Genomic DNA, 72,089 nt, shown 5'->3' on the forward strand with positions numbered 1-72,089 from the left:
GTCACACTCTCACATGGAAATAGAAAGTGCTTTGCACACATGAGGCAGGGAACAAACATGTATGCACACACGCATAAACACACATGTCCAGTACAAAGGTCGGAATTTTGCATAAAGGAATAAAGGGATGACACCATACTGTGCCGCAGACAGGCAGCATGATGGATATGATGGATCAATCACCCTCTCCTTTTAATCAGGACATCAATCACCGAATGGATGGAACGGGGGTGATGGGTGAGGTGGGAGGTGGGATGGGTGTGAAAAGAGAGGGTGGAGGAAAGCTAGAGGTTCTTTATAACTACAATTAACCCCTGATAGGAATCTTTATGGGCTCATGAAAAGAGGATTCCATATATTTAACTTGGTAACAAGCACATACTGGTCTTGTGGAGTGCACATAGTTAACACAGGAAGAAGTCAGAAAATGAATTATAAGGGGTCATAAAGAAGGTTAACTGGTTGCAGTTGCTAAGGGAAAATATAATCGCTGCCGTTTTTTGTCATTCTGAAAATTCATAGTAATACAAAAATTAGAAGGGCATATCCCATGATATGGGAATTCACATAATGGGATATGCTGTGATATTTGAAGTCTAACATTTACTGAAACTGGTAACTAACAGTAGTTTGAACACGTTAGTATATACTTTTAATTATTTACTGTACCTGCAATTTAAGCACACACTCAGCGGCTTATTGAGTAATTCAACTGAGGCTTGACACTTGACAATTATTTCCAGCTATTTGCACAGCCAACCTAAAACATAAAGAACCCAGAAAGGGTCTATAGCCATGATAGCAGCTCTGTGAGGATGTACTTAGTTGCAGTTGTTTTCTGGGCAAACATGCTCATAATGACAGTGTTAAAATGCAAATGTGAAGAAAGTAATGTTTCCATGCTTGCCTTAGTTTAGTGTTTTAGCTTGCTAACATTTGGTAATTAGCATGAAATGCAATGTACAGCTGAAACGGATGAGAGTGTCATTAGTTTTGCTGGTATTTGGTCATAAAAGTAATGGGTAAACTGTAATCTTGACCTGATGATAAAATGCTAAATAAATATTAGCATGTATAAAAAAATATGTATTTTCTAAAATTAAATAAACATTAGTATGTATTTCATAATGATGATGCCAGTACTTTCAGAAACCATATATTGAAATTTGACTAATTTTAGGCAAAAGATTCTGTATTTTCCCAAAAGACCTTTATTCCTGGCAGTGTGAGGAGGGCTTCAAAATTGCATTTAGGCATCCATGAGACAAAATAACATTCACAGAAAAAAAAAAAAAAAATTAAAATATATTTTTTTAAATGAATATTGAAAATAATGTTTTCTATTTTTTTTGGTGTCTGCAAAAGGGTGCATTGTGTGCACTTGGACTCATGACCTTAGTAATTAAGAAATCCTGATTTCTGATGAAAAGAACACCATTTTAGTGTGGGCAAAAGGTCAAAAAAGAGAGAAAAAGATGTGTGTGCCAGATTTACTGGGCAATTAGTAGCTGCACTGGTGGGCGTGCATTGTTTAGGGTAGTGGTGAGGCTTACCACATGCCAAAACACTGCAGAGAGGTTAATAATACTATAAGGAAGCACTTCACTGCCCCAGAAAGTTACACTGCCAATCATTTAAGTAGAATTAAGCAGTTAATGCTACATAATCATACCATCACCTAGTCCCAGTTTGCAGGGAAATACCTTTAAAACAACAGTAAGTTAATTATATTTTAGAGAAACCTATGACTACCTCTGTGACCTGACAGTATGCTAATACATAAGCGGCACAAACTGGGACTAACCAGGACCCTGAACTTTTTTGCCAGAATAACTTGCAATACCTAGTCTCAAGAGCATAGGTTTGCTTACATTTTTTTTAAACGAAAACACACACAGAGAATGTAACGGTACTTTTTTCGGCCCTGAGTTGTGTCTGCAGTCTTCCTGTCATGCTGCATATGGCCCTATCATCATCCAATGAGGTAGGACCATCACAGGAGAGACTGCATATAGCCTGAGAGGAAAAACTCAAGGGGGAAAAGTCCATGAATCACTTACTGCACCATTCACGGCCACTTGTTAAGCTTGTTGCTCTGAACTCATGGTAACAGGAGGTGACCCAGACGAGCATGTCAACATTTTTATCAATTTCGTTCCTCTGCCGTCTGGATTTTGCAGCTTTTCAGTAAGAGAACTGTGTTTACAGAGGCTTTAGTGAGGAAATCAGCCTGAAACTATGAAATGGAGGGGACAAAGATAGGCTTTTGAAATGTGATGGGGACATATATTCCCTTCCCCAGTGGAAATTACGCCCTTGCCTGGGTTTATTGAATTACATGAGGGCGCTGCTTTTTTATCACGCAGTGGCGTTTTGGTGTTTGTCTGAACACAACCTTAGCATTCACACATAGAGCCTCTAACTTTTGTGGTCCAGATAATACTTTTCTCAGTCAGAGGTGACACACAAACACATCTGCCCTGAATCATGAAACCTCTCCAGATTCATGTCTAAAAGATTGGATGGCGTGGGTTGATCAGCACGAGGCGGCAAACTCATCTATTCACGCTAGCCGTCACGGCTGTCAGTGCTTTGTGAGAATGACAGAGCAGCTTCTTTTTACTTAAAACTGATGTAAATGAGAGCTAGCTTGACAAACCTGACAAAGCCTGAGGGGCACAACACCTCTTTCACTCTGATGTACTTGTTGTTGCTTAAAAAATGTCAAACTAATAGATTGAATCTGAAGCCTTCAGTGTTTGGTGCTTTCATCTTGGTATGAATAATTATCCCATCTCTAACCTGAGAATGTATGAATGTACTACCAATGCCAGTCAGAACGAAGTGATTCCTGAACAGCAGCCAGAAAGCCCATATCTGAGAGGTGTTGCTGTTCCGCCCTGTGAATAGATAAAGATCACTGTGGTGTATTTCTACTGGGCTGATTAAACTGAGTCATGCTTTATTCAGAAGCAGCAAACTAGTGAGCTACACCTTGCCTTTGTGTAATGCTAACTTCATGAGTGTTGAGTGAGGAAACGGTGCTTGAACATGACAGCAGTCCTCTCGTTGTGCGAGCTTCTCAAGAAAAGTTTTGGGTGGATGTTGAGTAAGACTCTGGCTCCTTCCTATACTCCAGTTCTTGAGCTTTCACACACTAATATCACTGTGACCCCAGTCCTCAGGAAACATCCATTGTTATAGTGGGGGCCAGTGGCAAGCAAGGAGAGTGAATTGTGAACTGTGCCTCTTTGGTGGCAGGCTGAGGCTTGTGATGGATGTGTCTCTCATCCTGTTTGTAGTTTCTCAGGAGTTCTCTTTTTCCCATGCTATGAATTGCACATACTCACTCACACACACATGCTGCCAACCTCTCTCCGTGCATACTGTGGTAGAAGAGCATACGCAAGAAGAAAGAGAGGAGGGAGATGAAAGAGTCGCAGGAGTAAATCTCATTCCCGTCAGAGCAAAGGGCATGCCAAAGACACATTCAGGAGAGCTGGAGAGTCTTTTAAGACAAATTCTTTATTTCCCCATGTTTTGACATAAAACTACAGCCTCCACAGTGAATGTGGTGCACCGGCACACAGTACAGCTCATGTTCCTGTCTATTCTTTGTCCTTCCATACATCTTTTCAGTTGAGCAAACATGAACCTATCCTTCTGTGCTCACTCAGTTTTTAATTTCAGTTGGTAATTGCTCTGATACCAAACCTTTGCTAATTTTAGTTCTGAATGGCAGGGAAGGAAGGGACTTCTGGGGTGCAGCACCAAGACAAGAAGAGAAGCAGAACGCACATCTCAGAGGAGGATAGCGACAAGAGCTAAATCAGATCAGCTTACCTGCCAGCACATACTTCAAACTCACCCTTTGACCTCTCCGTTTGGGCTCTCAGAATCATCTATCCTCTTCTCTGTTTTCTCATCCAGCTCCCTCAAGAAAGATGATCTTCAGCACTGACCACCACTTGTCACATATACGTGGTGGTGACAGCCAAGTTCCCTCAGAGTCTTTTGTCGCAGAGGTCATCTCTGAGGCTCTTCTAACATTTAATTACATCTCTTAAGAGGAAGGGAACATGGTTGTCACATGCGAGGCGGACTAGAGCACGTCACCAGCCTTGACACAAACTAATCGTCAGGAGAAAGACATTAGACATGTGGTGGTCATGGTGAATGGAGACCTCTTTTAAGGGTTAGCAATTTTGAATTGATTGTGTGGTCATAATGGCCCATTCTTGAGTAATGGTCATTTATAGGATGGCCATCTGGTCAGTGGTTCAGTGGAGGTTGTCAGGGTTACACGGTAGCAGAGAGTGTGTAATGATAGAAGAAAGTGGCAGATCAAATTGACGGAAGAAGAAGACAGTGACTGGGCTTGTTCCTTTAAAATATAATTTTTCGCTATTTTCATTAGAGCCTTCATTGGACCTCAAAATTTCTCTCTTGCACATTAAGTAAGAACTGCTTGACGAAAGAAATTCTGCAAGTAACTTCACTTACATCTCCAATTATTTCATAGTACCATTTCTATGTCCTGTACATGGAAGTTTGGATCATCAGTTCAGATGAGTTAGCTTTTGTAATACAGAAAGTTCGGTGAGCATTTTGGAAAGGATGATGTGCAGCCCTTTTTTTAAATGCAACTGTGAAAAAAGTACACAGACCTAACATGCATAAATTCTGCAGTATTTAAAATATAAGTCAGACTGATTGGGTAATGAGTGATCATAATGAGTGTATTTCACTCGCTATCAGTGGTCAGTGCTGTAGGCCAGGCAGACGCCCTGCAACTCGCCACTCTACCTCCTCCCCTCCTCTCTTACACATCTTCAATCTCTTCAATGTTCTAAAATCTCCACCTCCACCATCATCTCTCTTTGTCTCCATGTCTGCCTCACCTCTCCCATGAAAGAACTGGTCTCATTGTGTGTGTGTGTGGTGGGGGGTGGGGGGTGGGGTGTCTTTGTTGCCTGGCTATCCACATGACAATGTGACAATGTGGCAAGGCTTTTTAAAAGAGATCCTGTGTTTGTTAAGTGTTTTTCCCCCTGAAGAGCAGCCGTGGGGCAGGGTCAGGGGGCCCTTGAAAGAGGAGAGCCAACTTTGAAAGGGATGGCCTTCTTGATTCTTAATGTGTAATTAGGGTAAATCTGAGTTATAAATATAATCTATAATTCATCAAAATGATTCAATATTAAATTTGAAATAATAAGAAAACTTTACATATACAAATGAGATGTTTTTATAGAGTCTTACCAAGAATGATTTACAGTGTGCTGAAATCACTTTAAAGGGATTTATTAGGGAAACCGTATATTTTCTGGAGTCGTTAATGCTTTTTGAGTCTCCATGTGCAGGTTGAAATTTTATTGCCCAGTGAGATTATTGAGGTTTATTTCAATTCATGGATGTCAATGGAATCAGTAGAAGCTCAAAAAGAGCAGCATACTTTGGAACTACTCTCTCCACAGCTGTAGCAGTGAATGCATTTATGCAGGAAGTGATATAATACCATTTAATAGTTAATAATGAAATTAGTGACTTTTTAAATACCTAAATTACAGCATGTAGTTTAGATGGACTAGCTGTTTAATGCACATTATTCTACTCTGCAGCTCTATGAAGAATATTCACAGACTGTGAATGCTGTGAATTACATGAATTTTCCTCTGTGTCAAAGAGCTCCATTGTTGTCCAAAAACTATTAAAAACATATCGGTGAGCCACACTATTGCACTGGGTGACATGGTCCTTTATTACCATGAACACATTCAATCCCACATACATTGTCCTCCTGCTGGAATACTCATTAGAGAACCGAATGTGTATTAATCTGCAACTGAAAATAGTCTCTAACATGGGCACTATTTTCTTCTGTTTAAGTAACGTTTGACAAAAAACACACTGCCCATCATTTTTTTTAAATGAAACTATTTAAACTATATAAGATCTTCAGCAGGAACCAGTGGTCTTGAGGCTTAGTGTCAAACAGAGTAGTTAAGCAAGAAAGTATTGACCAACAAATTTTTGGTTTTGGTCTTTTAAATTGATATAAAGAATTGATTAAGTAGCTATTAAGGATTCATCAGCTAAATCAAACATGCAAAAAAAAATACAAAATAACGTTAGGCTTACTCTTTAATATAGTTCACCAATTTCACCATTCAGTATACACAAAAACTATGGACATCCAAGACTTATTCAACTCCAGCTAGGAAAAGGTACATTTCTATTGCAGCTGTCAAAGCTTCATGCAAGAACATTGTAGTATTTCTTTCCGAAATCTCTCTTACTTTTCTGAGGTTCCCTTGTACTTTAAGAGTGTCAGATTCAGAAAACTCTTTTAAATGCACAAGCTTGTCACAAACTGTTCATTTTAACTTGATGAATGCAACCTCTTCCTGAGTAGACCCATGTTTGTGAGATTTAACCATTAGCATGATTGATGCCCTAAAATTGCACCAAAAAAAAGAAAAAAAAGAAAAAGCTGTTTCTCTACATATGTAGGCAAGTTTCATTAAAGCTACAGCATATAACTTTTTTTTGTAATACTTTTTAGTTGAAATATACTTCGAATCTTGCCAACATACCGGCAGCAGCACAGACACACTCCCTTCTAAACTTTTTGAGGCAGCTTCTCCCTTCTAGCCAATCAGAGAAGGCCAGAGTTTTGTTCAACTACTCCTCTGGCACCGATGCTTCAAGCTAGTATTCACTGCTGGAAGACATCGCTATGGCTGACTCACAGACTAGCAAGCTCCTGGCCACCTGACCTACACCTGACCACAATTCGAAGTGTTACACCAAAGAATATGATTACTTTTATAAACACAAGATTCAGTTTTTGATTTTTTAAGAAATCTACAAAACTTTCTAAAAACATGGTTTCACTTTGTCGCTATGGATTATTGTGTTTAGACTGATGGGCAAAAATGGCAATTTTATCCATTTAAAAATAAATCTACAACACAATCGTGTGAAAAAAGTGACGGGGTCTGAATACTTTCTGAGGCCACTGTAATTCTCAAGTCAATCACGGTTATTCCCCCTTTGGAGCAAGACAGGCTGAACTTTGTTTGTGCTTAAGAGAAAAATCTCAATCAAGTTCTCCTTCATCACTCATAAGTGATAAATAAGTACAAATCTGTTCATACAAGTGGTTCTTGCATGAAACCCAATGTCTGAATAATGTTGCTGCAGTTGAAAAAAAAGGTGAGACAGGGAGGCTCAGGGCATACAGAATTCTATAAATTCTTTAATTTACACATCTACTACTTCTCCAATTTGGCTTTTTTTCCCTGCAAGAGCCGCACTGGAACTCTTTTCCTCTTCACCTCCGTGAAACATTTCTATTATTCATCAAAAGGGGCTTTAAGCACTTCTCCCAAATTCCCATTACACAAGTGAAAAACAAGACAAATCTGGCTCTTTAATCATAATTCCTCTCATCTTCAGGAACAGAATTCATGGATCATTAAAATAAAAGTCAACCACAAGTTAGAGAAAATCAATTCTTTGGTTTCAATCAGAGGAATAAGAAAAAGAGAGAGGGAGGACAGGCAGGTGAAGCCGTTCCTGGATAGATGAACCAAGACATTCCCTCAGTTTCTGGCAATAAAATCACATCATTTCTCTCTTTGCATGAATTCTGAGGAAATTTATATTTCTATGGTGGTGCTCAGACCCAATCTGAAAATACAGGCTCACAGATGAATGTGCAGTTATTCAACACAAAAGCCCTTTTCATCTGTGTGGGTATGAAAGTGACTCATCTGACAACCGTTATCAGTTCAAAGCAACTCAAAGTATTCTTGATCTACAATCGAAGCTGCACACAGCATGACTCCATGTGAACAAATTATTACTTTCTTCTAAAATTAGACTCTGAGAAGCTGTAAGCTGCAGGTAATGAGAAAAATTAAATGACAAAAAAATCTTTCTGAAGTTGGAGCACTTTCTTTTTTAGCTTGAGTGGTGTGACCTTTTTAAAGTTCATTCACTAGGCTTTTGAGTTATGTGTTTTTAAATAAAGTAATGCCAGTTTATTTCGAGCGCAGCACTCTAGGGAGAGTTCTCACAATGGCCTCATTTTGCCAGAGTAGGATGGCAATCTTTTTGTGCAGGACTGTGTCATTGTAAAGTTTGTTTTTTTTTCTCCCTTGTTCTGTCTTTTGGTTGGTTATCTGTTGCTCTTGTCACTATATTTACAAGCTCTGATAAAAGCATCATTTTAGACCCTGATAGTGCATGAAACAATATTTAAAAATGGACACAGGCAAAGTTAAATATAGGTCAAATAGGGACAAGAACTGAAATTAGTATAAAGTTCTGCTCTGCTAGCTGTCAAAGAAAGCAGCAAAGCAACACATGGATTCACACTGACGTTCACACGGCCCAGCCCAGTGATTCATTTGAATGGGGAAGGTTTACTGCTGCAGACTTGTGTGGCAAAAAAAGTGAAAGTGCAGCCCCTACAAACAATGCCACTTTCAAACCACGCCCATTATCATTTGCAGCAGTCATTTGTTAACAGCAAAGGAGAGTCCAAACCATGCCTTGCCCTAACCATATTTGGGGGTTCAACCTCCTTCACATTCATGCTTCAGCTGAAGCTGGATATTCTTGAAAAAAAAATTGCATCTGGTTCAAATTTTGTTGCAGCACAATGATCATCTGGCAAATTGCTACATTGGCCAATCACATACATGCAAGAGCGCATTGCTGGTAGATAACTTTTTAACATCAGTGCTGTATTTCTACTGTTTACCTCAAGATTACTGCACCAAAATATAAAACAGTTGCTGCGTGATAACTTTCCTGAGTTGTAAAGTCCTGTCTGTGAATTATACAAACCATTTTGCTGGATTTTGGTGTCTAATACATTTTTAAACATATAATTGCTCCTCTAAGTGAACTTCCCGTATCATATTTCATTGTCTCACCGGTATAGGAGACATTGTGCCCACACAAATGCACCCCCCTGCACTGTCTAAAGCAGGGCTTTTTTCGGTACGAATGTTACCTTACAGTTTACACTTCCGAGGATCATTTTACTCAACAGTGTTGGTGATAAATTAGTTTGTGGTTAAAGAATAGTGGAAGGAACCAAACTTTTTTTCTCTTGGGTATTTTTATTTTTAAAACATTAGTCTTTCCTGTGACATTTATCTCTTAATTTTGGTTTCAAATTAATTTGTACAATACCTACGTACACAAATACAGTACACAAACTGGATATGGTTTTGGATGATTTGCATGGCAAACCGGATTAGTTTGAGAAGCTCCATTTGTTCAACTTCTTGCTCGCATTCTGTCACCAGGATTTCAAATATCCTATTTCATCTGACAGATTCATGAGAGATTTTGCGCCATTGACTTACTGTATGTAAAACATTTAATTTAAGATGAGAGAAAATAGGAAAAAAACAGGTCTATGAAAAAAATATATTTTCACACAATGTTCTCATTATATTTACTAACATACATTATTGTTGAACAGGCTAGATCTAAGTTATGTCCATGTGTCTCTGTTGAAACTTCAAAATAAACTGCATTAAATCCAAGTGGTTTATTAGGTTAGATTGTACATAACCTACACAATGGTTAATGTATAGCAACCAAAGCTGGCCAGTATTGCCACAACAATGTCTATTGTAGCATCTCAACAATTATTAGACAAAGTGTATAAAAGTGTTAAGGGGACATACAGGATGTTTTGTTGTGATAAGCTACAATATTAACAGGAAAAAATGAATTCATATGTAGTCATCTCAGTACCAAAACACAGCTGCTGGTCTCCTGGTAACACCTGGTGCTCTTCCTTAACTGACACAACAATGTGTAACTTCAGTTCAGTTAAACCTCATTGTGTTACCTTTCACGTGACTTTGATCATTTATGAATTTGAGACCTTAAATGTGCTATTAATAGGTCTTTTATCTTTCATAAGTCCTTCATAACAAGATTTCATCAATTAGTTGGCTCAATGGGGTTTAAATACATTATGTACAGCTAATATGTACCTTTGCTGCTACGAACTAGCCAATGAGTGCACAATCTGTATGGAAAGAATGGAAAGTCCTCTGGGACAAATTTGTGATTCTGGACCATTTAAAAAAAACTGACTTGACTTGACAACCATGCCTGCAGAAGGCATAATTCTTAACAGGATGCAATATACACTATACCATACATGCCGTTTTTCATATCAGCCTAAAATGCAAACATTTTATGACGGTTTCTGTCTGTACTGGAGTATATTGTCCAGTATACTGTTTACTTACTATTTTCCAAAACCATTTCTCCTGAAAAAGTAACGGCAAGTTTGGGGACTGTACCCGAAGGCTGCCGGAAAATAACGAAAGCCGCGATGCCTGCTGGGAAACTACAAACTCGACAAACCGCCATCTTTCTTTATAGCAACTTAGTGGGACAAAACAATAACCACTTTCGAATGATTATTTCTCCAAAATAGACCCGCTGAGGCGTTCCATTTTGTCAGTTATTATAAATAACAAGTTTAAAGAGAAGCAGGTGGAACGGAATTCCTCATATTGTTCACACATCAGCCATAAGACACAGCAATTTGGTGTAAGCGCACGACTAGTGCAGGTGGTCGACATGGGCCGCTCTCGGAGCCGCAGCTCATCTCGTTCCAAACACTCCAAAAGCAGCAAGCACAGTAAGAAACGGAGTCGGTCTCGGTCGCGGTCCAGAGACAGGGAGAGGTCAAAGAAACGGTCCAAGTCCCGAGAATCGAAAAGGAGCCGGCGCAGAGAATCTCGTTCCCGTTCTCGGTCCACCACAACTTCGTCCCGCAGAGACAGAGCAGCTTCGCCGCCGGAGCGCATCGATATCTTTGGCAGGACACTGAGCAAGAGGAATGCCCTGGACGAGAAGCAGAGGAAAGAGGAGGAGGAAAGGAAGGCAGAAATGGAAAGACAAAGGAAGATGTGAGTATATTTTAACTAAACACTCAGTACTTATAACGTTACATAATACTACCCGCATTGAACTGCAATTCGTGCTAAGTTAAATGCTAGCCTGGCTGCATTCAGTTATATAGCGTACGTTAGCCCATTGCGCTCGTAAGCTAAGGCTAACAAGCTAGCGCCAAAGCACGCTAACGTTAGCTGGGCTCTACAGGGCCCTGACTACACAGGGGAGGTCATTATCCTTGTCAGAGGGACAGCTTGCTGCAGGGACCAGCTCACCTTTTCAGTTCCATTGTATCTCAAGTTTTAGTTTTACTAAAGGCAATTTGGAAGTTAATATAAATGAAAGATTGAAATTTGTTTAACTAATGGTTCATAACCTTTACAGATTACACAACTTCGTTTAGGTCGTTACTTATTTGTTGTTTGAATACATTCGAGCTTGAAAAAACAACAAAGATACCATGATCTTGAAAATGTTTCCAAGCAATTATTTTTGACTTATATTTTCATCTCAGTGTGGTCTTGGTTAAATTGTCAGCTAAACAATGGCTTTGATAGTTTTAAAATTGTAAATGATTTATTAAGCAACTAAACCAAACATAGTTATAGCCTCAGAAAACAATATATACCATTAATTTTACTTTTGGTGGTGTTTTGGGAGCTTGTTCAGGAGGGAGGTTTTTCCTAAGGTATTGAATAGATATCAGATATTAAATTGAAAACTGAAAAAATAATATTATATGCATAACACACTGTGGAGATAATAGCAAAAGAAAAAACATAGGAAAACAATTCACTTTGTCATGGTCTTAGTTACTTATGAAAACCCTCGACCAGCTTGCGTATTGTAGTATACAATAAGACATACTAACAGTATGCAGGTTGGTCAATTAACCTTTCAGCAATTTATTTCACCTAATGTTTACAGATACAAGTGTCTCACTAGGCAACACATGTTGGATCAGCTGCTGCAGCAGTGAAGTTTCTGTTTCAGGAGGTGCTGATAAGACTGCAACACACACTGATCGGCATCTTCAGTGGTTGCAACACATAATGACCACAGGCTGTTTATTGTTGGACAGGGAAGCTGCTATTGTGAAGGTGTGTGTGGTAGCCAGAGGCACACAGACACCTGAGATCTGAGCCACTGTCCCCACACCTGGCCTCCTGAGTTTTTTTTTTTTTTTTTGGGAAACTGTGTAATAGCCACAGGGTCACTTAACCAGGTATAAAAATGTGATTATCAAGAATTAGAGTCTTGTTAGAGAAGGAGGGACTTGGCCCTGGGTTGGGTAAGGTTCTGGTTTCCCATTGGCTGACAGGATGAAATCCAATCCAAAGAGGGTACGTTGTGTGTTTACAGTTGTCAGAAACACACCTTCCAACTCTTAATAGCCTTAATACAGTTTGAGAGGAAAAAAGAACGATTTAAAAGTATTGTCAGTAGGTACAGAGAATGACAGGTGACCTCCGTCTGCGTTAACCTTTTAGTCAGCTGCTTAACTGGATAGGTTCTTTCACTCCCCCATGGGTAGTAGGCTGGCATAGGAGCTCAATTTTCCACACAATTGGAATACTTGGACTGTACTGTGCTTTATGCAGCCAGCCTTCGATTTGGGCATAACATAGGTGGTTTTACATACAGTTAGGTCAGCTTAAGTCTGCTTTGCCAGGACTTTTCTGCAGCTGTCTTTAGTTGCTGCTTGTTTGTGGGTCTTTCTGCCCTCAGTTTTGTCTTCAGTAAGTGAAAAGTATGCTCAATTGGGTTGAGGTCAGTTGAATGACTTGGCCATTGAAGAAACTTCAATGTTTTGCCTTGAGAGGTTCTTGGGTTGCTTTTGCAGATTGTTCTGGGTCATTATCCATCTTTACTGTGAAGCACTGTCCTATCAGTTTTGCAGCATTGGCTGAATCTGAGCAGATAGTAAAGCCCTGTACACTTCAGAATTCATCCTGCTACTTCTATCAGCAGTCACATTATCAATAAACACCAGTGACCCAGTTCCACTTGCAGCCATGCATGGCCATGCCATAACACTGCCTCCAATATGTTTGACAGATGATGTGGCATGCTTTGGATCATTAGCCGTTCCTTTCCTTCTCCATACTCTTCTCTTCCCATCATTTTGGTACAAGTTACTCTTGGTTTCATCCCTCAAAAGAATCTTGTTCCAGAACTTGTTTTTTTAGATGTTTTCTGGCAGTCTAATCTGGCATTTCTGTTCTTGAGTGATAACAGTGATATGCACCTTGTGGTAAACCCCCTGTATTTACATTCTTGAAGGTGTCTTATGATTGTAGAATTTGACAATGATAAACCTACCTCCTTGAGAGTGTTCCTGAGCTGGCTAAATGTTGTGAAGGGTTTGTCTTTACCAAGGAAAGAATTCTGTGATCACCCATTGTAGTTGTCTTCCAGGCCTTTTTGTGTTTCTGAGTTTTCTAGTGCATTCCTCCTGTTTAAGAATGTACCAAATCGTTGATTTGGCCACACATCTTGATGCTTTGTTTCAAATCCATTGTGGGGGTGTACAGAGGCAAAATTACAGAAATTGTGTCACTGTCCAAATACTTACGGACCTAACTGTACGTCATTCATGAATGACATGGTAAAAGGTGCTGTGTACTTATGATGACATGTTGGAGGCTAAAGGTTTGCTCAGTCTGCTAAAAGCACCTGTCCACTGCAGCTCTATATGTAACCATTTCACTGAGGCTGCATCCTCTTTTACCACATCTCCCTTTTCAATATTTGTCATTGATCCTCAGGCATAATTGCTCCTAAAATTGCCTCACTTACACACTAAACAATAAAAGTATAAATTATGTACTATATAGGAATCAAAGTGTTTGTTTAAGTTTTGATGTAATACATGCACTGATGAATACCAATCAAACAGTAACATTTCTCTAGATTGAATACTTATTTTTTTGTTTTCCTGGAGCCCATGACCATTCAGTTTATTTGAATGTTTTCCATGTTAGCATCACTGTTTCATTTGTGCATTTCATTGGGAGAAAACAGTGTACGTCAACAACACAATCAAAAATCAAGCAGATATACTCTGCATACAGTTTTTTCTAGTGAGAGTCAGTTTGTTACATACTCGAAACCCGCTTAAAACTTGTAGTTAGCATAGGATGTTAGACACAACTTTGTAATGGACAGGAGTTAGCTAACCTTTATGGATAATGTTTTGCGTATAGAGCACGGAAGTGAGATCTGATTACAAGTGGTCACTCGAGATGCATTTGGAGACGCATTCTAGTGCCAAGTGTGGATTGACGTACTTTGAGCTGTCCACTTGTGAGCGGATGGCCCAGGATGCATGTTTATGCCTGGTACGAACAGGCCCTTGATAGCACAGCAAAGGAGACAAGAAATATTTTGGCTATTTACTGTTTGATGAAAGCAGCAAACAAAAATGCAGGATTCAAACAAACTTTAATGGAAAAGTGTTACAAAGGAGCTTCAGAACTACTGACAGCCTAATATAGTGAAGGTTAAATAAACTGCACTTTCTGTTCAGTTTCCTGCATGACAACACATATTGAACCAATCAGTTTATACTTACTTAGGGACAAACATGGCCTGAGCCTTTCTCCTTGTGTGTTATAATGGTGTCTTTGATATGAGTATAGTTCAGGGTGATAAATAGGTTCCGTCCCTGAGTTACTAAAACTGTCATTTTTGCTAATGCTCTGTGCTCCAGCCGGCAGCAGGAGATTGAGGAGAAGCTGATCGAAGAGGAGACGGCACGGCGAGTGGAAGAGCTGGTGGCCAAGCGGGTTGAGGAGGAGCTGGAGAAGAGGAAGGATGAGATCGAGAGGGAGGTGCTGCGGCGTGTTGAGGAGGCAAAGCGTATCATGGAGCGGCAACTTCTAGAGGAGCTAGAGAGGCAGCGGCAGGCCGAGTTGGCAGCGCAGAAGGCCAGAGAGGTAACGCTCGGTCGTTTGGAACGCAGCCCCTCCCTTCCCTTCATACCTCTGCAACCCCATACCTCCCTGCCCCCCCCCCCCCGGTCACCTGCTCTGACTGGTGGCTTTCTACAGGACATGCAGGGATCGTGGAGGTGGAGGGAACCCCCACCCCTCCCTGTTTACTTTTCTGAATGTAACCCAGCCATGGTACAAGTTTCACTGCAGGGAGTGTAGATGCAGAGCTTGGAAATTGCCATCCTACAGGGAAATAATTTATTTATTGGTTAAAAAAGTATTGCCAATAATATATAATATAATAATAATATATAAATATATTGAGCAAGTGGAACCATGTTAGTTTGAGAATCTCTTGACTAATCAAGTACTCCCCATAGTTGTTTTGATTTACTGTGTTGTAGCTGTAAAAATTGATCTTCATGACAGTCCATTACAGTATATGAGATTAGAAACTTTGTGCAAGAACACTTGTTAATCACTGGGGAACAAGGCTGCAAATTATTAAAAATAAACAAACTCTATACAGCGTCTGCACACAGTAACATCTCCTTCTTAATTGGTGTTTCAATAATATATTTATCCTTTATTTTCTCGCAGCCACTTCTAGGTTTTGTACAAAGAAGCTAGAAGTACGGGATTTTTGGTTTAACAGCAGGGGCTTTGCTTCATACTGGAAGCAAGTACGTGAATATCACCATTGTTAATTTTGGCATCTTGAGGGGATTCCCTAATGTGCCAGTTAGGGTTTGCCATGGCAGGGTTACAAAAATTGACTGACTTTCATTCTTTTTCTTAACTTTTTTCCCTGATTTGGTTTGATCTTTTACTTCCATATTTGTAAGTATCTGTTCATATATGTAAATAAGAGCTATCTTTTTTTAAAGATGACACCTGCATTTTACAGTCGCTGTCCCTGTCCCCTGTCCCTGGTAATTTTAAAACATTTCCTGAATGCCTAAAAACTGACATCCAGCTTGAATCAAGATTTTTATTTTTTTTTTAAATTAACATAGTCATAGCTTTTTATGTATCAGGTTCGCCAGCCTTTAATTCAAGTTCTAATAAGAAGGCCAACCCTTTAATAGCCTTCATAACACAGTTGTCAAAGGAACTGTCCCAGGCTTCCTTGAAGTTAATATAAGCCCCTTTGCTTCTGTTTCCCCCCATTTTTGATAATCTGTCTGACAAACCCTGTACCCCACCTTACCAGGCGTCATTAAGAAAAGGAGGTTTGTTTACACAACAGTAATAATATATTATAATTGAGAGGGACAGCTAAAGCCTAGTGACCCTGACCTGCACATGGAGCAGCCAGTGGCTTGGTACTAATAGGGTGAAAAATGTAGTCTCAGCTTGCCACCTTTACCTACTTGGACTTATTCGGTCACCCCTCTCCAGCCTTTTGCTCTGTCGCTACCACACTGCTTTCTAAACCTCCCACACTCAATAATTGCCATCGTTTACCGACGGGACCGGTAGTTTTAGCAAGGCTATTCTGTAACGTCAAGTCAGCGTTTAAATATTTAGTTGGTCAACTAGATTCCAACAATGTAATCAACAAGGAACCAGTATGGTCTTTACTTATGTGGGAGTTTTAAATGGAAATTTCCTATCTATACTAATCTGAAATTTAGGTAAAATTTACTGTGTAGAAATGTTAGTCACATTTACTTAGTTCACAGACAGTTTTCTTTACCACACCATTATTTTCACTTTAACGACCTTTATTTTGAGAATCTTCTGTTAGATGGCATCTGCTCTGAGATACATAATGATGGACCACTACATTTTCCTGTTTCTTGTTTGACAAGATTAACTATCTGTAGTCTAACCTCTATCTGTTAATATATATTCTTTCTTATTTTATTATTTTATTCAGATAAAGACCCTTTTCTCCCTAGAAAAACAAATGTACTGTGTTTTGTACTCATGACTTGCTTCTCCTATAGGGCTGCTGCTAAGTTTGATATTGTTATTTGTAAATACATTTGTGTTGTTTTTATTTTGGAAACACAACTCACCACCTTCCTAACTAGCACTTGACCTGAGTTGGCCTGCAGCCTTTCAGCTCAGCCGTGACTTGTGTCCTGTACTGTAAGTGTACCGTGGTCCGGTCCTCCTCGAACACACACAGACACCACTTTGTACTGTACTCTCCTTCACTCTGCCATCGTCTCAGTGGGGACTGAACCACTGTAAAGAAAAGGAAAATCAAAAAAGAGTGTGGGCTGTGGCTGCAGGTACAGGCTAAGCAGTACAGAGATGAGAGTAATAAAGAGGAATGCCGCGGGCGCGGTATGGCAGAATCCCCCCATACCTACTTACCCTCCCTCCCACCCCAGGAGCGCTTCTCTGTCTCTGCAGGGGCCACACAGTCCGGACGAGACAGTAAATATTCAACCGTTAAATGCCGAATGGTTTCACCAGTTGTGTAGGTACACAGGCAAGGAAAATGCGTAGGTATACGTGCATTGGTGAGCCAAAACTATTCCCTCCTTTATTTGTATCCTTTTTTTTCATGCTTATAATGATGTTAAAACAGAAATTGTATTTTCTTCTAGACTGTATTGTCTGTCAGTTTATATCTGTCTTCTGTTTATGAGTGTGATGAGTGGGTTTCCCCCTGTTTGAATTCTTGTGTTTAAATTTTAATGTCTTTCACAATAATGCAGTGAGTGCCCTAGGTGTGGCATAGCATTTAATTTTTCTAGGAGGGTATAAACAGTAGTAGAGGTAGGGGGAAAAATAGCGGATTCATTTTTCACCTACAGTTTCTTTATGCTTTTTGCCTCCTCTATGTATTTTTAAAACAAGTCAGGCTGCAAAGAATTCCAGTGTGGTCATGTGCGAGAGGCTAAACAAACTTCTCTGTGGTGTAATGAGTTAGGTATGGGTGGGTGTGTGTGTGGGTGTGTTTGTGTGTGTGCACATCTGCGTGCGTGCATGCTGGTGGTGAGTGTGTCTGACAGTTAGAGGGCAAGTGTGTGTACGTATGTACATAAAGTGCTTTGTGGCTGTAACCTCTTCGTACGCTAACATGGCACCGTGTCACCCATCTAGGAGGAGGAAAAATCTAAGCGGGAGGAGCTGGAAAAAATCCTGGAGGAGAATAACCGCAAGATCGCCGAGGCTCAGGCCAAGCTGGTACGCCCTGCTCTGTGAACAGAAAAGCTGCTGCTTTTTTGCCTCTTTTTGGACATTTCTCCCATTTCTGTCGAATTCGTAACATTGTCGAGTTCATTATTTTTCCATGCTGCCTCGACGCCCCACATGACTAGCACTATTCATCTTTTTTCAACGCAACACTCAAGTGTTGTCAAAAACCCTGAAAACCCATGTTATGTTTATATAACGTGATAAGACAAAAATGTAATATAAACATAACATGATTCATTGTGGTCGTTTTCTTTCTTGATTTCCTTTTTAAATATTACATCATATTTAAATCAAACCTTTTTTTTTTTTTTTTTTTTTCGTGAAATTTAATGGCCTGATCATACCCAGTGATACTTAAGGACACTCATGACTTGCCAAATGTACAATAAGCGCAGTAAGAAAAACTGACACACATCACGCCTGGTTTATGTGCTTTAATGTCAGGTATGTGTCTTTAAATACAAATCTCTGTCTTTCGTTAACTGATGGACACCTCAAGGCTTTTGCCACACTACAACATATACATAACTTTATTGTCCTTTGCCAAGGACCACTTCTATTGAGTGGCTTTGAATTGATGGTCATCAGCCATGGTTGTTACTGTTTTTTTTTTTTTGTTTTTTTTTTTCTCTCCTCCCTGTTTGCTATATAAGCACAAGTCTACAAAGAAGGGTTTATTTCATTCTGACTTGATTTGGACATAGCTACAAGCAGACTCCGTAATGCTGGATCTTAAAGGGGGGGTAGTACAGAAAATGCCAGCAGTTAGTGGGCATTTGCTTTGAAGGACATTGTTTTCTGTCTTTGTCTGGTCTTATTTTTTATGCTTTGTTTTTGTTTTTAATGTTTTCTGACAGGCTGAAGAGCAGTTGCGTATTGTGGAGGAGCAGAGAAAGATTCACGAGGAACGCATGAAGCTGGAACAGGACCGTCAGAGGCAGCAGAAGGAGGAGCAGAAAATAATCCTCGGCAAGGGCAAGTCCAGGCCTAAGCTCTCCTTCTCCCTCAAGGCTTCTGAATGAGACTGCTCCCCCTTCGTCCACATGTCATGCCCTGCCTTCATCCCCATCCAGCTCTCCCTCCTCATCAATTGACCCCACTCCTCCTCCTCTGTGGAACGCTCGCTTCGTTTTGGAAGTGCTGAAGGAAGGCTGAGGAAAGGGGTGCAAATCAATCTGTTAACTTGTTCATCTCCATGAAGGCCCCTGCCCCTCTCTGGCCTTGAAGAGGAGGCAGCTCTTTGTCCTCAAAGGACCTGATTGCTCTCTCCATCCTTCTCATCCCTACGGCACAGATGACTTGTTTGCTTTTTTTTTTGGTTTTCTTTTCTTTTTTTTTCTTTTTTTTTAGAAAACTTGAACTTTTGATGTAGAATGCTATAACATGTCCCTTGCCCCGTAAGTCTTAACTGGTGTAACAGCAAGCGACTGTGCACCCGTACTCATTTTACATGTCTTTACAGCCAGCAAACTACAATAGAATGCCAGTCCCTGATATAGAAGAGTATTGTCTAGTTTGTCTAGTTCAGCTTACTGTAAAATCTCATGTGCAGCCTGGGAGTTGGTGTGTGGTTTTCCTGTTCTTAGTTTTTTTTTTTTTTTTTGTTCTGATAAGATTCATAAAGTGGCTGGAGCAGTGGTAACAAATCACAATACAGCCTTTAAAAGCACAGTTAACTTCCCATCCAGCTCACAGGTTTGTGTCTTCCACCTTACTTCCTGTGCCCATATGCTCTGCTTACCATATAAATCCACAACTACTTTTCTTTTTGTTTCATCTCTGTCTGCCATGTATATTATTTGTTTTGAAATGACATAGCAGCATTTTGTCCAGAGAGGAAACGTAAAGCTTTTGTTAGTTTTGAAGTTGCTGCAGTGCAAGTGAACTTAGCCTCGGCTCCCAAGCTGTCCATGACTGAACCACAAACCTTCAACAGGATACGCGTCTCGACTATGATGAGGGGGCCTGTGGGTAATGGAGGAGAGAGGACATTTCCTGTATGATGTAATGTTATTAGCCTTGCTGTGATGTACTGACTCCCACTCCTCTGCTCCCCAAGTTAAGATTGTGTTATGAAATTGATCCACAATTACAAAACAAAAAGTTACAGTAATGGTAAATACTTGAGCTTTGTTTTATCAGACTCTCTGGGAAAACGGTGAATTGCACGAAAACTCCCGACCATATACTTGATGTCCTGTCCCTGAATTTTGTTGTAGTAAATTAACTTGGCAATGTGCCTCACTTGGCAAGTTTTTATTCGTAGTGGATGGACAAGTTCAGGTAAGATAAGGTTTGAGGTTAGTGTGAGTGTATGTGAGTGAATGAGCAAGTGTGTGTGCATGTATGTGTGTGTGCGTGCTTGCGTTGGGTTGTGACTGAGGCTGACCTCAGGTGGGTATAATGACTTTTTGTTATGTTGTGGGATTTTGAATTTGTCATGTAATTTTCCCCAATTGTCAAGGGACTGAAAAGTTCAGTAAATCCATTGAATGCCTACACTGGTGTGTGTGTGTGTGTGTGATGTTCTTAATTTACTGATTAGTTATTCACCATGGGTTTAACTAAAAAATAATTGACTGAAATTTAGAAGTGGAGAGTAAACCCCTCTGAACTCGGTTTACCAGGCAGAACTTTATTTGAAATTGGCTTTATCTAGAGTTCTGTTGCTTTTTGGTATATTCAAATTCCGTAATTCGCATTGAGGTCATTCGACATTGCCATTGTAACTAAGCAGTAGTTTGACCTGGTCAGTGATAAATTTTAATGGTATTACTGGCTTCGTCTTTTTGTCAGCGGGTTAGTGCAAACTACCATCCATTTTCTACCCTTGAGCCGTGCGGGACCAATACATCAACGTCAAGTTAAAGAAATCCCTGTAATAACACCGCCTAATTAGTTGGCAGCTCCAGTTTGAGACTTGTGCGGCCTCTGGTTTGTTTCCAGTATGTGAAGGCTGATGTGACAAAGATTGAGATCATTTCAAACCGGCCGTGAGCTGAGCAGGCACGGCCTCGTTCTCCTGTTCATTGGGTTAAAGGCAACAACAAAAAACAACAAACTTGAGCAAATACATACCGATTTCAGTACTGTACTGTTTGGAAGCTGTTACATTTAATGGGCAAAACCCCGACTCTAATGAATCTGATTGTAAATGTGGACGCCACGTAAGGGTGCCAGTGAAGCAATAATGACTGTAGATATTAATGTGGTTACTTAGTAAACCCAAATGACCAGACTAACTTTCTCTCACCAAATATGAATCCAGTTTCAACCTTTGTGACCTGCATGTTAAGGTCTGAATAAATTCTCAGCTAGTAAAGGATACCTTCGCAGTCCATCACCGACATCCGTAAAATATTCGGCGAAGAGAATGTGTAAGTCCCGCGCGCACGGACACTCGCCGGCCCCGCGGTGCCCGAGCCGCTCCGCTGCGCTGCTGAATAAATAGAGCGCCACCGCGGCCTGTGTGGGCTCCATTCTGTCCCGCTGCTGCCAGTCTCTTTCAGCCGCTGAGTTGAGTCACGTCGGATAAATGAAACCAAGGAATTTAGTGGGTAAAAATACACCTGGCAATGAAGAGTTTGTTTTACCTCCCACAAAGCGGTTCCAAAGAGAAATAAATTTGAGGTACTTGCGAAATTAAAATTAAAATTGGTCTGCTACAATAATATGCTAATAATTAAGTCATTTTTAAATATAAAGCCACGTTTTGCCCACTTTTTGCGGTTAACTGAATTAACAAAGTCTGTACCTAGGAGAATTTCCATTTAATCTACTTTATCTTTGTAACATAGGAACAACAACAGTTAAAGGCCTTTCCTGTTTGCAAGTGTCAAGCTCAAAGAGTCGCAGTTAAGTACGGTGTGTGTATTTGCCAGTTCTTTTGTCAGCCGAGCTGATCTTCAGAAGGAAAGAACTCCGCAGCAATTGTTGCCTGACGGACGGGCTGAGGGAGTTTTTTTTTTTTTTTTTTTTAAATCTCCTCCAGGAAGGAAGAGATTTTAAAATAAAGAAACTTTAGCTGCTTCTGCGCAGTCACCCACAGTTGTCAATTAAAAAAATATTTAAGGAATCCTCAAAACTGTATAGCTCTATATTCAAATATGGGGACTCTGATCTACACAATTTATAGTTCAGGCAGGTAAACCTACTGCCAAAGAAACAATTAAAAATGCCTACAACAATAAGCATGTTTTAGGAGTATTTTAAAGTTAAAAAAAAAAAAAAAAAAATGATTTTAAAAATATATTAGACTTTTTTCGGCCTTTTCTAGACTATTCTTTTTACAGATAAACAGACAATGTGAACAAAACAAAGAGTCAAATTAAAAGTCCAAATACCGCAAGAGATGAACTACTGTTCCAATCTTTCTGAAAACTCATTACACATAACCTATTCTAAGTCCCTATAGGAAGATTTTAGAGATTTCCACTTGGTCTCCAACCAGTAAAGGAACTAGAACACTTAAATATTTGGTGAAAGTTCGCAGGGACCCGTGTGCAGAGTCCCACATGCCTGTCTCGTTGGCCTTTCCTTTAACTCGTGTTTGAATGATCTAATGTCCACGCAGTTGCAATATACATCCAGTGTGGGTTGAAAGCCTGTGCCCCTTCTCTGTGTTTATTCCAGGGCAGGAAAGGGGAGACGTGGGATCGGACTCCTCAGGTATCTGCCCGGTGTTACATCGGCCTGATTATCAGCTAAGCAAACAGCCACAGACCACAGCGTCTGCCTTAAAAACGCCCTGATCGAATTAAGTCGTTAAAAGGTGCCAAAACTTCACACAACGGGAGAGCTGTAATCTACAGTTGACAGAGGTGTGTGTGTTTGTAGGCCTGTGTGTGCTCGTCGAATTAGAAGTCACTGACTAAAAATGTAGTGTTTTCAGGAAGTGTGAATGTGTGCCATTCCTAGGCTTTGAAGGAACTTGAATGTCTGGTAAAATAACATTTTGCATGTGGATTTTCCTTTAAAACTACCAATGTGTTAGTAAACAATATCTGTTTTAAATACTATAATGCTCTATTTTATTTATCCTAAATGAATACACTATGTTTTGTGATGTTTAAGTTTCATTTAGATATAAAATTGAACATGATTCGATTGTCTCTGGTTTTCCTCAGCTGCCTCTTAAACGGATTTACCGCTAGTGGGTGCTCTTGCCTTTCGAAAAAACTTGAACTGCACTATAGTGCAATCAGTAGAGACACATGCAGCATTGTGGCTCAATTCAATCTTGTGTATGAGCCTTATGGGAGCAAATGTTTGCTCATTGTTTTCATTATGGGCCTTATCCACAGAAACTATAACACGCCAGAAGTGCGCCTTATTTGTTTTTTGAGGGCTATAATTCTTTTCAAAAGAAATAAAAATGTTAAATTTACACAAGATCTGGTCTGTTTAGGTAAACTGCTGTCATCTTTTAGAGGGAACAAGAGGGGTGTTATCATCGATATACATTATTTTTCATTGTAGTGGCATTCACCTTTATTGTCACTTTTTGTATTATTGCATTAATTATAGCCTCCTTGTGTTATTATCATGTAGCTATGACACTTTTATTCAGTCATAATTAGACACAAATACATTTTTCTCTGGTTATAGTCTCGTTAATTCACCTGCCTATTATAAAAAAGTAGGATTCCACTGTAATGTCTCCCCTTTTTACTCACCACTAGTCACCGTACTGAACCAGTTGCCCTCTTTGACTGACAGCAGAGCTCCTATTGACTTTCCTTCCCAGGGACCAATCAGCGGCGGCGCGAGGCGGGGCCTGGGCATAACCAACTCCACCAAATATTCACAGTCTCGGTCCCTTGCAGTTACTTTCCATCCAGGTTTCGGAGCGTCGCTGAGGCATCATCTCTACGTCTGTCTGCGGGCGTCTGGGACGGATCTGCAGGCTTCAGCTGCAGCACTTGTTTTGGGGGCCTGTAGTATGAGAATTTCCATTCCAGCTCCTTTGATTTCTTTCATTCTCATATTTGATCATTTTCTTAATTTTGACCATCCGACCTCATTGTTTAGCCTTTCTCATTTTTCGGCTCCTGTCACCCACAGTTTGTTGCTCAGCACCACCAGCACCAGCTGAAAGGGGATCACTTACCATTCCACCACCAGCCATCACGGTTTTTTGCTCTGCTGCTGCTGCACTGGATTTTGGCGTGCATTGCTGGACTTTAACGCAGGGGGATTTATATTTGTATTGATTTCCATCTGCCGCCCGGTCCACAGCGGACACCAGCACTTTTTCTCTCTGAGGAATGTATTACAGCGGGTTTAGGTCTGCTCTCTGAATAGGAGAGAATATAAACGCACTGTCTGCTGAATTAAGAACTGCCGTGCGCCTTTTGGTTTTTTTGTAGCAGGTCTCTCATCTGGAGATGCTCTGATCGGGGTTTGTGGTCCGTGCGCATCCCAACTGGATCGGGATATAAAGTGAAGACATTGCCGCGGTCAGCCCTTTCTGGAGCGCTTGTCGTCTGATTTTTTGACATACAGATTTGGTTATTTTGAGACGGATTGTGCACCCACCCGGAGGCAGGCAGGCTAACCATGGGGGATTCGATGTGGAGATATTATTTTGGAGTTTTGTTTATTGCCTTCAAAGTGGACTTGTGCCGGGCGCTCATCCTGGAGTCCATCTACTGGAACACAACAAATACCAAGTAAGTAGAGCACAAGCCGCGCTGATTATTTGCTCCCGTAGGTGCCGTACGCCCTCCCGTGTGGAGACGATTTCAAGCCAGACTCCGTTGAAAAATCAGGCAATTTAATGTTGGCTTGCTCGCCGCCCATGGCTTACGTGCGTAAAATAACAGGAATTAACACAAGGTATATATATATATACATATATATTAATAATTCTTCACTTCAGCACACACTGAGTAGAACAAAGAGCTACCAGAGTAGCGTGATTTAAATTTGAATTTATCTTCGCCTGTTAAGCTATTCTCACAGTCCTTTTCCGCGAAACAGTGGCGATCTGTTGGAATCGCGTCTGGAAAGTCAGATTTTGTCAAAAGAAATACAAATTGGTTGGTCATCTGTTTGCCGAGTTCCCCAGCGAACCTTTATGATTGGTAAAAATCGCAAATCGATCCCCAGCCGCTCTGTAGTTAAACCCCCACACTTTTTGAACTAGTTTAGGTTTTTATTTCCGAGGAGTATCGGGGTTAACCAGACAGGCTAATACGCCTAAAACGATAAAGCCTCCATAGGCTACTCATCCGAAACACCTGTCGAGATAAGGGAAACTATTTCGGCTCTTGTCTCATTACTTTACTGCTTACCTGATAGAATTACTGTTTGTGTCTTGTCTTCTTTGGGGAATATTTACGCGCAGTGGACAGCGATGGCCCGCTCGGCCGTGCGTTATGATGCCACTCAGCAGTACACAAAACCGCTTCAAACGAAGCCGCCCAATAGTTTGTGTGATTCATCCATTATTTGTTGTTTTTCCGAATATTTCTGTGCAGGCACTGAGATATGTAGCTCGTTTTGGTTGTGCGCAGGGTGGGTAAAATTAATTTTGAAGGCAATTTTACGCTTCGCTTCCTCGGTCAATAATAACTTCGGCTAGGCGTATTCCTATTCATATTTGTAACAGGTCCGAATACATTTTATATAAGCAGATATTTGAAGCTGTATTGAACTCATTAGCAGGCCCGTCTATTCCCTCTCATTTACGCTTGTACTGGATCAGATATTGGGTGTAATTTTCATCCTCCATTATGAAGATAATATAAATGAGAGAAACAGATGAGAAATGAATCCTAGTTGTGCTTTTACAGTACGACGAGGCGGAGACTTCATGGAGCTGGCGGGACGTTCTACCGGGGCTCTGATGCTCAGTAGTTGTGTCCAGCATTCTGTGGGAAAAAAGATTTCACCAATTAATTGAGGAAAATAGGATCTTTTTAGAGTGAGTTATGCTGGAAATATGGTTAGTGAGATGAAAACTTTTAATAGAACGCCTTGCAACTCCAACCACCGACAACCATTTCTTGCCGCTTTCAGACGCCTGAATATAAAGCGTCACACCATGGGCGCTGGAAGTGTCCCATACAGTGGTGCTGTATGTTTTTTCTAAGTAATACATTGGCTGTGACCTCCTGTGGGTGAGTATTAAGGATATAGGCGAACAAACACAGGCCTTGTACCTTAACTCTCTTTTCCTTCCCTTTTCTTATATTACATCCACCAACCTAAGATAATCTAGATCATCCATTTGCCTAGTATATATTCCTACAGGCCAAGAAAGGCGGTGAAACTCTTTTCTTCAAATAAAAAGGTGTCTTTCTCCTCCTTTACACCCCTGGTGTCAGCCCGGCGGGGGGCGCCCCTCTTTGTTGCCCTTTCGTCACGGCCAAACTCCAACTCACTCAATAATTCAGCTTCTGGCTCCGGTATAGCCAGAAAGCCCCTCTCCCTCTCTTTCTCCTGTTTTCCTGAGTAAAGTACATACATTACAGATGTAATGCTGGCCTAACAGGCGTCTACGTTGCATGGCTTATAACTGCTGAAAATGAGCATTAACCTGTAGCTTGCATAACCATGCGCGCTCGCTTGTTTGTCATGTTAGTGTATTTGGAGAGAGGATTTGCTGCTTTGTCTATAGGACTGAGCTCTGGTTTTCTACTTGCAGAACCCCTTGAGTGCCATTACCATCCGTGTCTTTACGCCTTTATGTCCAGGCTTTGCACCTAATGACACACCAAATACTACTTTTACCTCATTTTGAGGAAGAACAGTGGAAAAAAATAATTTTTAAAGGTTAATAGTATTGGTCAAGGTTCCACTTTGGACACCTTTATTCCATCCCAAATGGCACTGAGTTCCTTAGTGTAGACCACGGCCTATATAGTGCCATTTGATGACCATTTGACCTTAGTAGAGAGACAGTGACGAAAAAAACCCCCAGAAATGTTTTTTAGCAGGAGACATCTGCTTACACACACACACACACACACACACACACACACACACACACACACACACACACACACACACACATATATATATATACACCGCACACACACATACACACATATTGTATATATTATATATATATATTTTTTTCAAAATCATGCTATGTCTAGACATTCTTCATTTTGCTTTTTGGCAAAGCCATCGTTTTCTATATAGGGATCATCCAACAAGTTATTTTGTACTTATAAAATACCTTCCTCACAGAGCCAGAGCATGAAACCTTCTCCATTTTGGAGCTGCACTCCTTGCAAATTAGTATGTCATTACACTTGGCCTGTCACTTTTAATTCTGAAAGGAAGAAAAAACTAAGTGTTCATCCTCTGAGCAAGTATAAGCTTCGGGCTGCCTCAAATGCGGCGCGCATTCCGCGGAATTAGCTGTGCATGTGCGCATTCTTTGCGTTCGGTCTGGGTGAGCAGTTCAGAGATAAAAGGCCAGAGAGTGATATCATTGTATGCCCAGACACCTCTTTCTTTTTAAGTAAATAAGAACAAGGACAATAACTTCATCTTGTAATTCAAGTTCATATAGACTGAACATATTTCAAACGAGGCACTCTGACTTTAGCTAAAATCTTTCTTTATTCTTATTGATTTCCCTTATTACTCTTCACCAAGAAGATGTTGATGATGGAAAACAGACAAATTAATAGAATTTTGAAACTTTGAGACATCTAATTTTTCACATTCAGTGTATGTCTGATAAATAACATTCCTGTGAGTGTTGGCTGAATAAACAACTACTTAACTTTTATTATCCTTTTTCACAGCTTGTTGAAAGTCCTCAGGCCTGTGTATCAGTTATTCCTCCTCAGCAGCAGAGAACCCCAAAGCATGAATATCTTTATTCAGCGGGTCAGCAATATGCTCAACAGACCAAGTAGTTCCTGCCTCCGCAGCTCTCCTTTAGGTTGTGTTAGTGCTCCTCTTTGAGTATTCAAGAAAGTATGAATGTTAGAAATGTGAAGGCTTCCGGCCAGTCTAATGCCTTTGTGTGTGCAGGCTGGGGGACAGGATAAAAAAAATAGCCAGGATCTCTCCCTCTGTCTCACATTGTGGGAGTGTATGTGTTTATGAAGTGTGTGTCTATCTATTTTTAAAAAAAAGAAAAAAAAAAAATCCCCCACAGAGCCCTCAGCTCTGTCAATTAAATGTCATTATTGTTTGTGCTTCACTACTTTACTGCCCTTATGCATGAAACTCCTAAGGAAAAAAGGAGAATGACCCCACCACCACCTTCCCCTCTCCCCAATCTCCCCAACACACACACATAGACAAGTCACATCACACACACCTCCTTCTTCTGGTAATCCATTTTGTAGTTGGGAGGGAGAAACAAAGGAGAGGCCTGCTTTACATGGTTTATGTAAAAGGAGCGCTCCCTCTCTTCTACTGCAGTTCATTAAGAGATTACATAGTAGCCCAAAGGCCCTTTGTGACCGGGCAGTGACGGGGGCACCTTTGTGGGTACTTTTGTGAATGTAGGGGGGCTTAGAGAGAGAGGGAGGAAGTGGGAGAGAGGGGGTAGACATAGAGATGCAGGGCCATCATGAATGACTGATGAGGCCTTGTACTGAATGTTGTAACGATACCCTCCCTCTTCCTCCAACTATCCCTCCTTCCCTGTAGTGCCTCGAATTTTGTCTTTTTTGTTCTTCAATTCTTGCTGGAGCTAGGAGAGAGTAAGATCAGTTGTTTTAATTTAGTTACATCGACTAGCAACATGGGTGAGGGAAAAGTGGAAAGAGACAAAGTGAAATCCTGCTATGTTCGACAGAGAGTTCACACTGCCGGGGTTATCGAGGTTGACAGGGCTTTTCTGATTACTGCCAGGAGAAAGGTTTATGATTAAGATTGTGTAGTAAAAGAACGGAACGAAAGAATGGGAAAAAAGTGAGAGAAATGAAACAGAGAGGGAGGGAAGAAAGCATCAGGGCCCCTTAGGGCGAGGAGGATAATTATGTCTAGGCCTACTCCGATCCCATAGGCCTGGATTACAGGATGAAAGGTAGGGCCGAAGGCCTGGAGCGCAGACAGAACCAGAGAGAGGACAAAGGAGGGATAGGGTGACAGTCAGTGTAAAGACCTCTGTCCCCTCAGCCGACAGAGGGCGAAAGCCGGGGCGCTGCAAAGAATTGTGGGTGGATTAACCCTTACTATGCCCCAGCTTGGCCTCTTTGTCTGCCACTATAATGAATCCTTGCATTGCAGCTGGAATTGCGAGTCAAACAGTTGCTCTTGATCTGCAGTAAATATTCACCCTCCTCTCACTTCCCTCTGTTTTCTCATAACTTCAGGGCCAAAGGAAGAGAACGAAGGGGAGATTTGGACAGGAGGATTAGACCAGGGCAGCCACTGTGGCTCAGTGTTGTCACACACAAATCCAACAATCCAATGGTTTAACCAGAAAGGCTGAAAGAGAGAACAGGTAGAGGAATGAAGGGGGTTTTGTAAAGAGGTGCAGTGACAGGAGGATGCAAGGGTTCAGTGCAAGGAAAAACAGCGAGAAATAGAAGGCATGGAGGAAAGGGTATCTAACTTTTTCTGCTTTTTTTTTTTTTACTGGTGATAGGTGCAGTGGTTATAACCTCAGAAAGTAGGTCTACAAGTCCTCCTCCCCTTTTTCCTCTTCCTTCTCCTTTTTTTTTTTTTTTTAACTTTGCTGTGTTTGCCCCAAACATTCCCCCTGTCCTCCCCAAACCCCTTCAGACACACACACACACACACACACACACACACACACACACACAAACTAAAAAAGACACCAAACTTAAGGTGAAGGGAGGTGGTTAGAAGATAAACGAGAAAAACAGAAGTCATTTGACAAACTGTTTCAAGTCTCCAGGACACCCAGTGAGTGTGCACCTGTGGTTGTCATGTATCAGGAAGAGACTGCATTAATTTCGCTTTCACTTGGTTTCAAAAGTACCTTCAACCAAAAATATAAAGCTCTGTATTTCACAAAGAAAGATAATTTTATCACTATGTGTTTTGCTGTTTTGTTAAGTTTGACTTTTAACTCCCTTTGGGGTTGTATTAATCATTTTATCCATACTTCAATGCCAACACAATTAAAAAGCAGTCTTGGACATCCACTAAGGAGCAATCACAGAAAGAAGTAATTGCTTTAAATCCTTTCTAAGAAAAGCTGCAGGCTTGTTTGTTGAAATTTTGATGTATCATTATGAAAACTTATAAAAGCTTTTTTGTAGCTCTGGCAGAGATGTGGAGATTGCGAGGTGAGTTCAGACAGCTGGGGCTGTTCTCACCTTCCCACCAAATGGCCTGATAGTGAGTTTAGAGGTGAGAGAAATGAGACCTGATGATAGAGCTGTCAATTCTGTTCAGCTTCTTAGTTAACTTTTCTCCCAGCATTGTCAGAGCAGTTGGTGTGTTGTTTGTAGGAGAAGGGGAGGAGGGCAGATAGAGGGACAAATAGTAATCAGAAAAGGAAGAAGAGGAGTGCTACTGTTTGTATCTATGTCTCTTGCTTTCCTTCTTTGTCCCTTGTGCTCTCGTCACATCCTGTGATTACATTTTGCCGGGATACAGTTTTCGATAAGTGGGTACGTGACATGAGAGAAAACTGGAACCCACACCCCCCCCAAAAAAGTAGGGCTAGAACTCACAATAATTTTCATATTATTTTCGTTTTTTTATCTGTTTTTTTCAAGTCTTCGATTAGTGGTCTAGTCTATAAAATAAAATAAAAAGTTAAGATAGCTTAAGTGATGTTTTCAGGTGTTTTGTTTTGTCTAGTAAACAGGTTAAACCCCAAAGATATCAGTTTACAATGATATAAAATGGAAAAAAGCAGTGATTCCTCACATTTGAGAAGCTAAACCAGCAAATATTTGTCATTTTACTTGATAAATGACTTAAACAATTATTGGATTATTAAAATGTACTTAATCAACGAATTAATTAAGCTACACCTCTGTGCTGTAGTACAACTAAGATGCAGTTTTACAGCATTCCTGCTCCAAAATCTTGCCTTTCTCAACTTACCGACATTTGTAGACTTCTCTTAAAGAGTCAAAAAGTCACACATGATTGTTATTACCTTTTTAGACCAGCAGGAACCAGCTGTTGATTCTTTGTTTTGACACAGTGTTTTTTTCACATCAACAAACCAAAATACTTTCTTACTTTTTACATTTTTTGATTATAACACACAGTTACACGTCATTAAACACAGCCTCAGTTACTTATATTTATCTAGTCAAGTATACTGTATTTCCCAATTTTTTTATGTGTATAAATATCTAATATCCACTACCTTCCGCTGAGGAGGAAGGCAGTGAAAGAGGAGGAGTGAAAGTCCAAGTTTGCCTTAAAGCAAGGTGGCACCCCGTGGGTGGGAGTCAAATGCATTTACAATCATGAGATGATGGGAGAAGCTTTTATTTGATTTCTGCCCCTTCCCTCCTCTTTCCCTCCCTTTAGTCACCCTTTCTATCTACGCAGTACCTGTATGAGACTCCTCAGCCTGTCTGTGTGACCTTGTCCACCTGGAGTTTGGTTCTAATGGCTGCCATTGGGACAGGTGTCTGGTGTCTGACAGACATTTACCCATCGCAAAATAGAGGCAGGGGAGGACACAGAGTGCAGGAGGGAGGCGCAGAACAAATTAATGAGTGTCCAATTTAACAATGTCTCTGTATTCATCTTTTCTCTCATTCCTCACCATTTTTTCCTTAGTCATTTGGTGTTTTTCTCTATGAGACAATCCAGGATAGCTCACATTTGTCCTTAATCAGCCTCTTTACAGCTTATCTTTAAACCTACATTCAATCAGGTTTATTCTTCTTTGTCAGCATATATTGAATGCTATTATACAGCACTTTGCTTTAAACCAGCTGGCTAAAATACAAGAGTGTAATAGAGAGGATGGTGTGTGTTAGTTTTGTTTTTGTGCCCCTGGCTAAGGCAGATCTCAGTTTTGAATCGTAAAGACAATGAAAGAACAGGATACAGCCATTGTGATACAGAATCTTATGCTCTGTCAGAAAAAAACACACATAATACACACCCAAGTGTGTGAAACGAACAGTGACAGAGAGAGATATTCACATGTGAGGATGACATTTCCCTCAGCTCCCGTATATCTGTATATATTATATATTCACCATGTATGAATATGTACAGTAGGTGTGGGCCTGTGCCTGTATGTGTGTGTGAGTGGGTTGTGTTGGGACATTTTGACTAATTTCCTTGAGTTAGATTTTATGACACATTTTTTTGGTTTTCCTGTTATGTGAGAGGGCCTTACATTAGCTACATTTATTCCCCAGTCCTGATCTTGACCTAAAGCTAATTCTAGCTATCTGAATTTAAAGGAAAAACTTTTGGGGAAATTTAGTATATGTTTTCTTTCTGAGGGTTAGACGAGAAGTTCAATATCGATCTCAAGTCTGTAAGATAAATATGCAGCTGGTTTCGGGATATGCTTAGCCCACGTTAGCATAAAGACAGGAAGCAGGGGCAACAGCTGGGTTGGCTTTGTCCAGTAAAAGGATGCGCCTGCCATGACTGCGAAAGCTGGTTTATTTACAAATTTTATCTAATATATTGAACCAGCACATGAACAGAAATGTAAAGACAAAAATGTGTGGTTTTAGGGAGTTCCATACCAAAACCATTTCTTTACAAGCCTCACTCTTTACAGTACTTCTAAACAGCTATAGTCTGGGTAGTTCCAGATCAGAACTGCCCCTGAAACCATAAATTCTTACATTTATACATTTCTCTGTGTGTGCAGATAAACAAACAAGATACAAAATGTTACTTACGCATATAATAACTTTGGATAGAGCCAGGCTAACTGTTTTCCCATGCCTTCAGCCTTTATGCTAACACAAACAATACCTGTCCCGACCTTAGCTTCAAAATTAATACAGACATGAGACTGATATGAATTTGCTCCTCTCAGACCAGAAACAAAAGTATTTCACATAATGCTGAACCATTCCCTTGAATGTGATATGTCATCTTTAAGTCCAAACTCTGAACTTCATAAACTGGCAGCCCCTGTTTTAAGATCATAGAAGTACCAGAATACATAGTGATGAACATATGGATCCTGACAAGCCGAGCATGGTGGGACAAGGCGATAAGGATGTGGAGCTGTAGGACAGGGATGTTGTTCACCTCTCTGTGTTGTCCTTATGGAAGCAGAGTATTGATGCAGGTCTAGATCAACCTCTTTAGATCAGTAATGGCCACCACGAGGTACGCAACAAACACAGACAAACACAAGCACTAACTCACACACACACATATACACACGTTTAAATAAGAACATGAATAAATGTATGCTTTCACTCCTGTGTAAAAACATATGTCATCTTGCACACATGAACAAGTGCTTCCAACCATACTCACACACACACACACAACGTTAATGCATACACATACAGCTCAACAGTATTTGTTTAGAAGTGAAGCACCCAAGGCTTTTCTAAGGACCTTTCCTCTCTCTCTTTCTCTCTCTCTCTCTCTCTCTCTCTCTCTCTGGATCTCTGTGCTCCACTTCTCCCCCCTCATCCCCGTCCTCCTCCAGACACACACACAAAGATGATAAGATGATGCCAGATGGCGCTACAAATGATAGACATACATACCCTTCCTCTCTCTCTCTCTCTCTCTCTCTCTCTCTCTCTCTCTCTCTCTCTCTCTCACTGTGTTCGTCACTGGACACGCTATACCTCCGCTGAGTGTGTCCCCAGGGGGCAGAAAAAAATATTTGCTCGTCCTAGTTAGTCACTGTGTATGTGCATGTGTTTGTGTCTATGTTTGTATATGTGCGTGCAATTGCGCGCTCACTAGTGCACGTGCTCATGCCGGTAGCAAAGAAGATGACAAGGAGAAAGGAAATAATGTATATGTCTGTATCTGTACATTTGAAAGACAAAGAGGGTATGTGACACATATGGAAAGAAGAGGAAGTCGTAGGGAAAAATGTTCCTGTGGAAGCTTGCAGTCAGTATGTACTGTACACACACACACACACACACACACACACACATACACACACACACACACACACACACACACACACACACACACACACACACATATACATGTATTTGTATACTGTATATAAATGATTATGTCGTGAACACCCCATCTCACTATTTCATTTTGTGCTCTTTGTTAATTATAAATCGGCTGTGCCTTGCCGACGTTCTCCTGTGGCTCCCCTGCCGCCTGTGGTGGCTGTCTTTGTACTCAAAAAAAAAACAAAGAAGACCAAAACACAAAAGCCTTATGCTGGGGTTCAGGCCTCACCGAGAGAGCAGACGACTGTGATGTTTTCTATCTTATTGCTTTTGAAATGAGCTTCATAAGTTCCCCTGTACTTCCAGGAAAAGGGGTAGAAGGTCACTTGAGATGCTGGGCCTGCCCACAATTATAGACATTTGTATTTACAGTATATACTGCTAGAGAGAAAGCCAGAAAAACTAGGTAAGAAGAACTGAACAAAAAAACTAGTGCTGAAAGAATTAGTTGATTATCAGAAGTTCATTGACAATTTTGAACTTTATTAATAATGTAAGTCATTCATCAAGCAAAATGTTGAACATTTGTTGGTTCCATCTTCTCAAATGTGAGGATTTTCTGCTTTTCATTTATATATTTCCTGAATATAATTGTAAATGGAATATCTTTGGATTTGAACTGTTGGTCAGACAAAAGCAATTTGACGATGTTACCTTTCACTCAGCAAAGATGTGATGACCATTTTTCAGTATCTTCTACATTTTATAGACTAATTAGCTGATAACTTGAAAAACAAAATGACAGATTAATCAAAAATTAAAAGAACTGTTACTGAGGCACTAGAACCAAGTTTGTTATCACATGAAACAAATAAAAGCAGCATATGATCACAATTTAGATGTGGAACTAGGTAATGTTTTATGGATTTGTGCATAAAAAATGCTGCGGATTAATTTTCTCTCAATCTACTAATTGACTAATCAATTTATTGTTTCAGCTGTAGTTCACATAGGTAAAAACCCATTTTTTTGGCCCTCCCTTACTAGACGTCCATCTGCACCCATCAGACACACACAGTACCACAAGTGTATATTATCACCATGTTAAACTTAAATCTTAATAGAAGTTTCCTTCATTTTCAGTAGTCAATATTTGTAATGCATTTCTGTCTGTTTATATCAGTATTCACAGTATGCCATAAAAAGCCTTCTGGGTGTCGATGGTTAACATTTCAAATTGCATTCAAGCATGGGGCAAATTCATTTAGCAGCTAAATACAAGGTTTCACCTCTAACTCAAGCTCCAGCTGTGAATGTGTGTGTGTGAGAGCATCACAGGAATGCTGCAGGGGCTCTCAATACTTAGATAGTAAACGGCAACATTATTTTACTATTGGGAAGAATTTAGGGAAACTCATCTCTCCCAGACAAAGCCAGCCAGGATCTCTGGCTATGTGTGTGTGTATGTTTCTGCTGCTGTTCCTGTTGTTGCGAATGAACCAATCTGGGCTTTTATTGATTGTCAATTTTCTATTTTGTATGCTAACACTGTTCTGCAATTTCCCTTGTGTCCTGCAAGTGCGCCACCTTCATACATTTATCCGGTTAAATATTGGCTCTTTCCCTCACTGCTACAATGCTGAAAAAAGCTCTGTGGTTTTTTATCTTAAGAAAGTGGGTGTCACTTTGCACCACACACGTACACACACACATCACACATTTTGCCATTATCTTTCATCATCTAAAATTAATGGACACAATCGGTAATTACCGCATCAATAATTGAGCCGACTTTTCTTTTTTTGGCCGACTTTTCTTTTTAATGGCAAGCACTCCAATCCACAATGCACAATGGATGACTTATCAGTTTTTCTGCAGCTAACTAATATATTTCTTTCTCTGCTGTTGTTCCCTGCCACCCCACCTCTCCTTTCAGATTTGTGCAAGGCCAAGGCGTGGTATTGTATCCCCAGATTGGGGATAAATTGGACATTGTGTGCCCCCGTGTGGACGGTGGGGTGGCTGATGGCGTGGAGTATTACAAGGTGTACATGGTGCCCAGAGAGCAGCTGGAGAGCTGCACCATCACCAAGGCTGACACGCCACTCCTCAACTGTGTCAAGCCTGACCAGGACGTCAAGTTCACCCTTAAATTTCAGGAGTTCAGCCCCAATTTATGGGGCCTAGAGTTCTTCAGGGGGAAAGACTACTACATCATCTGTAAGTATTTGTTCATTTCATCCCTGTAGGCGAAAAATTAGGCCTTGCATAACTTAAGAGGAAAAACAGCCTTAAACAGTTCAGCAAGAAGAACCACTTGAAGAACCATCTGTTGGTGACATACCTTGAATTTTGGAGTTTCTTGTGTGGTTGTGAATTTTTGTTACTCTAGTCAATAAGTGGTCAGACAGAGCTGGTGAAGTGTTATGCTGACATGCTCTCATATAGCTACAATGGAGTTTAATTAATGTTTCATGTGCACATATACCTCGCAGTATAGTTGAATGCAAGTTCATATCCTTTCCCTAAAGGTTGTTGATGGATATTGTGGGGAAAGGATGAAATAAACTGAAGTAAATGAAATTGAGGATGAGGTGAAAGATAAATATGAGAATTCCTTGATCATCACAGACTGAGAGTATCAAAAAGGATGATTTTTCACAAGATTCTACAGATATAAGCACATAGTAAACATTTTAGATCCATTTAAAGTTATGTTAAAATACCATCTAAAGGAGTCTAAAGTAATTCTCCAATTGGGATTTGCTTCTTGTATAAATCAATTTAGCATGATTCAAAATGGAAATCTTAAAGACAGACAATTGAAAGTTGTAGGAAAACGTTGTCAGAAGATGGCCAGCATGCTTTATACATAGTGCTTTCAGATCATGAAACAGCATCAGCTTTATGGATACTACTGAATACTTGACTGATGCATACTGAACCTTTTAAGGTCTAATGTTGTAGAAACTGAGATTTCCATTTCTTTTTTGATTGTAAAACAGCTCTAGGTGCTATATAAATACATAATGAAAGTATCAAAATACTCAATCCATGGAGAAATTTACACAGCCCATGTTAGGAAACTATGCCTTAAAGGGGCTACATGTAAGTTTTTGCTGTCACTACATAGCAAATGTTAGCCAACAGCTGTTCACTTACCAGTCTAGAAGAAACATTGGGAGTTCAGCATAAAACCTCATTCCTATACTCCCCAAGAGCTGTCACCAGTGGTGGAAAGCAACGCCAATGTTAACCCTTGTTATGCTTCTATTTCTATCAATCCTTTTTTTCCATTGAAGTTAGCATGCTAACCAGCTAGCACCAGGCTGGCTGGTCCTCATCACTTTCCGATATTGAGTCACTGTAGCGTCCAGTCTGCCCTCAGTCCTGCATGAAAGGATAAAAAAGTAGTGCTTCTTTATCCTCCAACGTTTTTTTTGTTTTGACTTTATTAACAACACAACACCAAGCGGTCATTCTGTCACTGAGCTTGCAAGCTACAAGACAGAAAATGTAGAGGAAACACTGCAAAATCATTGTCAGCAGGCCAATTTATCATCGCACAGCCTTCCCAATGATAATAATAGAGACCAGTGGCTAAATTTTATTTTTTTCTGAAATACCGGAGCATTTTAGTCCCAAATTTGATAGTCTGTTCAGCTCATTCCAGCACTGACTGACCATCACCATTTGCATTTACTGGTGAATTTTACTAAGCTACAGTAGTAAGCTACAATCAGTTACCTGTGGTAGGCCTGGCCGTGTGTCACTCAGAAAACGGTCAGCCAGTCAGAAGAGAGGCTCAGAGACTGAAACAAAAGACAGGGCAGAGTTGTGAGAAAGGAGATGTAAAACTACACTGAGATGTTTTTTGGTACCTAAAACCACAAGTATATCTTCTTATGGCTATCAAAATTTCAAATAAAACACTGAAAAAGTGCGAAAAATGGGACCTGTACGGCTCCTAAGCTATGAAACCCTTTGCAGCTCATACTCTTCAGAATCCTCCTCCATCCTTTTGGCTTAGTAATTCACCATCCAGTTCCATGGTGCAGGTGTGACCACTCCACTTGATGATTACCTGTGATGTACTAATGCCATCCTGGGAGGAAGTTCTGATGGGGTTTAGCGATGGCCCCCTGGTTAGAAACATTGGAGGTGGACTAAACCATCTGTGTGGCACTGATGGGGGTTGTGCCGCAGATAGGACCATCTGTGAGGCTCTGCCACAGCCATCTGTGAGCTGTCACAGTAGGGGAAGGCCATATTTTTGAGTGAGTCGAAAGAAGGGGAAGAAAGGAAAGTGAAGAGAGGAGGAAAGAATAGCAGAAAATACTGCATCTTATCCAAACCGTCTATTGTGCTAGATGACGTTAAATGTTGCAAATCAAATGTGGAAGTTAACAACTAATCATACTGAACTGTACAAATCCCTATACAGTAGCCGAATCCTACAAATATAAATTTTCTTCTGAGCTTCACAGTAGTCAGAAGTCCCACAGAGAGATCTTTTAAGCAGGTGTGTCAGAAAAACAGTTACACAATATGATCATTGAGCTCCGCATAAGTTAATTTAAAACCAAACAGACAAAAGTGGCTGTTCTGTCACTAATGTGTCATGTGTCAGCTGCTGCATATTTGCATTGTGGGCCATGTCTTTCTGTGTTAGAGTCTAACAGCTATTTTTGTGGTCTTACAGGTCAGACATTTATTTTGGAAAATATGCTGTAACAAATAAAGCAGGTTAAATGCTTGACAACGGCTCATAGGCAGCACCACACTTTCCCTCTTTTTAGCCTTTATATATTAAGTTTGGTGGCAAATAAGCTGAATAAGAATACCTTATTGGGATGGAACACGCACAGGTACATCTTTACAAGCATACACGTGCATGAGCATCAACACACAGAAGAAGAACGGACCATTAGATGTGGTTTGTGTGTGTGTTTAGGGACTACAAAGGCTTCTGACTGAGGAGATGCAGACATGATCAGCCGCCACTCATCTGCTCTTCAGCTCCCTCCACCCAAACACAGCAGTTAATTATTGATGAGCTGATGCTGGTGTTTACTTTCCCTGGTTCTCCCACTGAATGTGATCGCATTGGGATCGGACGGGAATCAGCTCAGGTTAATGAAGAACGTGGATGAGAAAGTGCAGCATAGACGATTGCAAGTACATGTAGATGTACCTGTGGTATAGACAGGCAGGTAGATACATACGTGCAAGGCCAACATGCAAACATGCTGATAATACACATACACACACATTAAACCCCTCAGAAGGCTGCAGCTGCAGCTTGGAGCAGCTTCTCTGTGCACACACAGCTGTACCAGACAAACACCCAGTAACAACAACAACAGTCCTCACTTTATCTAGCCATGTATTTCTATCTGTGGCTCTCTACCACAGCCTGAGTAGACGGGAATATTTAAAATATTCAACTTCCCACCGCCTCATGCCAAAACCCCTCTTCATCAGCCTGCTGAGTCATCATGTTGGAGCAGTAAGATCGGTGGGAAAGTTCAATTTGGAACTTTAAAAAGAGGGTTTGGAAAATCCAATTGTGCAGCTCTTGCAGATTCCCCTCCACCAACATCTTTTATCCTCCAACCCCCATCCCCATGCCGCTGCCATCCTGCCTCCCTTCGCAGCTACCCAGAATGCTAGTTTGTAGCCTAAAGAGAGAGAGAGGGAGCTGTTTCTCCATTGGAGTGTGTCATGTTTTGTTGTTAATTGCCTCTTCTCGGCTAGCTCTGGCCCCAGTTTTGCAGCTTTAACAGCCCACTGCTATGATGTGTACTTAGTGCTGTTCCAGCTCCAGCTTTGCATGGGTAAATACCAGCAGTAAAGCACAAATAAACATAAAAAAGGAGAGACAGAATGAGAGAAAGGCAGAGAGGTATACGTAGGCCGAGTCAGATTCATGGTCATTTTTACCTTTTAGTGTTGGAGCAAGCCACTGTGTGAATCTTTGCTTGTAGGTGTAATTATGCGTGTGTTTATGTGTTGGGTGAATAAGATATGGGAATTAATAGATACATATTGTATACTTAGGGCTTGAGTTTCCCTGTACATCTACGTGAAAGCATCTCAATCTTGTTATCTGTGTGTGTGTGTGTCCAAGCCCCGCATCTCCCCTCCAGCAGCGCTGTTCAAGATCCATCAGAGTGTGACACTGCCTCAGAAAGTTCAGCACGAGGATTTCATTGGCCTTTTGGAGTGCGCACTTGATATGTAATTAATTAACCAGCGTTTAATCCTTCATTTCTTCTCACAATTGCCAAGGCCCCCACATCAATGCTACGGATCTGAGTCTCAACCAATTGGATTAGCGCTGCTTTGTGTTGAGTATTGTGCCAAGGCTAGCCCTACATTAGATGGGTATGCTAACCCCCCAGCTAAAAAAAAACCCTTTTAGTGTCATCAACTGTGACAAAAGGCCTCAGTATTTGAATGCTCCCCAGTACTACCCTGTAGTACAGACTGACAGGTGGTCAGATCTGTTTCCTGTGCAGTTAAAATAATTAATTCCTTGCTACTTTATATTATATATCGTACTAGTATGTGTGTGCACAGCTTTCCATGTTTTTCTTGTGTTTGCTTGCATGTGTAAAAGGGGCAGCTGTATAGTGCAGATTTCTGTCACCATGCTTACGTGTGCACGTTTTTGTATTTGTGTACGCATGTGTATGTGTGTATGTTTCTGTGCGCCTTTTTAAAATGCTGCTTCAGTTGAGAGCAGATGAGTTTGATATGATTGTTTGTGGCAGCGTGGCCTGCAGTCGAAAACCTAGTGAGCTAGATGATTACATGAGCTAAAGAGGGAGAGAGAGGAGTCGAGGGAGATTGAGAAAAGTAGAGAGTGAGAAGAGAGGGTTGAATAAGGAGGGAAAAGGGGCAGAAAGAGTGACAAAAATGAAAGAGAGCTAATGAGGAAGGGAGGGGAAGAAGGGAGAAAGAAAGGAAAATGAAAGAGCAAAAGAAAGAGGGAAGGGTAAGCTAAAGTGAATGGCCGCATAGCAAGTGACAGAATGAGAGAGATGAGCTAAAGAGGGCAAAAGAAGGACAAGGCTGAATTCACAGTCGGAGCAGACATGCACAGCAAAATTTCATCAAGAATTTAATCACCTTTTGCTTCAGTCACAACCGAAAATAGTGATGTCCCCTCCCTGCTACTCTGATTGTTGTGTGAATGTAGTGTAAGCTCTGAGGGGGAAATTTCTCTTATTAATTTTGACATGAATTTAAAATGTGCTTTCAAGTTTTTGTCTGATTGAAACTATGATTTCTTTATCCACCCCAGTATAGCCAGGTTCATAGTATTAAATCAGTGATGACATTGTTATCGTATTATGGAAATGGATGGGAGCATTAATCAGCAGTATACAATGCTAATATGTGTCTGTGTAGGAAATATCTAAGTGATAAGAAAGTCTAAAAGAAAGTGGATTTTTGCAGCCGTTGAACTTTAACCCAAAATTAAAATTAAACCGCTTTTCAGTGCTATAATAATTGAATGTTAAATATGAAACTTAAAATTAAGTGGATATAAATAGTGGAATATAAAATGTTTGTGTGCTTTTGAGGGAGCGCAGTGGTGATTGGTAGCAATGGTTATCAGACAGCTTTGGTATTTGGATCCAGCTTGGCCCATTTCTGAGGTCCGGTGACCCTAAGAAATGGGCCATTAACCAGTCCATAACACTGGTACTGTGATGAAGGTTTCACGCTCCACAGCAACCTGACGGATGGCAATTATGTTCTAGATCATAGCTGCCTTTGTCTCTCGTCTTTTTCTCTTAATGGGACACATCCTCGTTTTGTCCATTCGTTCATTTTCTGCAATGCTAATGCTGTCCCTTCCTATCTGTCTTTCTGAGATGCCCCCTCAGTCTGTCGTTGCCCTGTCTTTACTCTGTTCCACTATTTAGGAACAGCCCAGCATTGTCTTTCAGCAGTGCATTGTGTATTAATTATACCCACAGAATTTGGCAAAGTTAGCAAAGCAGACTTCAAAGTGTAGTTTTTCAAGATATTACTAGGCTCTTCAAACTGGACTACGGTTCACTTTTCTACTCAGAGTTGTAAAGTCTGTAAAGTATTTCTAAAAATGTAAAGTATTTCTAAAAATGCTCAAATGTTCAATCTGAAATGTCACAAAAAGGACACTGTCTTACTTAACGCCAAAGTAGCTTACCGCTGAACTGTTCAAAGCCAAAATGACAAAAACACCACTCTTTGACTGTTACGTTAGCTGAACTACTCCTTGCTACTCTAAAATTAGTTTTTTTAAATGCTAGCACAGTTATCAGTGGTATTGGAGGTTTTTCATGCTATTTGCTGCTTACAGGAAGGAGGAAACAGTTAAGAGCTCACAGTGTTTATCTGGATTGCAGCTGACAATTGACTGTCTCGTTAAACACACAGTGATTTTCCACTCTCTTGATTTGATAAAAGGGAGAAAATTAAGTTAAGGAGGGTAAATTAAGTTAAGGAGTGTGAGGGTGTGGGTGTGGGTGGGGTGTTTGTTTGGTGTGTTTACAACACGGGGGTGGGATTGTGGGTAGAGTGCTGCAATGCTTGATGATATGCAGTTTACAGGTGGCTCTAACATAAACAGACACAGGCAGACACTCACAGTGGGGACACTTCTTTGACACATTACTACCATTTGTTTGAGACTACATGTGACTTGTGTGTGGTTGAACGTGTGTGTGTGTGTGTGTGTGTGTGTGTGTGTGTGTGTGTGTGTGTGTGTGTGTGTGTGTGTGTGTGTGTGTTTGTGTGTGTGTGTGTGTGTGTGTGGGTGCGTGTGTGCTGGCACATTTTTTACAGACCCACTCAAACTGTCAGTTTGGTCTTAAGCGGTGCTTTGTCACAGCCAGTGAGAGATTTTTTCCTGATGGCCCTTTTCCCTTCTTGCGGGCCTTGTTTTTCATGTTTCTGTGTGAGTATGTGAATACATGTTGTTTTCAACCCACAAACCCCATCTTAACAAAACTGACTATTTGAAAGCAGTGAGAAAATAGACTGTAATTCACAGTCAAGATGAAGTGAATAGTGAAAATCAGATGTAGCATTTTTTCTTCTTGTCCTTTTTCTTTCTTGTTTCTCACTCATTGTTTCTCTCTGTGTGCTTGCAGAAGGTCACACAAGCTGAAGTAGTGGGTTAATCTCACAGTTGTGTCTCCTTTTTCCCTCTAGCACTTCCCTACCTCTTTTCCCCTCCCTGACTATGGGTCTAATCGGGGTCCCGTAGAACCAATGGTAGTTAATGACTAATTCCAATTTTGAGGGTCTTGTATGAACTGGGTCGGTCCCAACCCCCTCCTCTTACCGTATTTCCCAGCATTACAGATTAGCTGGTTAACTTTAGCCAGCTAGTCTGTCAGCCAGTCCAGCCTGGCCTAGTGTGGCTGGGCTGAGGAGGGCCAAGTCATTCAGGCAGCCTTAGCAGATTTGACAATCAAATTCTGTTTAAATCCAAGTCAGGCTTGCCTGGACTGCAGTCTGGGCATAGAGAGTGTGTATTTTGCTCTGCATTTAAAGGGGAAGGAAATTTTAAAGATTTAAAATGACTCTAGATTGAAGGATTTTTCCTGATTTAACTTAAATGTCAAGAACATTTTACAGCCAAGTTTGAAAAAGAGATCTGTATTTTGAGGTTTGACAAGAAGTATGTTTCTGTTTTTTTTTAAATCTGATCAGTGTGGATGTGTTAAATGATTTAATAGGGCAAAGGGGAAGAGGGAAAGAAGAAGGGAGGAGAGCAAGAAGAAAGGAGGTGACACAAGTGGCGATATGTGTACCATATGAGACCTAAATACACTGCCTGTGCAGGTCACTGGCCTTAACACCCTGTGAACTCTGACCTCTCAAGCACAAGTGGGTTTGAGCATGCATGCACCTCAAAATTCTACATACCTCATGCCTCAAACACAACGGCTCAAACGCACCATCATCGTGCCAATCACTCGGCAAAGTAAACACTGATAAGATGGTTAATGACATCTTGCAGGAGTGAAAATTAAGTTTGTTGTGCTAACAGGTTTATGAAATGAACACATGCACGCACATCTGCGCACACACGAGCATAGTAGCACAAGCCTTTAAGGAGCTTTGTCTGTAATGTGCTTTTCAGTCTCCACTGGAAAGCCATAGGTCAGCTAGAGAAAGAGACAAGGGGAGAGCTGAGGCGCGATGGAGGGTGAGAAGTAGGGAGGGGAGGTAGGGAGTCCTTGTTAACATGCTCTTTGTGTCCACTCTCATCACCGTCTTATTGAAGCAAGGGGATTCGTATCAAAATGATTGGTAGCTTAGGGGGAGGAAAAGGAAGAAAAAAAACGAAAAGCAACAATGGGAAGGAGGAAAAAGAGAAATTGGCAAACTATGCAGAGTTTAATTTTTCAAAGCTATTTCAAACTGGATCCTGCAAAGCACCTGCCATTCAATACCCTTGCAGGTGATGGAAAAGCTTCAGGTGCAGTAGGAATGGAAGGGGGACATGCTGAGTTGGCAAGTGTGTGTCAGGGGTAAAAGGATTTAGGGAAGAAGGTGTCAGCCGTGAGGTGGTCACCCTAGAGAGGAGGAAACTGGGGATGATGGGGTGTTGTTCTAGAGATGGGAAGAGGAGGGTAGGCTGGAGAGGAAGCAGAGGGGAGGGTAGGGGAGACGGTGTAGTAGGAGCAGTCATAGTGAATGCGGGCCACTGTGCACTGGCGGGTAGCCAAGCCGCTAAGCCCTGGCAGCTCGTTAGCCTCTGTGTTACTGACCTGATAGACCACAAGCCCTACTACCCCCACCTCCCATTTCCCGCCCTCCCTACTTGCCTGTTCCCTGTCCCACTCATTATCCATTCTAGGTGCAGTTCTGCTCAGCAGCCTCCAGAGGCAGCACAGATAAAAGCAGACAAGCACAGAGGTGGAGTAGCAGCTAATGGGCTTGAAAGCATCCAGCCAATTGAGCCTTGAGCCTTAGCAGGGCAGGTTTTTCTGGCCTTTGGATTTTGTCTGTGTGTGTGGGCCCCATCTGTACAAGTTTGACACAAGTATAGATTTGTTTTATTTAAAGTGCAGTATTTCTTTTAAAATGCCCCTTACAGCATCTGCTTATAGAGCTCATTTATTTCCTCCTTTCTCATGTGGGACGTCTTGCACCGCCCAAACAGATTCCTCTCCCAACATCTGCTGCTCTCCCATAAACATAGTGTTTAGCGGTGCACTTCTGTTTTCTCCTTTTTAAACATTTTTTCAGATCCTTAAAGCTCTTTTCATCTAAGGGTTATTGAGGTATTTTATCACCTCCCTCTGTTCCCTTAATTTCATTGCCTTCTCTGAAAAAGTTTTTTTTAAAAACCATTTCTCATCTATACATGTTTACATCCCTGGATATTTTTTTCATGTTGTCATGTGATCTCTCCTTCTTCAGCAGCACGTTTGGCTTTTAGATCTTAGTATTTTTAAAATCCAAAAGTGTGTTCTTTAATAACTGGCTACCACTCTCTGGAGTGTCTTGCGGCTCCAAGATTGCCACTGTCATCATAACCATTGCTGTCTCCTTCTCTCAGTCTCTCCCCTCTCCTTATCCCCCTTAACTGCCTCCTTCAGAAGAGCCATCAGCACAGTTAGAGATATTACAGTCACAATTACTCATGCTAATTGACTTTGGGGATGTGAAATATTCCACCGGAGTGGAACGACTGGGGTGATGAACGGGGGAATTGTGATTTTATTAAAGGGGGTATGACTCATGTCCTTTCTCAGTGGAAAACTTTCAGTGCCTCTGTTGTCTTTGGGAACTGGCTGTTTTTCCGGGTTAGGCTTAAGGCATTTATGGCAGCATAATTTCCCCAGCACATCTTGTTTGTACCAGATGCTCACAGTAGCCCTTTTAAATAGAGATCCTGCTATATTGCCCTTAAGACGACCCCTCATTATGCCATCTTTGCTTGTTTAAACTGAACCAAACAAAGCTGGCACAATGCCTGTGTGTGAGTTTAGGTTGCATGCTGTAATTCCGTTCTGGAATCAGAGGCATGACGTGTAACACAACGCGTCGGCATCCGTCCCGCCGGCTCCCCCTTTTACACAGACGTCGATCTGGCTCTAGGACTACCTCCCCTTTCAGCTTATTGCCAAAACAGTAATGCTGCCCCATCCCGTGTTCATACCTTTTATACAGAACGGCGAGGCAGAATAAAGGCGCAACATTCCCACCTTGAACAAACTGTATAAAAGTAACAGTTAATCTTAACCTTGTCTCTCCCTCTCTCTCTCTCTCTTGTCTGCTTTAGCTACTTCTAACGGCACCATGGAGGGCATCGACAACCAGGAGGGGGGAGTGTGCAAAACCAAGTCCATGAAAATAATCATGAAAGTGGGACAAAGTAAGTATTGTTTTATTGAATAACAGTTGTGAGTGGCTGCTGGGATGAGCGCCCATGAGCCAAAATGCAGCACTCATACTGCAAAATTGTGTGAGACTCTGAAAATATCTTAATAAGGTCACAGGACACAGTGCAGCATACAGCTCCATCGTCTCCATGACACCTGGGACTGCAAGGGGGCAGGGGATGTAATCTAGTGGAAGCTTAATGCACTGAAACATACACACACACTACACTAACACACAATTATGTATGCTTGCACACACCCATACACTGGAAATAACTGCTGATGTATGTTCTTTCAGCTGGAAGGCTTTCCACAATTGTAAGTTTAGTTTAAATGCACATAAACACATAATGCTCATGATCCATGACGCTGCATATGTGACACTTAAAGACCCACTGTTCGTGAGAGGCATTCTAGAAACTGTTTCTGAAGAACACACAGTCACACTAGACTGATCAGACCCAATTGTTAATTATGGCAAAAATTATTCAACAAATCAGTTGCCCGGCTGCCACCCAGATATCCCAGATATATATGGTAATATCCAGGGGGTTGGACTTCTTGCCAACACCAGCTACAGGTGCTGAACGGGCCTAGAAATTGGTTTCTTCTCATTAATAGTGCTGACTATCAGCTCCAGTGTTGATAAGAGTTGCTTAAAAATTAGTGGATTTGTTATATAAAATGTACTATTAAGTGTGGTTCTAGTACAGTTGAACTTGACAGTGCTCAACCTGAGATTACTAGTGATTATAACAGCAGAAACTCAGTGAAGATATACTGACATACTTTTAAGCAGCATTTAGAACCATATTGACCAATTGCGGAACCAAAAAACAATAATTTGCTACTCTTTATGGTTGATTACAGTAATATCTGAGTCATGCAGAGCCATATCTACAAAAAGTTTATTTCCCGTGGATTCAGTTGAAGAAATCAAGGTTTTTGATGCTCAAGGACTCTTGGATGAAATGTCTTTTAAAGACTACTCAAATGCCCGTAAATTGAAAGAGTTATTGGTCACTCTAATTTTTCCTCCTGTGCATAGTAGCTGTGAGGTCAAGGGTGACTATATTGTTGAGAGCAAAATTCATGGCACTGGTTCAAGGTTCAGCTGAAGCTAATATGAGGCTGAAGAAGTTAGACAAATGACGAGTTAGACAAATTAAGTCGGTAGCTTCCAAAATTATGATTTTCATACATTTTTTTGTTTGTTTTACGTACAAAATTCCCTTTTGTATTTTCACTGACATTATTTCCTTGCTGCAGCAGTGCAATGCATCCTGGTAGATTTGTTGCTGAGACAAAAAACCAGCAGTTGACCTAAACATGAAAACCAGGACACACATACCAACCTGGTTGACTTGAAAAAAACTGAACCTATCCCTTAACATAAAACATCACACATACACTACTGTGAAAAAGAATTCCCCATTAATTCCTGTGTGTCTTATCTGCATTTTTTCAGATCCCTCTGACCCTATTTCACCCAAAGACAACCCCACCAGAGTACCCTACTCTCCCAAGCACTCAGACGGCAAGGACACCCACAACCCTAACGCTGTGCTGGAGAAAACAGGTGAGATCACCTATTCTGAGCTTAAATCCTGGGAAGGTGATAATTGAGTGGAGGATTTATCTAAACAATTTGGCATTTGGGCACAGAATTGTTCAGCCAGCTAAGAGCAGACTGCGTTAAGTAAGGGTGTGTGGGGTTGTGAGAGGCTTTGAGGTGTGCGTGTGAAAGTGGAGGAAAGAAAGGTCAGGGATTCATCAGCCAGTAATTGAATGTCACCCATAAAACTGATATGAATCTCTGGCCTCTCAAGGACTTATAAGGTATCTCCACACTGGCCCTATTCCAGCCTTAGCACACCTCTTAAGTGACATTTTCGGGAAAATGATCCAATTGCTGCCTGCCATCTTTTTAATGACCTGTTCTTTGTAGAGACACACACTTGTTTCTGCACCAAATCACAACTCAGACAGACGTGCAGCTATGTGCAGACCGCTCTTATCTCTGCTATTATATTGAAGTTTAAAATCTACCAACAAGAAAATCAGAACAGCAATTTCCGCAATGAGCTGTGTTCAGAAAAAAGAAACAGGAAGAGCCCAAGAACAAAAACAAGCTGCCCTATATAAACAGTCCTCCAGTCCTTCCCCCTGTGTCCTGGTTCATTATGGGCGTGGTCTTGTCTGACACTTTCTGTTTTCACTCCCAAATCTGACGTCAAGCATGCAGATCTGCCATCCTGCCATTTAAATCCACGCTGGCACTGTTGTTTTTTAGCAGACATCAGCATCTTGTTTTCTTTGTTTTCCTGTCCTTTCTCATATTTTTGTATGTCTCATCCATCCATCCACTAGCAGGGGCATATTGGTGCTACGGGAAGAGCGTCTGAGAAAGTATAATCCCCTTGTAAAACAACAGAGGGGTCCTTGCTTTGGGCTGCCTGCCATCCTGTGTCCACTCCTCCTACCACAGCAAAAGCACTTTTAGAGCGTTAGAAGAACAGCAGCAGAAAGGGATACAGTAATCCTGCCTGGTCAGGGAACACTCTACTGTCCCGGGGAGAACAGAACACACTCGCCCTTGAGTGTTGGATGTGAACCAGGGTGTCCATCTCTGGGATTTAGTACAAAGCTTGACTTTCATAATTGATGTCTCATGATAACATTGAATATTTCTTTCATAGTTTCTTCCCCATGGGGCTTTTATTTAGAAAATTAAGATACTTTTTTTGTCTTTTGACATTTTGTCTTTTGACATTTTATTTAAGTGTCATTTGCCTGTATCTCCTTAGCCATTCTATATCAGGTTGTGCTTGCCCTAGTTTCAAGGTTGCAGTTTTAACCAGCTGAATTTGAATAGCCACCGATCGAATGGGACTTTAAATAAAAGTCTTCTATAGGCAGGCTTCCCTCTCAGTCACTGTGATGCTGGCCTGTTCTCTATACCTTTAGTGGACACAATGAAAAGATTATGAGGAATAGATGGGAAATGCAGGAAAAGACTGCTTCTACTTCCTTGTCTTTCCTTTAAAGGCATCAGTAAACCAAAGTGCTTTTTGGATCCACAAACAGCATGAGACCCCCCCCCCTCCAAAATCAGAATGGGAAGGCTGCTTCCAACAATTTTTGCCCTTCACTACGACAGCTTGCTTTTCACGTTGCCTTTGAATGTGGCTGCAAGTAACAGCTATCAACACTTGCTCTTTCCTACACAGTCAGACAACAGATCATAGGAGCTAGTTAATTTTGAGCATACCCTGGACTTTGCTTGACTTCTGGATGAAAAATAAGCTTGCTGTGTGCGGGGTCCATTTTGTCATTTTACCCTATTCTGCTTCCCTCTGCCTCCCAGATGTAGCATCCAGAGAAAGCACTGAAAACAACGGTGGAAAGTCCTCCAGCATCATCGGCTCTGATGTGGCCATCTTCGTTGGCATCGCCTCCGGCAGCGTCATTTTCATCATTATCATCATCATGCTGGTCCTGCTGCTGCTCAAGTACCGGCGACGGCACCGTAAGCACTCGCCACAGCATGCTGCGACACTGTCTCTAAGCACCCTGGCTACACCCAAACGGAGTGGAGGCGGCGGGAATAATAACGGCTCGGAGCCCAGTGACATCATCATCCCGCTCAGGACTGCTGACAGCGTCTTCTGTCCGCACTACGAGAAGGTCAGTGGCGATTACGGCCACCCAGTCTACATAGTTCAGGAGATGCCGCCTCAGAGCCCGGCCAACATCTATTACAAAGTCTGAGGTGGGACTTTTAAAAGCCAGAGACAAACTGGAACAATCCCCGGGCAGAGCAGGTTTTTGGTTTTGGCTGGCACCGCCGGCACGCCCGCAAACAAACTTTTTCTCTCTTTCTCTCTCTTTGTCTGTCTCACTCTGTCAACTCCTCCTCCTCTTCTCTAATGTTTTATCACTATTTTTTTCTTTCTCAAAGTTTTGCTGATACCTTACCGTCTGATTTCGTCCCAGTTGGCGCGGATGGGTTGAGTAGAGGGCCAGAGAGAAGCCTGCTGCTGTCACTGCTGCTGCTCTCTGGGAGTTTTGGGAAATAGGGAGAACAATCTCTTCTTTCCCTAATGTTGCTACCTGTTTTGGGGGATATGAGTGCTGTGGAATCAGAAAGTTTGACAGATGCACAGCGTGTGGACGTGAAGGTTTCCTAGGAGGAAAAGAGGAAAAGAGGATTTTGACCCCAACTTAAGAGAGACAAATGCTTGGAAAAAGAGAGGGAAAGAGACAAAAATTGAGGGATGAGGAGAGGTAAAGGAGAATATGGGCTAACCATGAACTCACAAAATGGCTGCCCTTCCTTGATGCTCACTAGCCAGACAGACTCTGTGGATTTACCCGCCGGACGAGGACAAAGGAGAGAGATTCTCAAACCAGTCCTCTTTGGGACTTTCCTGACTGACTCTCGGAGATCACCCATTCACCCTGCCACCCACATGCTCACCATCACATGTACACACATTCACCCACATGCGCAGACACACTGTCTCACCTGTCAATGTGAATGGTTTGGGTTTAAGTGTGGATTGCACCATTTCTCCTCATTCCCAGATATGTTTCCAGGAAATCACTTACTGTGGTTTGCTGAAAACTCGTAATGTTACTTGAAGGTTTTAAGGATAAAAAACAGATTCCTTCTTTTTTGTACTGTCAACATTTACCTATCTTGTTTTTGGTCATATCTGGTTTCATATGTGGTTCTTTTACTTTAGTGACATGTCACATGTTATGTTCAAACACAAGTTACCCAACAGTGGCTAGGAGTGGCGAGAGCATGAAAAGACAGAGCGAAGATTTTTTTCAACTCTGCATTCTACGCCCTGAGAGGGTGCAAAAATAACAGATCTGTCCAGGTGGCTCCTTGGAAGAGTGGAGGACTTTCATATACATAGAGCAGCACTTTTAACCCCCTTTTGATACCTCTACTCTTCACAGCGGTCCACAGAGAGACAGAGTTATAGCTAGAGATGGGAGAGCAGCTGTATCCTGTCAGATTTAGTAGCAAGAGCTTGCCTCAACTTCTCTGAACTTGGGTTTTTCGCACGGGATTGTGTTAGGGGCAATAAAAAATCAAATTCGCCTTACTGCCATTGTTTCGCATCAGATGAAGAAGAGGCCCAAGATCTAGTTGAGGTTAGCCTAGCTGGCTGAAACAGCTCTAGGTACTGTAATGTTTACCCCTAGGGGTCCATTGATGATTAAAGTTGCCCAAAATCAGTGTGACTGGTGCTCTCCTATTCTCGTTAAAAAAAGCACAGGGACATCTATTTACATTTTCACAGTTTCTCAATCTCCATTAGCGTTTCCATATTGTGAGTTTTTGATTTACTTCTTTATTTGTTACAAAATAGATGTACATTTAAAAAAGGACATTACAAAGATGAAAAATAAAAAAAATAAAATAAAAAGCAGAATTTATTTATGATAGACACATAGAGCACAGGTGTTGTCAGGCGGTATGGAAAGAAGAAGAAGTAATGTTAATATATTATGGTATAAGTGCACATTATGCAATCTAGGTTTTTGATTATTTGATATCTCTCAACCCACTGAGTACCATATTTTCATGAGCTTTCATCAACAGATATAGGGCTCAGTCCTGGGAAGGAGGACCAGGGGAGGGCAGCCAGTTCACCGGCCCCGAGGGGAGTAGAGTTATCTGACCCAAAATAGATCACAGTGGTGTACACAAGGGCAGAGTAGCTGGTTCTCGCACCCTCACACTGTGTAGCATCTCCCAAAGGATAATTCCTGTGAACACCCAGTGCCCTTGATTCTCCTCATACACACCTTTCATGTTCTCTGTGCATGTGTGTAATGTGTGTATGCATGTGTGTGCGCGTGTTGAGCAAGTCTATATTTCAGTGACTTCACATTCATCAATATCTTTTCCTTAGGATCATAATCGTGACTTAGGCCAGTCACGTGCATATATCAGGCCATCATTAACATTGTCATTTGTTCATAAAGAACATCAAATTTCACCGAAAAGCCAAGCCTTGTATGATCTGAGGTTTGTGCCTCTAAGAGGCTACAAAATCTGCAAATATGCAATTCTTATTTATTTTTTTAATCAATTATTAGGAAAAAACACCTATGGAAAGTGTTCTTAGCCACTGAAAGATGTAACAACAAACAAATGACACAAAACTAGCAAAGTACTTCACACAAGCCTGCTGTTAGTTTTTATTTCCTGCATTATTTGTAGTATTATTTGAACCTTTTCTGTTTTAAGTATGTGCCGTAGTACAAAGGTAAACTGTGAAAAATGAAACCATTAAAGAACATATACACGTATATCACACCTGAACAGGTACTTAAGAAAAGCTGAAAAGAGACACACTTTTACAAGAAAGAAATGGCTGTTTAGTTGCTGTCTGTCTGCGGCAGAATATGACAATCTTATTAGTTTCTTTGAATCTGACGTCCTTTTCTTAGCAGCCACTTGACTAATGCTCTCCCAACATTGACCAGGATTGGTTCAACCTGTTATGAAATGTCATAGCGATTCTGTGAGAGTCTTAGCACAGGGGCTAGGAGAAGCACCTCAGGCTACTGTAAATGCCTTGCTCGTATGGTCAGCCCTTGGTCACTTGACTCAGTAATTTTGCACCGTACTTCTGTAGGTAAGAAACTGTATATACATGAATGTTTGTATTGTATATGGATCCTGGGTTGTTACAATAGCCTTATTCACCTTTTTAGCAAAGCAAATGGGAAAAAAGTGCAGAAAAAAACAGAATACACTTCAGTCAAACAGAGCATACTACTTTTTTTGGTAAATAGCTTATGTAAATATTGACCACAACCCAATAAAAACATTTTTTATAAACTCTTAAAGTAAGATGTTTTGTATAAAATTTGAATTTTTTGCTATGTATTTTAGCTAGCGCGCAATGGAAAGCCCATGTACTCCCCACTCCCTCCCCTTTTGCACTGTTTCCATGGTAATTTGGTTTAAAAAAAAATGAGAGAAAAGTTGCCAAACCGACTGCTGCATATTTGTGCCATAAGTGTGTACCATAAATATTTATTGAATTAGTTTCTTTTTTTCTTCTTTGTTCTGTTTATGATTTAATTTCAGTCCAGTTTGTAAGTAACACAGTATTATATTTGCATTGTTTTTTCGTCGACCCCTGGTTTTCTTTAGTCATGTCATGGTTACTGGGTGGCTGTAGCCCTCTTCTTCCCTTCCTTGCAGTATGATATGGCCAGGCTGTGAAAAGTGGTTTTAACATTCAAAAATTAAAACAAGTTCAAAGTGAGGATAAATGACACACATTCCACCAGTCTGTTACAAACTGAAAATGTTTTTCAATAAAATGTTTTTCCTATGGACGCGTTGTCCGTCTTTGTTGCTTTGTTGCTGTTCTGACAAACTGCATGAAGAATTAATGTTCATGTTTTAATGTTTCACACAACTTGAGAGTGAAACAGTTTATATGACGGTTTCATTTACTTATTTTAGATTTTATTTATCTCAGTATAGATTCACTGATGTATGATATATATTTTCAGAAACACGTTTGCATATCAAAAGTCCTACTTATATAAGACCCGAAATGAGAAACCAACATTGTAGGTCTTTCATTTTCTATTTTTAAAAATGTACTATATGTTAAAACACATATGGACACCCAAATATTACATCGATATGTAATAAGATTTTTGGAACATGGCTGCAGGGATTTTCTCCCATTCAGGCACAAGCATTCTTGAGGTCCTACACTGATTTGGGGTGATAAGGCCTGGCTCACAGTCAGTATTCCAGTTCATCCTAAAATTGATGGATGGGGTTTAGATCAAGGTTCTGTGCAGGACAGTCAGGTTCTTCCACACCAAAGAGAAAACCATTTCTTACAGACCTGGCTTTAGGCATTGTCATGTTGAAACAGCAGAGGACCTTGCCACAACTGTTGCCAAACTGGAAGCACACTATTGTTTAAAATGTGATTGTATGCCGTAGCATTAAAAGGATACTGCAGGGATTTTCGTACTGAAGTCCTATAAAGTAGTACAATTCAGTTCTCCTACTTGACTCAAACCTGATGGGTCCCAACAAAGTGTTGGGTTTCAGGGTCCCCAGGCTGCGACTTACAACATGATGTCACTTACTCCCACATTCATTTTGACACATTTAACTTATCAAAAGAAACACCATAACACTTGCAACTCATGCAGGAGCAAGAGGAGTATAAGACTCACAAGTTTATCTACAATTTGCAAATGATAATCATCTGTGAAACGAGATGCCTGCACCATTGGCAAACTGCGTGTAAGCAGTGCTTGCAAATTGATTTTGTCAAATGGGTCCCACGTTTTTTTGCATCACATTTCAGGCTTAAGTCAGGTTTGGATTTGGTTATTTTCAAATGTAACTAAGAAATTTCTCTCTTTCTCTCTCTTACATGCCAATCATTTGTGTTCATAAGTGTCATGAAGCGTGGGTGAGCTAAAAATCAGTTATAGATGAAATAAAGCAAAACAGATTCAGATCTTGGTCAAGTTTTGGTCTCAAATTTGGCAGCACCAATGAGGGTCCTAGAGACACAAGTATGGGCCGCCCTGATAGTCTAGGAGTTTAAAATGTTGACTATGAACTGCAACGTCCTCACGTCCTGTTTCACCAATTTTGTAATGTGCAAGCTGTGACTTGCAATGTATAATTTCCTCTTGCATTAATTTTAACACATTTAACTAATAAAAAGAAACACCATACCTACAACCCATACATGAGCCATAGGACAGCAGGCGATGCAAATTTATCTTTAGTTAGTGAGTGACAATCATTTGTGAAAAATGACTGGCAGTTTTTGTGAAACAGGCTACTGTTTGTAGGCCACTTGGGGTCTTTCTTGCGTGTAATTTCTTGTCAACCCCATACTAGAAAAGTCAAAACAATGCCCAGAAAATATAAGGTCCAGGTCTGTGTTTTAGGTCCACGGAGAGCTCTAGTATGTAATAGACTTTCCATTGAAAATGTATAATCTCCAAGATAACCCAAAATAACCTATCATTATGTTTTCACAGGCTGAGTAGCACTCCCCATACTGAATAAATTGAAATTTGACAGAAAATCAGTGTGCCCCTTTAAGACTTGAAAATAAGGGGCCTAGCCCCAACAATGATAAACAGCCTCAGACCAAAGGACATGGACAGTAGTTTCCACATAGTTTTGGCCATGTATTGTACAATACAAGAGATTAATGTAGTCTTACAACACATTGAGTATTGAGGACACAGAGTAGTGAATGTGCTTCGGCTGTGAGTAGAGTGGCCCAAGGTGGGTGCTTGGTGAAGGGAGGGTGATGAAATATGGAGGCAGTGATTAAGAGATCCTGTTTCCCATCAGTGGGATGATGGTTGATCTCTGAAACAGACCCAGTATAGTGCCAAATTGTCTCTAAGATGATGAGTCAGTCTTGTTGTTTTGTTGGCCAATATATCCAGGCACCTAGCCTGTAACCAGCTATGCTGCCATGAGTCAGGAGGAGAACCTTCCAAAATATAGCCAGGCAAAGACAACAAAAGGAAGCCAGACACCCCTTCCACTATAGCTGGCTAATACCAATCAATCAGCCACCAAATCAGCTCATATAGATCATCAGCTCACCATCATAGCTTTCTCTGTTTAGCCAAAGAGTTTGCAGGCCAGGGTATCGAGCAACAGGCAAGATTATAGTTGTGACATCCAAGCATCCAGCTAGTCAGACTTCATAGCCAAGTCTAGATTAGGGTGCTCAGATTCTTGGCTTTATTTTAGTATCAACGCGAGGTCAATGGGGTCTGTTCTTGCTTTCTGAAAAAGGTTGAACCACTGAATTTGAGATTTAAACCTTGAAGTTATCAAACTATCAGAAGAGATTCCCTATAATGTGACTAGAAAGTATTTTTGCTTCTTTTCCTAATTTTAATTTTAAATGAGATATTCTTATCTTATTCTTTAAACTTGGCCATCGGGCCATCCCACTCCTATGGTTACTGCTCATGTGGCTGCTTTGGTTGATTAGGATGGGAACACTGTAATTTCAGCCACAAGAAGCCGACAAATAGAAACAAAGAAAAAATATACATATAGATAAGATATAAAAACAATATAATGCAATCCCACGCAGTAGCCCTGCACTAAATAGAAGCTGTGTAAAGTGAATAGTATTATAGTCTTGAGAGAAGCATTGTGATTAAAACCTGCATTAAAAAATCCGAAAGGAGCCCAGAACCTCAGATGTGAAAAGTACTTGCAATCTTTTTCTTCTTTTTCATCGTCTAACACAGTGCTCTATTCTCTGCCACATCCGCAGCAAGTACTAAAGATATTAAAGCCACTGGTTATATATTCATCATTTCTAACCACGTTGTCTTTCACAGCTGTCTGTTTATGAGGCAGCAGCAGTAAATGAAAATACCTTCACAGCACTGGAGCTCAGCTCTTGACTGTATATCAGAAAAAAAAAAAAACTGCCTGAGAAGGCAAGATAAAAAAAAAAAAAACAGGAAACAAAAAGAGAAAACAAATAGTGAGGCATCCATCAGTCACTCCCCATCAATCTACACTCATCTCATCGCACTCTGACAGGGGGGCTTTCTTGTATTTTTTTCTATTTAACGTTTCCGTTTTATCTCACTCGCTTTTATGCCTTGGACTGCGGAGAGAAGCAACGAGGCGTCACAGTTGTTTAATGAGTTCTTCATTTTGAGGAGGCTGAAGAGTTTATCATTGGGCAGTAGTAGTTTTTAGGCCCTTAACCTCTCTCCACATGTCTGTAATTTAACATTATTCAAGGGCCAGTGTCTTAAATGCTCAGGAGGCTCCTGTGTGAACGTTGATTATGTCTTTGGTAGGACGACAACCACTGGAGTTTTTTGAGTAGGATGAAATCTCTCTGGAGGCTGCTTTGGATGCAGACCTATGTGTGTTGGCATACTGTACACATCTTGTTTTAGGGGTGTGAAATAAAGAACTGAGAATACTGCACTCATTTTGCACACCAGTATAACAATTTCAAAATAGTTTGTACCCATTTCGAACAAAAAATCTGGATGTGTCATGTGAATGTGGAATTTCATTCCTAGTTTATGTTATTTGGAGTGAGTAAACAATAGTAAGAGTGCATTAACATCTTACAATAAGAAGATAATCCACACATAAACCTCCTCACATGGGAGATGCAGTATTTGTCATATCAGTGAAGATTTTTCATGAATAAATTGTGGTCTTTAGGCTGCTCATATCACACGTACTGTCAGTCAAATTTGGCTACATTTTTTCATGTCTCTGTACATGTTAGTTAGACCCTCCTCTTTAAACAGGTAGCATTGGAGAAGCACAATTTAAACACAGTTAACACAATGGACAATTGAGTTCAGAAAGAGAGAAACCAATTACAAGTAGCATCCAGGGGGACTTCAGGATTATGTTTCTACCTTATTAAGTTGTCACAGTGACTTACTTAGCAAACAGGTTACACATCCAACAGTCACAGAGCATCATTTGCATTCATTTGAGGTGGAGTTTCAGGCCACCTGATGAATAGAAGTCCAGTATTCAGTCTCCTTTTAGCACTCTTTTTTGTTTGCACCAGCACCCGAGGGCAATATCTGGCTCTTTAGAAGCTAAGTTCTCCATTATGTTCACTAGCTAGCTGCTAACTTAACTAGCCTGTCTGTCTACTGTTTGGTGCTGAGAAGGCAGGGTACAGTGGGTTTATCAGAACTTTTTCACTAGAAACAGCTTCACGTGACTAGAAATGAGGTCGATGGTGACACAGAACCAAAATAGTAAAGATGTGGGCCCTAAAACTAAAATTATTAGCAAAAGATGCTAAATGCTACTAATAGCCAAGGGCAACTGCAGAGCCAGGTGATAATTCTGTGTGTGTTCATCAGTACTATGCAATTCCTTTTACATAACATGTAGTAGGCCTAATTTGATTCAAAAATGTTGATTACTGCTGCTTTAAATAGAATTAGAAAATTTGAAGATTTTTTTGTTAGTCATTCCGTTTGTTAATAGCATTACTGGATTTTACCAAGCTCAGTTTGAACATAAAATGTCATGAGATCTGACATCAAATGACTGTGTCAGCAAGGTCAAAGAGTGAATCTAAAAACACAGCTTTTAAAGTAGTCATGTTAATGAAAAATGTGCAGTTTGATTTCCTTCTCTTACTTTCTTGTGAAGACATAAATCTTTAAAACACAGGTCACAAATATATAGCCTAGTTTAATTTAAAAAAAAATTGCCCTATAATTTCCTTAAACAGTTGTGCACTGTAGTTTTTCTCTAACGTTGCTGAAACAGAAGGAAAAGAAGTGTATTTTTCGGGTTTTTTTTTTTTTTTTTTTAAGCTGTGGATTAATACACAGGGGAGCTAGTGTTTCCAGACAGTGCACTATATGAGGGATTCAGTCAAAGCAGACTTCATGGTGATGAAAGAACATGAAGCTCTATGGCACAGAGGGATAAGATCAGGCTTTGGATTCGCACACAATACTTGCTAGTAGGATTAATTAATTTGTTGATTTTGGTCTGTTTGTGGGATTTACTGAAAAAAAGTACATAGAATGTCAGAAGCTTCATTTACAGAGGATCATTGAATGAAATATACAAGTGACTTAGGAAATGTCAGTGTTACCAAAGTATAACAGTACATTATGGCCCTCTGATGTACATGAATTACTATAATCCATTCATACCAAACAGAGAGGTTCAGTTTCAGTATAAGGTGATGGACCATAACAATCCTCTTACTCATGAACTTTTGGGTGGTTACCTTGTTGACATGCTGCAGTACAGTAAGTATAGCCCACACCTTCAACTAATCAGAGAGCAGCCCAACCACACACACAGTATATACACACACTTCTCAAAAATGTGTTTCTATTCCCAGCATCGACAACCTCCGTCACCTGTTGCTCTGCCCTGGTAATGTACACCCAGCTCCACCCTTCTCTTTTGTGTGGCTGAATGGAAGGTGTTAAACATCTGTGGCTCACAGTCGTAGATGTAGAAAAGGGAACAAAAGGAGAAGCTTGAAGTCACTAAATACCTTCACAGTTCCTCTTCAACCGGCTTGACCTCTTCCTAGCCAGTATTTTTTTTTTTTCTGTATAGTAACAAGCCACAACCCTAAATCATCACCCTCTTTCATCTATTTTTCAGCTCTGAGTAATACAATTCAAATGTTACACATCTAACATAATGAACCTCTCCAAGAAGAAACAGTTTTTCTAAGTGATTGCAAAGAAATGTTAGTGTTTGCTTTTAGTGATAACTTTGTACATTGTTATATGGTTAAGCTTTCAGTGTGATCAAGTTTTAATGGCAAATTTTGTATTTTGGACTATCTCATATTAGTATTTAATCTTGTCTAATCCAGGCATGTTAAAGCAGCTTTCATTACAACACACATAAAAACCTCTATATCAAATTCCAAACTTTTTATTTCTGTTTTCAGTCAGATTTTTTTTCTTGTTAATTGGTCAAGTCATCTGTCACCCTAAAGCATTCATTTGAGACATTGAAGAGTTTATCTATGGATATATTTTAGATATATGTGTAGATATATGTACACTGTACACATAAATATATATATATATATATATATATATATATATATATATAGAGAGAGAGAGAGAGAAAGAGAAAGAGAGACCACCCCATTGTACTGCATTTGGTTTTATGTTGCTTTATTTGGTTGCTGTATTATTGAATATACATGTTTCTGATAAAAATCACTTACTCCCTATTATGGAAAGATCGTGGTCACAGGCTTTGTTAACCCAACGATCCACCTCACCCTCCTTCCTTCATGCTCTATTCACATTGTGAAACAGCACCGAGAAACATTGTCATTGTTCTCACAACCATAACAGCTTGTTGGGCAAAAGTAAACGTAGGTCATTTCAGGCCTTTTGTCAATTTTATGGCCAGGAAAGCCTCAAACTATTTCTTCACCAGAAAGTAGATCCAGTTATAAAAAAGCAAGGTCCGTGGAGGTCTGTGGACCAAGTTGTTGTTTCTGGAAAGACATGTTGGTGTTGAATTTTTTTAAATGTCTTTTCTTCAATGGTTTTTCAGAGCTGTACAAACTCAATTCCATTAATTTCACCTTCATTGTATTGGAGTGTAGGCAGAAATCTTCAAGAAATAAGTCGAAAAACCTCAGCACATGAAAAATTCAAAGATAGATAGACCACTGGTAGTAACATTATAATATTTTCTTGATTTGGGTGAACTGACCCAACTGACAGCGTACATATTGTCTGTGTAGAATAAATGTGTGTGCAGTAACCTGTCTGATCTCATGGTTCCTACCAGCTGAGGGTTGGACATTAAAATGAGCCAAGCTAAAGCCATGCCACCATGACATGTCAATCAAGCTAACTGGCAAAAAATCAAGGGTTGCATCAAAGCATGAAATCCTCTCTCCCGCTCACCATGACGACCCGGGAGCTGTCAATCATCTTGTTGTCATGGGACTGTCCTTCCCTTGAACTCCTCAGCTACAGTACCTTTGTTGCCAGAGTCACATCAGCATCATTAGAACCATGTCACTCCCACCATACTGGACCAATGAGAAGCCACTGCACTGTTGTCCCATTGGTAAGCCAAAAATTTGGTGTCATCAAGCAGAAAACAGTACTATTTTCTCACTTCCTGGAAAGATGACAATTTAGAATTATAAGATCTTTTTTGACCCTACATTAATTATAGACTAAGACACAAAGGAAGATACCAAAAGATACCAAGATATCAATGCGTAAAAAATATATAGTTTGAGTCAAGTAAGTAATTTAATGAAACAGCTGGCCACTGTAGCTTTTAGCAAATGTTACTCAAACAGGAGGATATAATGACTATTTTCCCTGGTGGATTAACAAACATTTGGTGCTCTATTGAGTATTTATTGCAGAAGGATGGTGTATGTGGGGTTGAGTTAAAATAAACTACTGTGTGTTTGTTTGTGGTAATGAAGGAACATGTTCCCCAGTGCAGCAGTGCAGATCACTGATGTGTTTTTAATAATTTTTGGACAACAATGGAGCTCTAAGGAATTAGATATACTGGGATATATTATATTATCTGGATACACACAAAATACTTGTTAGTTGGATCAATTAATTGTTGGTTTTGGTCTAAGCTAATCAGATGCAGGCTCTAGCTTCATTTTTAGTGTACAGACATGAGAGTGGTAACAAACTTCTCGTTTAAATTGTAAAACGATTCATTTTAAACTTGATTTTGACAAAGGGTCGCTTTTCAAGACCAGGGCCACAAGATTAGGTACTAATGAATGGCCCCTCTTAATTGATATTAAACTTTAGTGGTGCAAATTCCTACACAATTCTGCAATCAGAAAATGGCAACCAACTAATATGGAACCTGGGGCTTTTAGGCGCCCTAGGGGTCTGGGTCCCTGGGGCAGATACCCTTGTTGCCTGGGTGGTGATCCAACCTTGGTAACAGTAAAGTACCTTTGACAAAAAAATGTGCATTTACTCTGGGGGTTTAACCATTTCAAGAAACTGTCAAGTACCTGAAAGATGATTTTCACATTAGCCTTGCATGGACGGAAAAGCAAAGGCTAATTTCATATGCATGATTTTCAGTTCATGGGCCAAAACACCTGCAATTTAACTGACTAAAATACTGCATTTAAGGGTGATTGCTTTAATGGAACAATTGTACAATCCATGTGACCATTTCATTTTACAAAGAGTGGGGACAATCTGAAAAGTAATGACAGTGTACTGTATGTGTAATGGCAATCCTTATAGACTTTCTGTAAGGTCCTGCTCTGGCACCACAAACTGAATGAGACTTTTGGGCTCAAATTAAGGTCAATACAATTTTAAGCTTGTAAATTGATGTTCACAAATACTTCTAAAGTGTGTAGTTTTAATCAGCCTTTGTAAACCTGTAAAATAAAACTGAATGAGGAATTCAAGTTTGTGCATGTGTGAAAAAGATTTGTATTTGTTTAAAATATTGTTATTTGATAAAAACTAAATGAGATTGTGTGTATAAAATCTGTGAACAAATGGTATCAGTAATGGGGTTACACAAAGATGCTGAAGTCACAAGTATGGATTTTGACCCTGTCTTTACACCTGAATCTCATTGGACAATGGAAATCCAATCACAAAGCAGAGTCAACACAGTGTGGGAATTTTGAGTTTTATATGCAGTTTTCTTCCCCGTACACATGTTCACTTTTTTTTTCCCAATGTGCCTCAACCTCAGCACTAATATCATTTGTTTACACTGTAGAGTTTATCTATAGATATAGTGTAGATATATGTTTAGATATACACTGTACACATACATATATACATATATATGTGTGTGTGTGTGTGTGTGTATAAATATATATATATATATATATATATATATAGTGATGAGGCCAAACTTTGGAATTATTTGTGAACATTACTTTATAAGCTAAAAATCTTTTTGAACCCATAGAGACCCATTGTGGTTTTGCAGGGAGGGGGGGGGATTTGATTGTAGCATAAAGTTCAACCTCCTCAACCCCTGGGTCCATCACCTGAGTGGAATGGATAGGATCATCTCACACCTTGGAGAAATAAGGACTCCTATTTGAGCCATGGGCTTACTACCTAGCTTTCACTTCCCTGTTTCTTCCAGCTCCCCCCTCTCATTTCTAAAAGTGGATTGACCTTCTTACGCCATTCAGTACTGCAGAGTCACTTCCTATTCTTCCATCCAAGGCTGAAAACTCATCTCTTCAAAGAGTACCTCATACTACCCTTTACACATATAATCATATCCCTTCACCTACATTTTCCTCCTCTACCACCTATAATGCAATCTTGACAAAAGAGAAAACCCCTCCTTTTTCCAGTTCTTTTCTCATCATCTGTCTCTGAAATCATCTGTTGAGGGTGAAAGTTTGCTATCATCTATCATCTAAAAAATTTCTTAATTCTGGTGTCTAAGTCAAAGTTGGAGTTAAAGCTTCCTGAAATTCAGACTGTAGAAGATATTTCTTTAAAACTGAGTGTTTTAAAACAATGAAATGAACAGGGTTTAAGAACTTGAGGATATTTGGCTCAACTGTATAGTATTCAATTCATATTATGTTTTATTCTGTTGTGATTGGAGCAAAATTGACCTATTGATAAAGTTAGGTCAAAGTTAATCAGTATTCCATTGTTCCTTGGGGTTTGAGCTCCAATGACTTCCCACAAACATAAGGATCATTTTAGTTTGAGTGTTACGTCATTTGTTTGTATCACTTAATTAAAGTCGTAATGTTTCCACAACATTAAAACCAGTTACCGGTTTTAATGTTGCATATACAATTACAGCACAGAGGTTCAGATCCACATCTTTCTGAGGGTTTTGGGGATGTAGAAAAAGAGACAAATTAACAAATCCACACCATTTAATTTCATTGTTTTAATGGCAGAGTCGAAGGGTATTTGCTTACATAAATATAGATGGATGAATTAAAATTATGAGAACTCAAAATTTCAAGGCAATTCACTTCAATATTTTTTTAATTTGAAACCTGAAACTTTCAGAAGTACTACAAGTTTCATCAGCTTTTTTCAAATAACTTACTCTTCTTTCTTTGACATATGAAATCTATATTTGTGAGACTCATGACATACTTTCTTGTAACAGTGTGGATACATGTGTCAATGAATGGCTATGATACGTGCTGTATTGCTTTCACACTTGCCTGTGTAATTTGTACATGGAGAATTAAAAAGTATATCCACTAGGGTGGCTGACAAGGGCCAAATCTTCCCTGACCTACACAAAATCTTGCTTAAGAACTTCAGATTTTGAAGAATGTAGACATACCAACTCACGGTAACACTCAGCGAGGTCATCATATTATTGATATCTTGGAAGAAATGTGGCAGCAGTCACAAGCTCTATTAGTTATCAGTCTTTAAAAAAATTCTGCCATAACTATTGTCATTTGTAGACTCTGCAACTGACCTGATTTCACATACATACTGTTCCCACATTCATGTGCTTAAATGCATCTTGGAGACATGTAATGTTAATTTCTGACAATGTGCAACAAACAACACCCTGAAGAAATGCAGGGAATGCAAAGAAGCCATGATGTGAATGCAAGTTAAATGCAAGTTTTTAATGTCTAATGGCCCAAAATGATAAAGCACTTATTTGGGGGAGAGTTTCTTTGTACACTTGTCAAGCCAAAAACGCTGAAGTGATAAAGCAAATAATTATTACAGTATATCTCATGCATGGCAATATACTGTATAACGTTGATGTTCGTTGAATCTGTGTTCTAATTAGCTCGCTTATTTCATTCTTTTAAGAAAGAGTCAATGAACTGACTGTGTCAATATAGAGCATTGATGTTATTACAAATTGTATTTGCTGATACAGGTTGGTAAAAGCCCTAAATTAACTTGTACCTTATAAAAGACCTCATCCGTCTCAGTGTGAGGTTTCAATGTCATACTGTCACATCTGTGTTTCAGAATTCTTTTCACCACCCCAAAATTATTTTGGTTTTGTCCTGGTTCTGTCTTACCTTATCCCTTTTTCTCTTTGAGCCCACCCATTTATGGCTGCAGCAGTCCCTTTTCTTTGTCTCTGTCTCTGATGCTGAGATCATGGACTTCTTTTCACAGTCTTATCAGCCCTCTGGTTTTGTTATTCCTTAATGTTCAGTGGTGCACGACAATAGCACAAAGGTTAGAATCCAGATCATTCTGAGGGTTTTGAGGATGTTGAAAAAGAGCCAAATTAACAAATCAACTCAATTTAATTTGCATTGTTTTAATGGCAGAGTGTAATGGGTTTGCTTACATGAATATAAATGGATGAATTAGTTCTTTGGGTCGAACAGTGAGCCTCAATGGCAGGTTTAGCCCCAAAACAATAGCTTGCTTTTCTTTTCTCATGCTCCAGCCGGATCATTTGCACAGATCCGTATGATGATAAGGTGTCTCACATGCACACACATACACGATGAGCTGGGATGCAGCACTTATCACAAGCAGGATGATGGGCGATTGGATATTTAAGATTGAGGATGGATATCTTGTGACATTAAAAGCTACCCCCCAAAGACAGCATGGCCAGCTAACCTGTTAGGGGAGCTGGGGCAAAGGTTTTTTATTGGAACCTTTGTGTATGTCCCCATGTCAGTGCCATTGTATCCTTCTAACATGGAGTGACAATCAACCCACCACCCAGTCATGCTTCGCGGGAGATAAAACAAATTCACCCTTTGGGCTAGACCTAGCAGGCAGACTGTAAACACTGCAGGAACCGCCTTCATGGGCCAGAGCATGAATCAGAGATCAGTGGAAAGATATGACATCTTTAAAATCCTAAAGTTAGTTAGTTATGAACTCTTAAGTGACTAAAGTTATTAAGCTGTTAAGCTATTTTTAATTAGCATTGTTTTAACCATTCAATTTATTAGCTTTGTTGCTGCTTTATAGTTTAAATTAGCTTGAAATTACCACAGCTCATAACCTGTATTACCAAGACATGAAATTGTAATTACTGTAATTAACACTATGCAAGTTTGAGTACTGCTTGATACTTTGTCAGATTTTTGAAAACGGAGGCTTTTTATATTTTCAGAGTGAATGCAGTGATGGAGACAGAAACATGGAGAAACTAAAGAAGGTGCAAATTATTCAAGATTTTTTTTTAAAATTGATGACGATGAAAAAGAGACAGAAAGGGATTCAGAACCACTAGAGGAGTCAGGTGATCGAGAGCTATGCAGGTTACAAAATCTGAGAGACAGAAAAGTGTTACGGTCTAATTTGAATTTTTAAGATATAATCTAAATCCAACCAAATTCAAATCACAAGATTGGAACCTGCTATAAAATAGCTCGCAGATTTTTTTAACACAGGGACTAACAATATGTCATAATTGTATTAATGTATTGCTTTCACCAGTGGTGTTTGTAGACAAATAGTATAACAGTCAGATAGTTTCAGTTCTGAAATAAGAAGACCAGATTTCCACTGCTCTTGTAAGCCTGTGATAGAGTAGGTAAAGTAGGGTTTACCCATCCTTTATGTTACCACTACAACAACGGTCAAGTCAGTTGGTTGAAGGTCAACGGTGCAAATTCACGTTTTAATTCATCAAAGTTGAACTTGACGTGAAAGATTCACACGGATTTACTTCACCCCCAAAGTGAATCCACTGACACAATTCCATTAAAATTATTTAATTTTGCAGTGAAATTTCACTGTTTTAAATGCTCGTAATAATCGTGACACTTAAGTTAGCAGTGTTGCCAACATGCTAACTTAAGTGTCACGATATATTATGTATCTTCACTTCAAAGAAAGTTTTTCTTCAATTTCCATTTTATCATTGGCCAGCTGTTTAGCAATCACACTGTATCAAATAAAGGATGGCATTAGTCTTCCTTGAAATCTGATGAGAGAGAGTGATGAGCATGGCTTTAGAGACTATGTAACTTAAGGCAATAACTAACGTTTTAAATAGCAGACCTTTTGGTTGTCAAGATTGCAGACAGTGTGACTTCCATGTCTAGTCACAATTTTAAGATATGTCTTTTCAGGAACTCAGATGGTTTTACTTGATTTTTTTTAATTTCAAGTAAAATCAAGTTTTTTGTTTAGTTGTTGTTTATTAGCACAATATGAACTAGAGTTTGACACATGGCCTTCTATAAAATAAAGGTAATCAATAAGGTAAGAATACAGGACCCACCTCAACTGATACCGTTCTTTAATGGTACAGATTCCTAAAGAAATTTTTAATTAGTCAAATTACGTACAGCCATTTTGTACTGAGTAAAGTTGAGGCTTTTTTGGTCCCTGCAGTTTATTTTCCATCATTGACAGACAGAAAGAAGAGCAGAAATATAGAAATCCAAGAACCTTAACAAACAATTGATGCAACCGAATGCTACAAGAGGAGAAATAAAAGACAGCAAAAGAAAAAAAAGAGGTGCAGTGGAGGGGGATGAAGGAGGGGACATGGATTCATATCTTTTTTTCTCATTGCTTGCATCCAGTATGTATGAATAACTTTATATACTGCTCAGTTTCCAGTGCTCGTGGCTGTATCTTCTCCAATGAGCGCTTGTACATCCAGTACATTAGATGGTCATATATGTAACTAACTATAAATATTATCCTCAGTGTTGTGTGGCCTATATCAGTCACTGTAATCCTATAGAGTAATATGTCTAATATTTCAAAATCCCTAGAACCTATGCAATGAAAATCACTTCCCCGGACTGTGCAACATATAGTGAAAATAATCCAGGCCAAAGCTGCGTTTGCATACATTACTCTGTTGCGTTCAGTCTGTTATTAAGTACATAAACAACGCTTCCTGCTTTCAAGCTGCAAGTCCACAGCCCATAGAGTTCATCTATGATGTCACCCCTGAAATGAAACATGGAGCTGCTCCACTGAGAATAATTTGGAGTCAGATCGGAGTGGCATGTTTACAACAAGGCTGTTGGGATTTATTCAAACTCTAAAGCTCCTCCAAAAAACCACATCCAGGCAGCTGCAAATGTTTGTTTCAGTCGACAAAAACTGTGAGAGTTTGTCCAAGCCAATAAGGGAAACAATGCCAGACAAATAAGGGCTGATGGGCAAAATGACACAGATGATGGGATGACAGGTTACTGTGTGATTTTGTATGTGACTGTATGACCCAAAACTGGATTTGTGTTGATAAGCTCTGGCTCTTGAATCTGGGCACTTTTCCGCTGTGGATTTTAAAAAAGAAAAGAAGCTGTTTACCTTAAATTAAGTTGCATTTTCATTAAAGATCTAACAGATCCTAATCATAAAATGTGCCTGGATTATCAATAAATGCTTTCTGGGCAATACAACATCAAACGCAAAGTCTCTGTGTCATGTGAGTGGAGCAGCTTGACAATTTGATAGCACCTGCCAGACACACTAGGGTTTATTACAACTCAAGTTTATTTGGTAACTTGGGTTCTATCAATTATGATAACATTATACTCAATTATACTTATTATAAGTAATTGCTCAGATCTGGGATTGCAGCAACATTGCTAAAAATAGGTCTGATGCAGCAACAAACATAAGCCCTCAGTGGATCAGTACACAATTTTTAAATTTAGATTGGTTGTCAGTTTATTTAAGGGTAAAATTGAGAGTATGTGCCCTTGAAATGTTGCCTATAGTCCTTCTTTGCACAAAAAAACTGTGCGTACAGGCAACTACGGCATGTATGGTAAGCAAAATTGAAAGTAATCTAAAAACTGTAATCAGTGTTTACATTTGATCATCTGCTTTTGCTTTCTCTTCCAAATAACTCCAAATAACAAAATAACTGGCTTACCTGGAGGTTTGGTTACAACCTGTCTTATAGTGTGAGTGCTTGTGTTTCTTTGCCCATTGGACTTTTTTTTTGTGATGTCACTGTGATTAAAGATCTGAATGTTGTACAGTGGTGTAACCAACTGAAACAATGATTAGAGCTACGAAAATAGAGAAGACAGTTTATTGGATTACAGCAGCAATATATATATACATTGTTTTTGTCACACAGCTGTAAACACAGCATTGTCATATTGCCACTTTATAAAGTTGCAGCAAACTTGTAAGCAAACAGTTTCCAATTCATACATCATCTGTCAGGTTTATGGGCACCGGATAAATGTAAGTCCAGTGTTCACTCTTCTTTAGCTCTGTTTTTGGTCTTCACCAACTCTTGTGAAAAATATCTGGCTCTTTAGCTGCTAAGCGTTCCACTACGTGTCTGTGTACTGTATGTTGCTAAGTAGGTAGTGTACAGTGGGTTTTTAGAGCTTTGTCACTGAAAACTGCTGCTGCGAAAGCGATGAGAATCAAACAAAACATTACAGTCTGTCTGTAAAGCCAAAACAATGAGCTGAAAGAATCTAAAACCCCAGGGAGAGCTGTTGATAGTTGGTTTGTTTGTCAGCAGGATTACACAAAAACTACTGAACAGATTTGCACTGAACTTGGTGGAGGGATGGGCCAGGGAAGAACCCAATACATTTTGGGGTACATCTGGATCATTTACTATGAATTTGATTTTTTTCCGCTGAAGTCTGGTGTATTTCTGACATTGGCCTTAGTGGAGGTCTGCGCTCTGCTGAGCGCATTTTGTAGTTCTGTATGGGTGTGTCATTGAGCATGACACTTTTCACATTACACTTATGGTCTATTATTAAAATAAAAATATTGCTTAGTGAAGCTTTAATCATCTGGTTAGTAGTTCTTAGAGAAAGAACTAAATTGCTCTTTTGCTGCTATTCTGTATTCGGTATTAGCTGACAACATGCAGCTAATACCGGTATAATAATATCCGTATGATTATAGATATCAGTAAACAGACTTGGGGCAGCTGTGGCTCAGGAGGTCGAGCGGGTCCTCCACTAACCAGAGGGTGGTTTGATTCTCGGCTCCTCCAATCAAGTCGAAGTATCCTTTGGCAGGATACTGAACCCAAAATTGCCCTCAATGCATCATTGGTGTGTGAGTGTCTGTGTGTATGTATGAATGTGTGTAAATGGGTGAATGTGGCATGTAGTTTAAAATGCTTTGAGTGGGTTATAAGACTAGAAAAAGCGCTATATAAGTGCAGTCCATTTACCATTTACTTATTTCATGATTCTAAACATGTTCAATACAATCTGATGTGTGGTCTGTCACAGAGGCAATACTAAGAATGTATCTTATGCATGTTTTACTGTGGGCAGATATGCATAAAAATGAGATTATACAACACCCTCTCTATGTGGACGCCTATCGTGTTTATAAAATGATGAGCACTTAGCATTTGTACTCACAGACTGGGGTTCTTATCCATGACTTTATCTTCAGTCGACTCGACTACTATAATGCTGTGTTTACAGTTCTCTCTAAAAAGTTGATCAGACAAATCCAGCTGATTCAGAACGCTGCAGCTCGAGTCCTCACTAAGTGAAAAGTGGATCATATCACTCCAGTTCTCAAATCTGATGAACCCTCCAGACCCCTCAGTTCGTCTGGGACAGGTCTGCTTTCTGTCCCCAGAGTCAAAACTAAACATGGAGAAGCAGCGTTCAGTTTGTATGCTCTACATATCTGTAACAAATTCCCAGGGAACTGTAGATCTGCTGCATCTCTCAGTTCTTTTAAATTAAGGCTGAAGACTTTTCTATTTGCCACTGCCTTTTATTAAATCAAATAACTGCTCATTTCTTGCACTGCACTGTAACTTTGACTCTTGCATTTTTTTATTTTTTGTTTTCTGTTTAACTCTCTTTAATTTGTATCTTTTTTTTGGATATAGTCTCATGTTGCTTTTGCATTTTGATACCTTTCATGTTTTATGTTTTATGTAAAGCACCTTGAATTACCTCGTTGTTAAAATGTGCTATACAAATAAACTTGCCTTGCCTTGCCTTGCCTTCTGCATCCACCTGAGGCATTGCAGTTAATTGTGCATCTGTTCCCTTTTACTAGGCAAAAACATATCCTCTTTCTTTAATCTGTTTCTTACAGCAGTGCAATGTCAGTCTTAGATTAGATTCAGTTGTTGATATTTGAAACAAATTTCAGTGAAATTACAACAAAATAAGGATAAAAATACACTCATGAAAAACAACTCACATGGAGGGGAGAGAAATGGGCGGGGATAAAAATGAAAAACTGGCATCTACCCCAGGGGATGATATAGACACTTCCAAAAAAACAAAAAGCAAAACAACACAAGAACAAACATAAGACCTAAAATAACAAATGTAAACACAAGACAACCTGTTTTGTTTTAATACGGAAGGGTTACTTATTGCAAGCAGCACTGACAAGTTCTCAAGTTAATGCTCCCAAAACCTGATTGTCCATCAGATGGAACCTGACAGAAAAATGGGGGGATTTGGGCACCATAGGTTCTTAAAAAGACTATGAACCTGAAATTCTAGAAAGAAACTCTGGGTGTGTGTGTGTTTGTAGTGGTACATTCCCCATCTACTGATACACCATCGGTCCATTGAGTGTCTGAGAGGTCACTGTCTGACAGTCTAGGCCCATGGCTGACTGAGCTCCTCCACTGATCCTCTTTCTGCTACTCATCAACCTTAGTGCATTCTAATCTTTCCAACTGAGACCATGTACGGGGATGGAAAAGTCATTGATGTGTGTATTTTGTGTGTGTATGTGTGTGTGAGAGAGAGACAGCGAGCTGTCTTGGCTCACAACAGCTCAAAAAAATGATTATGCATGATTCTGTTGTTTCTTGTAGATAACTGTTGTGTGACTTTTCAAAATCCCTTTGTTTTGTCCCTCTCATTTTAATTTCCTCAAGTTGATATTTTTTATTGAAGCCTCTAAATATTATTCTCTCTCAGGTGAGAGGAAATCTGAGCTGATGAAAATGTTGATACAATCATCTGAGATGCCTTTAGTTATTACCAAACAATAACAGCAATGAGCTTAACTAGCATGCATGCTTTTTAGTCTTTTTTTAGCCCTGGGTTTTTGCCTCTCATGCTACATACAGGATGCCCTGTCTTATCGGTTAAGGTTGTTGGGGTTTTGATCAACCTTAAGGGAATACCTGCAAAGACTACTCAAGGCTGAAAAAGGTACTGCCAATTTCAGATTTTGAG

The 72,089-nt window shown here is 40.1% G+C and overlaps 2 protein-coding genes across 3 annotated transcripts; both read left to right on the forward strand.

Moving 5' to 3' along the window:
• The first annotated feature begins 10,364 nt into the window (after positions 1 to 10,364).
• On the forward strand, positions 10,365 to 20,536 carry arglu1a (arginine and glutamate rich 1a). The gene is made up of 4 exons (XM_040148558.1): positions 10,365 to 10,955; positions 14,654 to 14,879; positions 17,940 to 18,023; positions 18,893 to 20,536. The coding sequence occupies exons 1-4, from the start codon at positions 10,624 to 10,626 to the stop codon at positions 19,055 to 19,057; spliced, it is 807 nt and encodes a 268-aa protein (XP_040004492.1). The 5' UTR covers positions 10,365 to 10,623; the 3' UTR covers positions 19,058 to 20,536.
• A 3,349-nt stretch (positions 20,537 to 23,885) lies between these two features.
• On the forward strand, positions 23,886 to 53,794 carry efnb2a (ephrin-B2a). 2 transcript variants are annotated; one of them, XM_040148832.1, is made up of 6 exons: positions 23,901 to 23,974; positions 24,099 to 24,706; positions 35,967 to 36,250; positions 46,329 to 46,421; positions 47,897 to 48,007; positions 49,796 to 53,794. In XM_040148832.1, exons 2-6 carry the CDS (start codon positions 24,594 to 24,596, stop codon positions 50,197 to 50,199), a joined length of 1,005 nt encoding a protein of 334 aa, XP_040004766.1. In that variant the 5' UTR covers positions 23,901 to 23,974; positions 24,099 to 24,593; the 3' UTR covers positions 50,200 to 53,794. The 2 variants fall into 2 exon arrangements, with proteins under 2 accessions (XP_040004765.1, XP_040004766.1); XM_040148831.1 differs by having other exon boundaries at positions 23,886 to 24,706.
• Positions 53,795 to 72,089: the final 18,295 nt, after the last annotated feature.

Source organism: Xiphias gladius, chromosome 16 (genome assembly GCF_016859285.1).
Source record: "Xiphias gladius isolate SHS-SW01 ecotype Sanya breed wild chromosome 16, ASM1685928v1, whole genome shotgun sequence".
NCBI lineage: Eukaryota > Metazoa > Chordata > Actinopteri > Istiophoriformes > Xiphiidae > Xiphias > Xiphias gladius.

Excerpts from the sequence above, each read along its gene's own strand:
- efnb2a (XM_040148831.1), top strand. The coding sequence starts at position 24,594 with ATGGGGGATTCGATGTGGAGATATTATTTTGGAGTTTTGTTTATTGCC. Across the intron at positions 46,422-47,896 it reads AATCATGAAAGTGGGACAAA|ATCCCTCTGACCCTATTTCA; the intron begins GTAAGTATTGTT and ends GCATTTTTTCAG. Across the intron at positions 48,008-49,795 it reads CGCTGTGCTGGAGAAAACAG|ATGTAGCATCCAGAGAAAGC; the intron begins GTGAGATCACCT and ends TCTGCCTCCCAG.
- arglu1a (XM_040148558.1), top strand. The coding sequence starts at position 10,624 with ATGGGCCGCTCTCGGAGCCGCAGCTCATCTCGTTCCAAACACTCCAAA. Across the intron at positions 10,956-14,653 it reads ATGGAAAGACAAAGGAAGAT|CCGGCAGCAGGAGATTGAGG; the intron begins GTGAGTATATTT and ends TCTGTGCTCCAG. Across the intron at positions 18,024-18,892 it reads CCGAGGCTCAGGCCAAGCTG|GCTGAAGAGCAGTTGCGTAT; the intron begins GTACGCCCTGCT and ends GTTTTCTGACAG.